We start from the raw sequence: 71,387 nt of genomic DNA on the forward strand, positions 1-71,387 counted from the left end.
CTCCCGGGACCGGAAGTACCTGTACGTAGCTGCTGACGTTGCCGCTGTCCGACGCGACGATGGCGTCCACGGAACAGTCGCTGCTCGACCTGACGGAGAAGGAAACCCGGGAGAAGCTGTCTCTGTGGGACCGCCGCTCGGACGCCACGGCCCCCCTCACGGAGAGACAGATGGACTCCATGCTGGAGATCCGATCCGCAGCCGAGACCCTCGCTGTCCCCTCCGAGGTGAGATGCGACTCAGCTAGCTAGCTAACCGTGTTGCTAATCCTACTTTCCAAGCCCAAGGGAGGTGAAGCTAACTAAGAAGCAGCCTCTGTACAAACTTTGTCCAAACCGGTGCCATGTTGAGGAGATATTAAATATATAACGGAATAATAAGCTGTTGGCAAACCAGTATGCTTGTATTCACACTCGCGCCCCGCCACGTCAAGCTAAACCAGTTAGCATCTCCTCCAGGCTGCTGGATGATCTCTTGTTTTGTTTTGTGCAGCTTCCCATCGAGGACCTGTGCAGCCTGTCCTCCCGGTCCCTGCAGTCCCCGTTCACAGCCACTGTCCCCGCCTCCACAGAGGACGTCCTGCTCAAGGGTTTCCAGATGCTGGACATGGAGAGCGACAGGATACAAACCGCCCAGCAGGTGACTTGTGTTTTGTCAGAAGTCAAACTGGGCTGAAGCTACTGGTGAGGCTCCCTGCACCATCACCAGATGTGTGGGTTTTCACATATTGTCTGTTTGTGTTTCAGTTTTTCGCCTGGTTCGCCAAGTTACAGACGAACATGGACCAGGAGGACAACACGAAATACAGGTGCTTCCATTTTTAAATGCTTCATCCAAGATGGTGTTGTCACGTTTCTAGATGAGTGATATGTCCTGAAACAAGCTACTTCAAAGCAGAGTTTTTTCCAGTGTATTTGAATGACACTTCTACTCACCCATGAAGAGTAAAATATCACATTCGCTCCACAAATCATTCATCTACTCGCCTGGTATCAGACCTCGTATCAACATCTGTCCTCCTGATTGATCTGATCACAAGTGGTCAGATACACATTCAGGTCTGAACGCACCTAAATGCCTGAATGCATCTCCAGATCTGATCCATCAGACCACATTGAGAGATGGTCTGGGACACACGTAGCCACAGTACTTTAGCTGAAGTGCATCCTGGCCCATATATGAAGGATGTCTTCTGACCTGCTACAGTTTCACAATGAACAAACATATTATTGTGCCTCTCAGTGCCCATGCAATGATTTGTTTGATACTTTTTTTAATAACAGCTCTGCGCATTGATTAATTCAATCCCTCCTGGTCATGCTCACTCTCTTTCTCTCCCACACACACACACACAGATTAACACATGCAAGATACATCAGATACATATTTTTTCTAAGACTGGGTTAAAACAACATAATTTGGTCTTTGCACAACACAAATGATGTATGGAATTGTTTGCATATCGAACCAGGAAGTGACATCCCACATTACTGGAGACACATTCCGGGATCATTTTTATGCCTGTTGTACAACAGACAAACTTGGAGCCGAGCGCTTGTGATCAGATCTATCTGGACGGATGTTAACTATCAGATAATTATCAGGCTAACTGAACCTGACCTAGAGACACAAACATGCACAGACAAACATATACAAGAACTGATTATATGACTAAGATAGAAATGTTTGACGTTGTGTTTTGATGTTGACACTGTTGTGACACATTGTAGCCCATCCTGCTGTTTTCCACAGAGTACGATCTAAATGACATAAAGTATGAGGTATAAATCCGTTACTGCCCTGCTGTGTAACCGTCCCTCCTGAACACCATGCCCAGTATTGACATCACAGCAGCTGGTAGAATACATCTGCGTTGATACCCTTGTTTTTATTGCACACTGAGAAGTGCTTTCAAACTTATCTTGAAAATATCAGTGTAGGGAACATGGCATACACTTTTCTGATCAGGTAAAAAAGTGATAACACTGCTGTGCAAAACATAACAGATGATGCTTTTCGCTTCAGGAGAACCAGAGATGATCTATACTGCTACCAGGAACAATGTGATGCTATTCTGACAGACGTCAGTGCAGCTCTGGAGCACTTGGACTCCCTTCAGAAACAATACCTCTTTGTGTCCAACAAGACGGGAACTCTGCACGAAGCCTGTGAACAGCTCCTAAAAGAACAGGTAGGAAGAACACTGTGCTTTCTGTGTTTATAATCCTGCTTTATTTATATGATAAGTCTCTGGGCGAGACACGATTGATGGGAAATGTTTACCAGTGTCAACAGCGTGACTGATTTTGTTTTCACCCAGTGATTTGTTCTTGTGCGTGTGTGTGTGTGTGTTATGGCAAATACCAACAGTAGCATGTATTGCCATAGAGATGGTTATGGCCTGTGTTTACAATTGGTACAACATAGGTATTTGGAGATTGACACAAATTGTAATGGTATAGTGCCTCTTCTCCCATGGCGCCTAGGTTTGGCTCCAGTCCCCCCCCCACCCCCCCTAAGACACTCAAAGAACAAGTGGTGTGTAGACACATAGGACAGTTGGATTGATGGGTATAGAATTACAGCCATTTTTATGCCGTGTGCCTCATTTTTCAGAAGCTCAAATGTCTTTTGGACAATTTACATCAATCAGTCAGTTTCATGACTAGGTTGAACTCATACAAGATCATTATATATGTGAGCATCAACCTGCAAAAGAATGACAAGTTGTCAAGCCATCAGTACGTGGGCGCATTCGCCTTAAACAGCAGATTCCACTCCTATCGAGATCATTTACGGCGTGTCATTCTCTTATTCTTTCACCCCGTTCCCTGGCACACTTTCACTGTTACTTTCTAATAAATATAAAAAGGCAACAAATAGATAGAAAAACAATGAAAACTGCAGAGTCAATTACATATTAAATACGCCCCAGAAAGCGCAGGCTGCAGAATGCTGGGTAGCAATTTTATTTTCAGAAGAGCTTTTATCCGTGTCATGATGTTCTGAACTCAATAGTTTGTTGTGTTTCCAGTCATTTTTAAGTAAGCATCGCTCCATGTAGTGATTTTTTCTTTTTCTTTCATCCCACTGCTCAGTTCAGCACTTCCATTATCATGGTTTTTGTTCTCCAATTTTCTCATACAGGCTGAATGAGAGGTGCAAGTTATTTATAAATGGTTGTTTCACGTTAATTCCTGAGTTGAAAAAGGCCACCTGCGAAAAAATAGTCCTTAATTTGAGATGATACTGGATAAAATCAATCTGCTTATGGAGTAATCTTTAGTAATTCCTGCAAAACATTAAAAGTACAGCAGCCTTTAGATTAGTTATGAGTGAGGACAGTCATCATCTAGTTTGTTAGTACCGAGTTGCAGTTGTTCCACCTTGACGATGCCTTTTGATTCCCGGGATTAGCAACTGTCAGGTTTAACTTTGTTTAACCAGGTGTATTTATCATGCAAATCCTGTTGTGATTTATTGAAAGACTATTTTATATTTATTGTTTTACCTTGAATATCAACCCACTGGGATTTAAGGTTATTGAATACTTTCAAAACATATGCCATTTATGGAACAGCCAATCTGCTAGGGCTGGGCGATATGGGAAAAAATGTTATCACGATATGTTTTTCCATATTGATCGATCTCGATTCTTAATACGATATGTAGTTTTTGATCAGTTTCCTGAAGCCGTCCCTCTCCACTGTGCTCAGGGGCATCATATCTGTAGCTAAGCAATAAGTAATAGCGCTCGTTATATTTTTTCCCCGCTTCGATTGTTTTCATATGGGGCAATGGCTGCAAAACACGACTGGATGGACTGTTGTTTTGCTAACATAGCGATGCTAACGTTAGCGATGCTAACGGGAGACGTAGTGGTCTTGCCTGTCTCTTTGTTTGGTGTCGTGCAAACTTGAGCCGGCAGAGTCCAACTCTCTGTGTAATCACTGGGATGGTGCCGTCTCAGGTGATTGAAAAGGTTTGTGGTGTTTCCCGTCCTGGCTGGTACCGAACGCCGGCATATTTTGCAGACCGGCTTCGTCTGCTCCTCGTCCTTTTAGCCGTATCCAAACCACGTCCACACAACTGACGTCGCGTTACGCTTTTTTTCGAAAATGTCTTCGGTTCCGGGTGATGTAGTGATGTCGCTCTCACATTCGGCATTATTTTCGCTGTCCCCGACTTCAGTTTCACTCATTTTTTCAACTTCGTTCTCTCTTGTTCTCTCTCTCGCAACTGCAGCAGCTCTCACGATGGGAAGGGGGCGTGTCGTGTCCTAACTGCAGACGGCAGCCGGCAGACTCCGACACTGTTGTTGCGCTTACTTTTGCCACGTGAGATCGAATACATGTCACGAGGAGATAATCGAAATCGATCAAAATTTTATCGCGATCCCGAATCGGGATCGAAAAATCGCCCAGCCCTACAATCTGCTTATTATTATTTTCTGTTCTGATCCAGCCAATTACATAGTGTTGTTGATCTGAACATTGTGCTTCACATAGCACCCTCTTACTCATCCACTATTTTTGCTAGTGGCTGTTTCTTGACTGATTATTGGCATAAAATAATGTGTGGCAGGACTCAAAACCCCACACAAATAATATATCTTCATGTTTGTTCACCCATTTCGAAAATTAATCATTTCTAATACTTGAAGTTTCCTCCCTTGAAACGCTTTGCTAAACGTTTCTTGCAGCTGCCTTTGTTTGCTGCCTGCTTGTGGGTCTTTCTGACGCACGTATTGTTTACAGCAAGTGACAAGCCTCCTCGGTTGGGTTGAGCTCGGGTGAATGACTTGGTCATTGAAGAAAACTCAATTTATTTTCTCTCTCCTTGAGAAGCTCTTGGGTTGTTTTGCTTTGGGTCATTATCCATCTGTTCTGTAAAGCACCATCCTATTAGTGTTGCTGCATTTGGCTGAATATGTCCAGGTAGTGTATCCCTTTACATCAGAATTCATCCCAGTGGTCACATCATCAATGAACCAGTGACATAACTCCATTAGAAGCCGTGCATGCTGGGGCCATAAAACTGCCTGCACCATGTTTGACAGATGGTGGGGTATGATTTAGATGTTGAGCCGTTCCTTTCCTTTTCCATATTCTCTTCCTATCATTCTGGTACAAGTTCATCTTGTTTCCATCTGTCTAAAGAATGGAGTTCCAGACCATGGCAGGCTCAGGGCTTTGTTTTCTCTGGACTTTTTGTTTTAGAGTGTTATGGTGGTGTTTTGCACCTTGTGGTAAATGCTCTTCATTTATTTTCATGAAGCCCTCTCCTGATTGTACAATGGCTACCTCCTCGAGAGCGGCTAGTTCATGTGAAAAAGTTTTGTTTACCAAGGGGAGAGTCCTGCCACCATCCACTTCAGTTGTATTCAGTGGTCTTCCAGGCGGTTTGGTTTTGCTGAGCCTGCCAGTGCCTTCCCTCTTTTTAGAACTGAACCAAATAGTTGATTTGGCCACTCTAAAAGTTTCTGCCATCTGTCTGAGAGGTTTGTTTTGGTTCCGCACTCTAATGATGGCCTCCTTCACCCGGCACCAGCAACTCTTTGGACTGAATATTGAGAGATCTCTTGGAACAGCTACCAAATGCAAATTCAACCCTTGGAATCAAGTCCAGGCATTTTTTTGTCCGATTAGTTTGTCATGAAATAATGAGGGAACACCATGCCTAGCCATGAAACTGATTGACTGATGTCATTTGTCTTATTACGTTCGAGCTTCCGAAGACTAATAGGAGAAATAACAAAACAGTTTTAAATGGCTGTAATTCCTACATCTTTGATGTGAGGTTTTATTAAACTCCTTGAAGTATTGTTGAAAGTACAGACTTCAATGATTTCTTGATGGCTTTGTTTCAAATCCATTGAGTCGCTGTCCAAATATTTGTTTAGACGGCTGCCAAGGTTCTCGAAAACACCTCTGTGCTAGTTCCTGCTACTGTCGGTTACTCCAGGAAAACATTTTATGATTACACGCACACACCCACACACCCTCACAAACCCACAAACCCAAGGCTTGTGTTACAAGCCATGTTGTCGCTGCCGGTAAACATTTTGACTGAATGATAGAAAAAGTGCATTTCTGTTTGATTTATAGCATAAGGCTACAGCATAATAAATGTGACACAAGTTCAAGTGGCCTGAGAACTTTCCGATCACATTGTTTGTAGAAACTATGTCAACTTTGGTTTGTGGTTCTTTCTTTGCAGTCGGAGCTTGTTGACCTGGCTGAGAGCATACAGCAGAAACTGTCATATTTTAATGAGCTGGAGAACATCAACACGGTAAGCTGTATTTATTTTCTCCTGTACAACTTTAAACATTTCTAAACAGATATATGCGTCAATGACATCTCAGTTCATTTTTTAATTGTGTATAAGCCCAATTTAAATTACGAACCAGCCAGCAGCTATGTTCCCGACTAAAAGCATTAGTCTTAAGAACTTTAATGTAAGCTATGTTTCTAATCTAAGAGTTTTATAAAAATGTATTTACCGAATAAGACATTTAAGGCATTTTTCCACCCCACCTGAAATCTTTGAAATATAGAAAAAAGATGTGTAATTCAGCTTGGTCTAAAATTACAAACACATCATTGCAGAGTTGACTATGCAAATGAAAAAGAAAAAATATGTTTTTGATCATAAAGACCGAGTGCTGGAAGATTATAATTGTTTTTGTTCAGACTTCAAACCTAACATTTTCTTTGTCGTTCCAGAAACTGAACTCGCCAACCTTGTCTGTAAATAGTGAAGGCTTTATACCAATGCTGTCGAAATTGGATGACTGCATTGAATATGTTTCTTCACATGTAAGCAGCCTTCACTCTTGGCAGAGAGTTTTCTGTTTGTGTTAGTGTTGATCCCATTTTACTGTCAGCGTTGGAAAGATTACATACTAGATCATGTTTTTTTGTTTTCAAGAACAAAATGTGTATGTATACCTCCCGTGGAAATAATTGCACATTTACACCCTGTCTCCACTAATGCAGACATTTTGCATAATCCTATCTATATTTGCTCGGTGTTTGAGCCGCGTGTCCAACACGTAGATCTTTTCAAATGCTTTCCAGAGTGCTGATTTTCAAAGTTTGTGTGTACCTGTAAAATGGAGCGGCTGGGAAACAATGAAATCACAGTCAATTTATTTTATTCCAATGTGAAATTTTGACCAAGACTAAACTTACTATATTGTTGAACTATGTTATTACTGCAGAAATGTGCCATATACAAAATAATCCATGCATTATGTGACCACACTTAAAACTGTCTAATGCTTATCTTTTTTGGATTGCAGCCAAACTTCAAGGACTACCCGGTTTATTTGGCCAAGTTTAAACACTGTCTTTCTAAAGCTATGCACTTCATGAAGATCCACATTGTCAACACTTTGCAGCATCTAACAAGCCAGTTAACGAAAAGGGTGAGAAAACCTCACATTTTCTCCTCCTACACAGTCCACAGCTCTATGGAAACACAGATACTGTATGTGCAGAGTTCACTGTCAATACTTGACTCTTTTTGATTTTTTTCTGCCCCTCAGGATCCAATGGGTTTGACCAACGCAGACAACGCCTTTACACTTTATTATGTTAAGTTTAGAGCAGCTGCACCAAAAGTCAGGGTGAGTATTTTTTTATGCAGCCCATCGTTTTGCATGAGCCATTTTCTGTATTAAAATGAGATTTTCTTTGACGTTTCTTTTTTCTCTCAGTCACTGATTGAACAAGTTGAACAGCGAGCAGAGAAGATTCCAGAGTGAGTATTGGCATTTCTCCGGCACTGATGCTCCTGTTATATATTTTCTTTCTACAGCTGTTGTGCGAGATTAACTCATGCCTCCTTGTATTGATGCGAGCAGATACCATCAGCTCCTCGATGAAATCCACCAGTGCTACCTTGACCAGCGAGAGCAGCTGCTCAGTCCCAGCATCATATCCACCATTACTGACCTGACAAACCAGAACAGCAAAGACCACTGTGCTCTGGTAAGGCATGAGTGGTTCAAAGCGTGAAGTGCCCTTTAGATATTGTAAAAATGACATTTTTAGCTTGCAAAGAATGCCCAGTATGGACCCTCTGGGAAATTTACTGGAGTGTTTTGTGCGGACACAAAGCTGTGCACTTGATAAATGAGCACCAGCTAAGATTTTGTACAGCAGGCATCTTGCACTTACTGCTGTGCAGGGAGTATGTGTTGTTGTTGCACACTCAGTTGTATCTCATCCATAAAGCTGTAATTTATTATCCTGGTGTTCCTCTCGTGGTGCAAAATTTAACAGACCTAGCTAATGGCGAACTATATTTATTCAAATGAATACTTCAGATGAAACGGATCATATTCTGGCACCTGCGCGGCCAGTGTCCGACACGGTTGTGGCATTTAAAACACTTGACTAATTGGCTTAATGGGATGCTATAATTAAAGGTCAGAATTTCCTGCAATGAAACATCATAACAGCCACACTACATGTCTACCTTTTTCTTTTTTTTAAATGAAACTAGAAAGGTTATGCGTCTTGTTAATGATTGCTGTAATACAGTCGACGCCCGCAGGATTTTATGTGGGAGGATGCATGTGCTTGTTTGAAGTGGAGCCGCAAACAAAGTATTTGATCATGATGTGTATTCTGTGTTTGAGCAGGTTCGCAGTGGCTGTGCCTTTATGGTTCACGTGTGCCAGGATGAGCACCAACTTTACAACGAGTTCTTCTCCAAGCCCACGCCTCAACTGGAGTGAGTAACACATGCCCCACTAGTAACATGATCACTGAGCACACAGAGCCATTGTCTCGTTTGTGTTTGAAATACTTAACTTTTTCCTATCTCTGTTGAGCGGCCTTGGGTAGCTTGATAGGCACTGTATAAATTCAAATTATTATTAATATTTAAACAGTATGGCTACAATTTATATTACTAGTAAAGAGCAAAAATGTTTTGCATATGTTTGTATATTTATTCCTAACATAAAGGAAATTAGAGTTTTAGTCTTCTCGCAGCCGCCCAAAGAAATCAATGTGTTTTTTTTCTTTCTCTAATGTCTTAACAGTGAACTGCTAGAGAAGTTATGTTTGTCCCTGTATGATGTCCTGCGGCCTCTAATCATCCACATTATCCACCTGGAAACCCTGTCCGAGCTCTGCAGCATTCTCAACAATGAGATGCTGGAAGACCATGTTCACAATAATGGTGGGTTACAGCTTTTCTTCTCCTGAAAGCTTCTTGTGTGACGCATGGCGTGATTACGATTGAGTCACACGGATGTAGCTGTGCCAGGATTTTTTTGGGGGGGAAACCTTTCAGTTTTTGCCCTTTGTGCCACAAAATTATCTTTACAGTGAACTCTTTAGTTTTGTTGTTTCTAATTAACATTCTTTTTTTTAAAACACTGAAAAATAATTTTTTTTACATAATCAATGAGATAAAAATAAATTAAAAACAGGATTTCTCATTTTGTCTATTTGCCAACACAAAACCAGAAAACTTGACCTCATTAAATACGAGACAGCGTGGATCAGCTCACTCATAAATTACTTTAATTGTAGCTTGTTTAATTTTACTAAAAAGAAGCAAATGAAAAGGATAGGTTTCTATGTTGCAGTACTACTCGTTTTGCTGTTCTGATTTCCCACCACATCCAGCATCACTCAAGGCTGCAGCACACGTACACACGTTTCTGCTTAGACCCTGCAGCACTTGTGTTTGTTGGATCTATTCACAACAAAGCATTGAACTATATAAGCTTGAACTGGAGGTTGAACTGTAAATTGACCCGTGTGTGTGCCTCCGTGCAGCGGTTCAGTTGGGGGCTTTTGATGGGCTGGTGAAGCAGATGCTGGAGGATGTCCAAGAGCGGCTGGTCTACAGGACCCACATTTACATCCAGACTGATATCACAGGCTACAACCCAGCTCCAGGGGATCTGGCCTACCCTGAGAAACTGGAGATGATGGAGGTTGGTCTTGTATCCTCAGTGGGATATTTCTCTTTCTTTATCTCCACAAAGGAAAAAACACTTCAACTGAAACTCAGCTCAAGCAGTCTAACATATTATATCTCAATCTTTTGTTCATGTATTGGGTTTTGCATCCATTCATTTATTTTGATAAACTGTTAAGTTTATAGTTCGTCAAGAAATAGTAGTTTTTTTAATGTGAAATTTGTTTGTGTAATAAATCTAACAGATAAAATTCAACCTGTCAAAACAAACCTGTTAAACCTTTCCTCTTGCTATTAACCCAAAGGAAAAACGTGACTTTCCAACAAACAATCCGATTAGTCTCAATATTTATCTAACCTGTCGGTGTCTTATTGAGGCAAAAATAGAAAAACATGCCTCTATAGCATCTGAACCTTTCTTCATACAACCTTTTTCCTTTTCTCTCTTGTGCTAAACAGAGAATTGCTCAGAGCTTGAAGGAAGAGCAGATTAAGCACGTGACGCAAGAGGCGATGTTTTCTGATGTACAACTTGAGAGTCCCGATGGTAGAAGAAACAGTAATACTGGTCAGTGTTTCCACATCCTCACCCTGATGTTTTTGCAGCTCTTGGGGTTATTGTTATTTTCCTGACGGCTTTTCCTCCTTTTTGAACACAGGGAATGTAGAGGCATCGCGCCTGCAGCCGTCCATCTCTCCTGCTGATCTGCACGGCATGTGGTACCCCACCGTCAGACGGACACTGGTTTGCCTGTCCAAGCTTTACAGATGCATAGACGTGAGTGTTCAATCTTTATTCACCAGCTCATTTACACCCTCCTCCCATGTGGTGTGCATATATAGATTTTCCACTTAAGCATTTCTTATTCATGCGTTGCTTTCTGTGACTTGGTCTTTTTCCAGAGAGCAGTCTTCCAGGGTTTATCTCAAGAAGCCTTATCTGCCTGCATCCAGTCTCTTCTTAAAGCCTCCGATATCATCATCAAAAACAAGGTTGGCACGAATGGTTACGAGTAGAGCTTTGTTTTTGTTTTATACAGAACTTTAGATTGTTATTATCAAACTAGCAGGATAAGTAGCTGTTTTTGACATCGTTTATAGGATCCGTTACCTAAACAATGCCGTTCTGTTAGTTTCTTTCAAATTTCTTCAGGCGACAGAATCATTAAGTAAAGTAGCTGGGATGTCATTACAGTTTCTTTTAACAGCTTTATTACACCCCATAGAGTGTTCAGCAGACCGACCTTTATTTAACGGCTGCTGTTATCTTCAAATTTGCTGTCAATATCTGAGCTAACTGGCACGTTTCTACCTCTCATTTCAAATCAAAGCATCGGTCAGAGGATATGTTCCCGTCCCATGTTGATGATGTCTATTTCTAGCAGAGCGATAAATGTTTTGTTTTTTTCACAGTGGCATGTCCCTTTCTAACTATGCTTAATCGACGGGTATTAATTAAACATATTCTCTTATCGTCTCCGAGCTCGTGCTTTTTTTTATGCTCTCTGAAGCTTGGAGACTCAGCAGATGCCCTTTTGTTTTGGCAGCCTGCGGTGTGGAGTTAACAGTCTGCTATCACTTTCTGCAGACGCAAATAGACGGGCAACTTTTCCTGATCAAGCACCTGCTGATAATGCGTGAACAGATTGCCCCATTTCACACCGATTTTGCCATCAAGGAAATCTCACTGGACCTGAAGAAAACGCGAGGTAAGATAATTAAAGGTGGTGGGAAAATTGGTGTTCAGCTCCATAAAGCCAGTCATTACATTCTCCTGCTCATTAAGCAACTTGTGCCTATCACATGCACCAGTGGCATCAATTAATGTGGAAATTACAGTGTAATCCAGCCCCGTAATGTACATTAACCAATGGCTCACAGGGCAGGCTCGCTCCTCCTCCTCTCACCCCCCCATCTCAGTCAAGGTCATATTGAAGTTGTACCACTAGGGGGCACTCTAATTCTACACCAGCCCAGATGTGTTCTCTCTGCTTTGTGTTAAGATGCTGCCTTCAAAATGATGAACCCTAAGGCTGTTCCCAAATTCTTCCGATTTAACAGTCACAATGCCATACTCGAATTCCTGCTGGAGGTACTGTTTTTTCATTTCTGTTCCCTCTCTGCTCTTTTTTGTATCAAACATACTGTGCACTTCATACTCGTTGGATTGCTGAAGCCCTTTTTTTTCTCTGTGGTCTCCAGGGAACACCAGAGATAAAGGAGCACTACATTGACTCTAAGAAGGATGTGGACCGACACCTGAAGTTCAGCTGTGAGCAGTTCATCCAGCAGCAGACTCAGATCTTCGTGGGGAACCTTGAGGAGTTCCTCACCAAGGTGAATGTTAGAGCGAAGACAGAGTTGCCCTCAGGCAGCAATGTCTCATTCTGACCTTCATTTTTTTTTCACTTTTCCCTTCAGAAACCTTAAACCTTAAAAAGTCCTTTGCTTACTTGCTGATCAATGAAGGGCAATGAATGATTTTTTTTGTTCATGTACGATATCAAATTCTGTTGCAAGGCATTTGTATCTGTCATGATTTTTACCCTCCACGCTGAAGCCGTTTTCAGATATGAACTGAAAATGTCAGCATAATTGGGTCTGGACCGTCTCAGGACTTTGCCTTTCACATGTGAAGAACGCAGCAGGAGATTGTCTGTGTCAGGTGCATCAAAAACAACAGGATAATCTCAGGAGGGTTCAGACGAGGGGAGGGGGGGGGGTGTCTGGTTAGAGCATTCAGGAGGCAGGACATGATGTATTAATATGTTGTTGTGCCTGTGACATGATAAAAACATCATAAATTGGCCCAGTCTCTGCGGACAATATCCTGCTGCATTTCAGTGTCACAAAACTCCGAAGCTGTTTCAGAGCAACTGACAGAGACAGTTTTTCGTTCTCTGGAAAATGTCTGAATATCTCAAGTTTGGTGCACGTCTCTAAGCGGCATGTGTTTTCTGCTCATGTTAGCACAGTCCTTTATAATTCAAGACTGAGCTGGATTGTCTCGAGCTGCAGCACAGCCTCTTGCACCTCTCAGTATTGATTACTAGCACAAATAAAGTCCTTTACATTGTTTGGGTTTTGATTGTCTGTTGCACTCAGGTTGCAGCTCTTAAAACCATGGCTATCCAAGGTGGTCCCACATACAGTCTGTCTCAGCAACCTTGGGCACAGCCAGGTAAGATTTGTCTCAGGACACACTTAGCATCACGATGCGATTCATCAAAACTTGTGAAGTGAATGCTACAGGGCCTTGTTTTTTTTTCTTCTTTACTCAATAGTGTTTGTTTTCTTCTTCCTCTTTTCAGCAAAGATCAACGATATAGTGATGGCTACCTACCGTGTGATGAAGAGCAAGCTGCCAAGCACTTTACAGAGCATGTCCTTGTACTTGGCCAATAGAGACACGGAGTTCATCCTTTTCAAGCCTGTCAGGGTGGGTGGCAGAAACACTAACCCATGTACTTCACGAGTCAATTTATTTTCACAGCATTGTTTAAACTCAAAGAATCCTTTCAGTTGGCATTAGCAAAGTAGATATACCATGTTCACTTAAAGTCAATGACATTTAAAATGTTTTACTCCTAAATACAATGTTTTATGGCTGAAGGGCTTAGCTACCACGTAAAAAAACATTTTTATTTTTCTTTCCTCGCTGATGTAGAATTTGCAGAGCCATTTTACTGAGGTGTTGATGTAAACAAACCTGTTGCTGCATCAGAAATCATCTCTGGCTTACATTTATTCATTAGTGAGCCTTGTTCTCTGTAGTAAAATCCCTGCCAATCAATTCCAGAGAAATATAGATAACAATTCCATGTTTGGCTTCCCCTCTTATTTGCAACAGGCTGAGATTGTGGCTTTAGTTCTAAATTTGATTGAACTGGAACAGTGAAATCCTGTTCCTGTCTGTGTGGTGTTCATCATGGAGCCAGGTGACGCTGGATGATAGAGAAACAAAATTATGCTGTTGACATGGAAACAAGATAGTGGGGGGACGTAGGCCAGAAGGAGATGTGGTAATAATTTCCCTGCAGCGCTCAGTAAATGGATGTTTTTTCTTTTCTCCCTTTTGCAGAATAACATACAGCAGGTATTCCAGAGGCTGCTCGCCTTGCTTCAGGAGGAATACAACGGAGAAGACCTGCAAATCATTGCATGTCCATCTATGGAGCAGGTACGGTTCACTGGGATTAGCAGGGCCCGAAGGCATCTGACATGGTTTTAGCAATGCTGTTTAGACCAACCACAGTGGGGAAAGTGATATTTTTCCTGGGAATCTCTTTCAGATCAACCTGCTGCTGTCTGTAAATAAGTAATGCCCGGGTTTTGGCGTGGCCATGCTGGCGAACACCCCCTGGATAGCAAAGCGTTGCTCCGACTCCAGCCGTGACCAGAGAACTGCAACTGAGCTGCGAGCTGAACCAGGAATGCCGAACTTGACGGCAAAGATTAAAAAAAACACTCCTGCACAAGGCCAAAGATTCTCAGATGCTCAAGCAGCTCCAGATACGAAGAGGTTCAGGTAGTCGCGTTGGAAGTCCATGACACACTGGGAAGCGGAGGGTGTTGTTTTGGGTTTCTGAGCTGGTTGTTTTGCACGACTAAATTTAAGGGTGTTGTTGTGTTAAAGGCTGTTTTCATGTAGGAGGAATCCACTTTGACGAAGGGCGGGAGCGTTGACAGCTCAAATCGTTTGGAATAAAAAGCATTTACACAAAATGTGAGGGTGGGGGGCAAATTATTTAAGTGTTCAGACAGGAGCATTGGGTGGGCAAGAAGAAGTAACAGCACTAAAAGGGTTCAACGTCAGGTAGCTATCGGCCAGTAGGCAGGCTCACATTCAGATGCCTTGATTCCCTCGTTGGGTATTGAAAGGATTACAAGAGAAATGCTGCAGAATATCTTATTCCTCCCTTTTTAAAATGTAGCCATCTTCATAACACATTCAATAAAACTTAATGATGGCCTGAAGTGCTACAGGATGCTCAGGTCCAACTTTGATCATAGCAAAATCCCCTCAGCTCTTCCCCCCCTGTCAGATGTTTTCTTAAATATTGTTCTACTTTTCTTCGTGTGAATGTTTTGTTTGGTTTTGTTATTCTGTTGCAAATATGTAAACAACGAAATCCTATGTTTTATACATTTCTTTCCATTTTATAACTGGGTTGGTCAAGAGTGCTCTGCTTTTACTTTCGGCAAACAGAACGGACTGTTGACCGTTTCTGTTTTGCACTGTATATGATTCATGGGCATCTTTCCTACAGGTCCTCACAGAACTGCATAGCTAACAGGACACGGTCAATCTAACATTTGCTTTGGCGTGTCCCATGTAAAATGACGTGTACAGTAAAATTATTTATGAACATTCTGATTAAAAAGACAAATAATGACCTTCTCTGTCATTGGATTCAAACTCGGGGAACAATTAGGCGTCACTTCTCATAAATGCAGCTTAAGGGGGTCTTCTTGGCAGAGCGTCACTGTTTCATTGGCAGCCGTCGTCTTTTCCATCTGCGAGATGAGGCTGTGCTGGGGCTCGACCTTCTGTGGGCTGACGGTGCTTTGATGGGTGGAGAGGGACTGGATGTTCTAGAGCAGGACGGCTGCAGACCCCTCTGAAGTCAGACCATTGCCCTGATGCAGCTGTGAAGGAAGCCACCATAAAATAAATTGGAATCCTAAAAATCTCACCTACTCTTCACCTCTTGTATTTCTGCTATTTCTCCAAAATAATTTTGATCTTTTAACATATTCTTACTTTATTCTGCCCTTGTATTTAGCTGTTCAATGCGTTGTATGGGAGCTAAAAGGGATCCAGATGTGCTCTCAGGACTCTGTGCAGATGTTGACATTGGGGGCTCGGTGTCGGGCAGAGCGTCTGGTAGGGCGGAGCCTGAACATGATTGTTATTGCCCAGCCTGCTCCTCTGTCTCCTCAAATCTCCTGTGTCACTGCAGTGGAGTTGCCTCCCCACAGAGTCGGGTTCGCCCTAATAAAGAGAAGCGGCTTGTGAACAATAAGCCTCTCGGGGGGGGGGGGGGGGGGGGGTGTTTATTGTCTCACCCAGACAGGTTTTCATATCTGTCTGCTGCCAATTCCTTAACTCGAAATGCTTCCACACAGAGCTGGGGACGATAAAATAGAATCTAATTACCAGGTAATAAGCGGATTTAATGTCTAGGTTTATTTACAGTGTGAAATAAAAATGACAATCGCACCAAACACAGACATTGCTGTGATAACAAGTAGCCTGTTTTCTTGTCGAGCAGAACCGTCTGGTTGTGAGACTGCTCGCCTGAGACCACCACACAAGACCAGTCAGCTGATCGAGCAGCCGATACAAGAATAACAAGCCTCCCTGATAGAAGGCTTTTAAATATTACTGAGGGGAACAATGAAACATTAAGTATTTATGATATCAGTTTATTGTCAGTTTGATTCTCCTCCAAGGATGCAACACCTGCCAAGCTGCGTCTGGATGTTTGACCCCTGTTGTAGTGATTGATGGCGGTCTTGTCCTTGAGCCAAACACACTTATTAATTGATGCTTGCTCTCAGTTTGCAGTCAACTTAGGGCACTTTGCAAGCTTGACTCATATTTGCACATATGTCCAGCATTTTCTCCATCGGAAGAAAACGCGTGTTTGGAATCCATGATTTCTATTCCAGTGAATAAAGCTTGTTCCTCAGATGTCCAGGCCTAGTCTGACAACCCAATCTGTAAAGTGGCGTGCAGTTGCGCTGTAATGCGGGTGTCATATCATGGATGAAATAAAGGGAAAGATAAGCGCTTATAGTGCAATCTGGTTGAGATATGGCTCAGCGGGAGATGGGGTGTGTAACCTGCATTAGAGATCTGATGATCGGATCATGATCTATCTGAATCCAAACCTTTTAACCTGCAGTGTGTCACCGAAAAGGTATCGTTAGAGGATCGATTGCTTGGGATTTAATTTGAAAACCATTTAGTGTTGGGAGCCAATAATGGACCAGAGCGATCCTGACCTTTAGTCTCTCCACACTGCTGCAACCCTATATCAGCTGTGATTTATAGCCACTGCAACATCGCTAGTAACGTCCATGTCGTCTCACAGCAGAGAAACTGACACAAAAAGCCTAATATTAATTTTTCCAATTTCTGCAGATTCTAACTTTAATTTCACATGTTAAGTCGTTAAATCATTCATCTACTTACACAATATGATTATGTTCTATTGATTTATAATTATTAAATATGTAATTACATGTTTTCATTTAAAACCCAACTGAATTGATATGGTTGAATTCCTCTGTGATTTCAGTAGGAGTTTCTTCAAAAAAAAATCTTGATTTTGGTAAGTTTAAGTGTCATTCAACAGTGTTTAAATTGTTCAAATCCAATGAGTCAAATTGTGGTGTTAAATAATGAGGTTGCTGGAACTGATTTGGTGAAATGCAGATGCTGAAAATTAAGAATTCACAATCAAATGGTATGTTAGTTACATTTCAGGCAGATCAGATGCTTGGATCAAGCAGGATGACTCAGACAAGAACGTACTGTTGACAGAACAGACGCTTGAACATGTGGTTTGAAACACTGGATGTTTAAAGTGATTTTTAAAACTAAAAGATTAGTGAGACTATACAGCAAAGCTCATGGCTCTGATAGGGTAAACGTGCCAAAATGGTCTCAGTGGCAATGCAAACATTTGTCATTGAACACAAAATCAATGCACAGCTGATGCTATTGGGTTTGCTGCAATTTGGTCATTAGACAAAAGATGGGATAAAGTCATTAGATGTTGTCTTCTGGGCACCAAGATAATGGGAAACCGTTCAATGGTCATTAAGCAATTACTCAACCTCAAATGTCAACGCCATGGTGTCACAGGAAGAAAAGTCAACTGGATTCACCCTGTGAGGACCATGAATGTTTTCTCAGGCTGTACCGGAACAGACTGCAATCTTAAGAGCCACGCTGACAAGTTGCTCTTCTTGAAATCCCAAGGGGAAATCAAAAACCAAATAATAAATAATACAACTATATTTATATAGCACCTTTCAGAACAGCCGTCACAAAGTGCTTCACAGAGAGAACAAATAAAAACACAAAACATAATAGGCAAGATGCAAATTAATATAAAGTCATTTAAATTTCAAATACAGTAAATTATATTATACGAAATCTAAAATCAATTCAAAGATGACAGACGATGTCATAAAAGATCTCAAACCAAAGACATCAAAAATATATAATATCAAAGATAAAATCCAACACAGCAGATGAATAATACAACATCATTGAAAAGTGATCACAAATGAAAAGGAAATAGTAAAAATAAATCATATGAAAGTCATTTGTTACAAGAACTTGAGATGGGCGTTGTCATAACATAACATAAATGCTATAAATTCAAGTTTCTTCATGTACCTTTTATATTTTAATGGCCATTATTTCCTTCCATAATCGTCTCCAACCCAAGGCTGCGTTCAATGACACTGAAGAACAAAACCCCTTTTTGTTTTCCCCCTTCAGTCACTTGTAATTTGAACAGTGACACCATATTCACTGTACTCTCAACTGGTAGCTGCTCACTCTCTCTCACCTCTTTTGGGTCAACAGATCTGTACGTGGCCACTGGGGATTTCTTCAGCTGCTGGCAGAGCTCACTGTTCAGCACTGATCCACTTGAGGTCGCGTCCTGAAAACATTAATGGATGGAATAGACACTTTTTCTTTCTACTTATATTCTTTTAAAAAGGGCTCTTTCACCATCCAAATGCTCCTCTTAATGGGAGATTCAGAACCCGTGTTGCTGTCTGGCATGTTTTAAAAGAAGTGGCAGCGGTGACAGGCACGTTATGATACGAGACGAACGCAGAGTAATTGCATGTTCCATTAATAAATTAGTATTTATACTGGGAGCGGGAAAAGAGCAGTTTAAAAGTGGCATTTTCCTCTGTACCTTGTCCTGATTAGTCAAAGACTCTTGAGTTTCTCCTTGGCAGACTGAGGGGGTTTCCTTGCTGAGCGAATCCAACTCTTCATTATCTGGGGATAGCTCCAAGTCAGACTTCATGTTTTAAGATGCACTCTGAAGACAAAAAAAAGATAATATATAAATATATATATATTGATAATTTAATAAATTCTTTGAGGTCTTCAGTTTTGCGCTTCATGAATAAATCAGAACCTTGGAAATCCGTGTCTCTGGGTACCATGTCATATCGGCTTTCAGAAGATGAAACGCACATTGTGACAAGGAGAGACAAGTCTATGGAAACTCACAGTCGGTGTCTGCAGCGAGAGTGAAATTAGCCCTAAAACACACAAAAGGAGGTTGTGCACTATCTGTTGATTGCATTTCACCGCTTGTCTCACCACAAAGGGAATTTCTAATGTCAGTGTAACATGAAAACAGTCAGTTCAGAGGAGCCTCTCCTGCAGCGCTGTCCATTTTTATTTTGTCAACGACATACCTTCGCTTTTGATTGATAAAGACCAATTCAACTGCTCTGATGTCACCCGCGAGTTCTTGGTACTTTCCTGGTTCGGGTATTTATAGTGTGCAAATGAAAGTAGGAATGATTAATAATACTAATGATGTGAGGCTTTCACAAGTCATTTACCAGTCAAGGTCAGAGATCCAGGATTATCATGGTGGGATGTGAGGAAGCTGTTCCTCGGCTGCACTCTTCCTCATGTCTCCAGTCTACCAGTGCAATCAAATGCACAGATCATCGCATATTCACGTGAGCTCACACCAGAGCCTCTTCTTCATTATCAGCTTAATAAGCCCAGCATGCACCGGGGGGGGGGGCAATAACTCAAGCACCTGTACAATATAATGCAGTGCACTACATCTGCCCTACATTACCCTGTTAGCTATACCAGCAGTATGAGAAGCATTCATATGCATAAAATTTGTATATTTTTATCTAAATAATGCTTTTACTGGATATTCTGTATTTTTAAGATTTTCAGTTTTGCTATTCAGTCGGTTATGTGTTCAAATAAAATGAAAACTTTTGTTCTCTTCTTTAAACTACTGACATAATTTCTTAAATTGACATTGGAATGATAGCTGCGTGTAGAGATGCAGATTTAAGACGGATCTGGACTGGTCTCATTTCTTTTTTCAGAGTTGTATACATTACTCTCTAATTTGTCATCTCTTGATTGTCTGCCTTGGCTTTTTATTTAAGGTACTGCTTTGAATCTGCTCATCTTCTTTCCCTGTTTGTGCTACATACCAATGTCTGGCCTTTAATTCCTCACCTCACCTACTAACCTATTTATCTTTTACAATTCCAGAATCTTTTGTTGAATCTGTTTCCTTTGATTCTTTTGCCTGTAGAGTCACGTTTCTGCATCTTTCTGTCTGTGCTATCCTTGACTCATTATCAAACGGAGGTGAGCAGAGAATCTGCAGAAAACGAATGAAACATTTGGAAGGAAATTGAAAAATATGCTTCTGTTGGTCAAATAAGAACAACACGTGTTTTGTCTTTGTGCTGGTGTATCATAGCAACCACAGAACAATGAGCAACACTCAACTACGGTTGACACATCGTCAGGGACGAGGGAAAGAGAGAGATTGTACGGAGGCTCAAGATCCACCTTCTCTTTCATTCAATCACTTTTTCTCTTATAGTTCTCACCATCGCCATGACATTTAATGGATGAGTTGATAATAGTACACTGAGATACTTCACGTCTAGTGTGTCTGTTTATATGTAAAAGTGTAAAATAATCTATATATAAAGCACAAATGTATTATTGTTTTCAATCATGTTCATATATACTTCACCTTTTGTCTTTAAAACAGCGCCACTTCTCTTCAGTATACAGGGTTTTCTTTTATGTTTTCAGTTTTATAAATATACTTGGCAGGCATAGGTTGTTCCGAGCGTGCTGCAGAAGCTACCTCAGCTCTTGTGTGTATTCAGTCTGTCTCTGAGTCTTCTGTCTCTTCATGTCGTCCCAGACTGACTCCACGATGTGTCGATCAGGGCTGGTGGGGGCCTCACCATCTGTTTAATGACTCCTTGTTTTTCTTGTGGCTGAAGATGGCGATGACTCTCGGGCTGCATGTTGGGGCTCGTTGTTAGGCTGCAGGGTGAGTAGAAGTCTGATCCGGCCGCTCCCTGATGCTACATGCTGTTAGATTTTGCCATTTGTAGCCGTGCGCACATAAATTGTTGAATTCTTCCTTTAAAAATATCAATGGTTATTGTTCTGACAAAGCTGGCAGGATTGCAAACCTTGTGCAATCCTCTTCGGAGGTACTGCGCGTAATTAGGCTCGCGAAATGAACCTCTCTATAGGAATTAAAAAAGGGAATATAAAATACTGATAAAAAATTTAAAAGATAGGAATGTCCTCTCTATAGAGATCTTGTTTTCACCATCTGTGGCTGCTGGAAACTGAAGTGTAACCCACTCATATACCAACACTCAGTGGTCGTATGAGCTCAATAATTCAGAGGCCTGGGAATAACACTAATTAGCAGTCTCCTTGAACGTCATATATAGTAACTAGATAACTATAATAATAAAGTACAGCAGTCGATTGACCGTTAAGTATTCCAGACATTGCATTAATGTTGCCATCAGCTCAATAGAAATCGAAGATGCATTGAAATGAAGCGGATCTTCCTTAATGTAAACATGGTTCTATACAATATTCACTGCAAGTTCCTTTTGACACTACTCAAGTGTGATGACTAAAGCTCCTGTGGGATCTTAAGAGAGGATCATTAATTTAGCACTAGAATCCTGGTTAGTCGATTGGATATGGTGCGAACCACAAATCAGTTTGTATAAGGTTTTCCGTCTCTGTTCACATCTACCCTGTCTGCTATATAACATCATGAAAGCCCAAAGCTTTAGGTACAGTACACTTCACTATTTCATTCTTACAATAATAAGAAATGAAAGTCTAAAGGAGAATAAAGATGATGGCACGTCATTTTTCTAAGGGGCAGATGCGATGTGATGGAGAGAGGGATGTTGATTATTATATAATAAGCTGAATATTTGTGGTTGTAGCTTTTGTTTGCAGCTGCAGTTGACCTTTTGGTTTTCTTCATATAGCAAAATATGATGCATGTGCAACTTGTGCTTTTCTGTTTGGAAAACCACGATCAATAACCAGCAGCAAAATCAAATCAGGTGTTGGAAATATGACTGTGGTATTAAGTTCATTTCACAAGTTTCTCAGTCATCGTTCAGTTCGGTGCTGAACTGCTTCAGTTTCATAAAATCAAACCACGCAAGCTTGTTTTTTTGTTTTTTTGCTGGATTTCTCTACAGATTTGCTCTTGGCAGGAGATTTCCGACAATGAACTGATTTGTACTGTTTTCTGAAATGTCTTCTTTGGCACAGCAATTAATCCAAACCCCAAACTCTCACTGTTAATGGCAATTAGCACCAGATTCTCAAAAGATTTAGAATATTATAAGGCTATAAAAGCTAGAAGTTGTTTCACTGCCATAAATGATATCAGCATTTGCCAATTCTTTCTTTTTTATTTTGATTTATACGAGGGGCCTTTTTTCTCTTTGAGGGATTTCTTTTTCCATTTGCTGTTATAAGCTGCTGTGTCTGGGAAATGAAACAGTAATTCAGTGGCTTTGTTTTGTGCAGTTTTGCAAACGGGTTTGTGGGACATGCATGTCTGCATCCGGCCAACTGGAGAGTGAAACTGTGAGCTCCTCATTTGGACGTATATCTCCGTCTGCAGAACATTTTCAAATTTCAAAATAGGTTTCCTCCTGTCATGTACGAGTTCAGCAAAACGAATGACTGCTGTGAGGTGCTGCGTGTAGTTTGACTTAGATGCTCTTATTTAATTCATGTAGAGGAGACAAACATTTAAAACATATCACTTCCTGTACAAATTCTACTATTAATCGATAGCTACTTTAAGCCTTAACCCCCTAATTCACTGTTTGCCTGATTTGCAAAGGTGTCATAAAATACACGTGTTCTTGTAAATGTACTGTATGTCCTCGCATGTCGGCACAGAGGCTCGAAGGGAAGAAAGAAAAACTAAAGAAAGAAAATAACATATTAGACTAACATGTCCCTCAGGATGGTCCCTTCTCCGTGTACGCCTGTCAGATCCCTGTCAAGGTGCAACCAAACGCGCCCGAGTAGTCGAGTCGTCGCTGACAAGCTTCATGACGACTGTCAAGAGGAGAAGAGAATGTTGCACTTTCTAAAAGAAATGGACAAATGATCAGTGTTGTTGTTTGTTGCTGAAGTAAAAACACAACCCAGTGTCCCTCTTTGGCGTCCTCAGGCTGCCAGTGATGAAAAAAACAAATGTGGAGCATGGTAACAGCTGGAAGGAAGAACAAGGGACAGTCTGTGTGTCCCACCAGCAGCTTTCACAAGTCCACGTTCAGACGGAGACAAAGTGGTGCAGGTTTCAGGACATGAAAAGTGGATAAAAGGAGTTGGGCATATTTGTCAAGCTGTTTAATGTGGCACCAGCTGATGTGTCTGACAAACAGAAATCACTCACCTGCCGAACAATGGCGCGCTCAAAGCTACAGTACAACAACCTCCATCTGCTCAAGTCCTTTCGTCCTCAGGATTATTTCCACCAAGAGGGAAACACAGCGCTGATATTTGCATTTGTGTTTGCTGTGGGTAGATTGTTGTATGAAGTGACTCTTCCAAAGACTTGTTTCTACTCAATACCGCCTGATTTAAACTTGGAAAACCAGCTGTGAGTAGTGTCATCATCGTTGCCATCTGACATCAGACGCCTCCCCAAAGAGCGCCATCATCGTTGAGATGAGGTAAGGGTTTAGCACGGTCTTTGTTTGTAGCATAAAAGCTAACAGTTATATCTATAACACATGTGTATGTTAATAGTTACTATGGAGTTATAATTATACCATTCTGTGGGATAGTGGCATGTGCAGCAGCCTTTAAAACAGTCTTTGATGATGGACGCTACGTCCTTGTCCTCCAAAGATTGCGTAACTGAAGTCGGCAGCTTCTTCGGAGGATATTATAAAAGCCGCTCTCCCGAAAGGATAACTTTGTCTATTAAGTATCATTAACACTGTGCAAACCTTTAATTACACGGAACAAGCGTGCATCCTCTCATTAGTGCTCTGACTCCATCCTTGATCCTCCACTTTGTGCTCTGCTCTAAAGGATAACAAAACATGAGCCCTTCCATCTGGACACAAGGTCAGAAAACATTCCAGACTTTTGCAGAACTTCTTCTTTGCCTCTGTTTTGTTGTTTTTTTTGTTTGTTTCTGCTGTGATAGTTGGATTATTTATGACTGCAAAATGCACTGATGATAAAACAGCCATTCTGCTTTAGGGGCCGACCAAAGCAACAGCGATGTCAGTACGACAGCAGAAAACATTCTTTTAGCTTGCCAGCTGTCTTCCCTTGTAGTGTTAACATGCCAGTAGCTTCTTCTTTTTTTTAAAATATCTAAGTGAGGGATATGAGGCTCATCACTGATGTGGGGAATCTCTTTTGACAGCCTGTAGGAGAGGGTTTTATGTTTGATCTCAATATGGCCTGAGCAGAATAAAGATCACTTCTTATTGATATGTACTAGTTTGTCTAGACGAGGGCCCCTGGGCTGCCTTCTTACGTACGTCTTCATTCAAGTTGCCTTAGGATTTCTCAATCCAAGCCTACATTGAAAAAAAACAAATTTGAAAAGTGCAATACAAGCAGAAGTTGAAAGGCATGATGAGAATCAAATTCAGGTGCCACTTCATGTTTTCCGCCGTGGCAAACACAAGGAGAAACAGAGTCTCGTAATGCCACGCAACAGTCAACATACAGTATGTGCAGTACAGTATATCTGCAGGGTGGAGCGTGCACGTGATGAAAAATGAAACGTGCAAAAGTTGGAGGACATGTTGAGAATCAAATTCAGGTGGCACTTAATTTTCTCCCCTTCGGACTCCTATAGGAATCCTATTTCTCCTGTTCACCCAAGGAGAAATGGAGTCTCTTGATGCCAAGCAGCCTTGTACAATCAATTCTATGCAACACAGTATATCTGCTACATATTGACAGGATGGAGCTCGCATGTCATCTCCCTTGTTTACTCTTTAGCAGCTTCCCTCTCTTCACTTATGTTGAGTGCACGAAAGTTCACGTACATTTAGATTTTAGATTTTTTGATCAGACTCCTGTTTTCCAGGATATGCTCTCTTTTGTTTTGCTCCCTCACAACAGAGCAACTCAATAAAAGAAACTTTAAACATCATTCTTGTTTTGTTTAGCTTTTTACCTACAGCACTCATCTCTCCAATGAACCCGCCGCAAATGAGGATGATTCCATTTCCGCGGAGAGGTTATCCGAACAGTCGCTCTCGGTAATGAATTCATTTTCAATTTCTTCTCGGAGGTAAACAAGCCGCACTTACTCCCTCAAAGTTGTGTTTTCATTTTCCTGCAGTTCGCCGCGTGTGAAGGTCTGACATCGCTGCTGGCAGTAGTCACACTGAGCGAGAAGCACATCCTGTTAAGATTCATCCCCGGGAACCTGCAGTGCAGCACAGAACAGATTCGCAATCACCTCTCCACCTCTGATATTATAGCCTCCACACACACCGCTATTACTGCGGGAGAATGAAAAAAGGCCGTCATTATTTTCCAGGCTCTGCGGGTAATACAGAGCTAATGCACTAAGTCAATGGTGCCTTGTGAACGCGAGGAGTTTGTTTTGGCTCTGGTCTGTGTGCTGAGACGAGTCAGACCTACGAGGGGCATCTTGCTCCCTCTCTGTTATCCTTTCATCTTCCGCCTCGTGATGGGAATGGCAGAAACACATTCTGTAGATTCTTAGGTGAAAAAACACTGAAAGGAAAAATGTGAAAAGGTTTTACGCCGCTAAAGGCTTTAAAACAATTTCGCCAATTATGGGCTTTAGAGATGTCAATAACCCGACCTGACTTGACTTTGCGTAACATACATATTTTTGCCGTGTGCAGATACCTCTGAGGAATTGGAGACATGTAGTGTCTATTCTCACCCACCTCCGCCTGCAACAGCTTGAGATCTTCAATCTCCTTTTCAACAACACACCATCAGTCCAGCACACGCTTCTCCGTGAACTCTGGTAACACCGGACAGCTCGAGACACAAAGACAGGAAGTCACAGCAATTAAGACTTTACCAGAGCAATTCGATTATTCTCAAAGCTGTATTGATTGTTTGTCCTCTTGGAGGCAGGGGAAGTTTTTATCACAAGAGAAAAACAGGCACCTCTGGCATATGATTTACTTCTGCCAAGGAGGTTATGTTTTCACCTGCGCTTGTAGTTCTGTTTGTTTGTTTGCAGGCAAGATTGCACAAAAATAGCTGAGCAAATTACCACGAAACTTGAGGTGGAAAGATGTGTTATGCATCAGAGGGGAACCCATGCAATTGTGGTGTAGATCTAGATCAGAGGACAGATCCGGGTTTTTGTTTTTAACATTCTGGTGTTTTTTGACAGTTTTGTGAATTTCTCGAACAATGCAGAAATCTTTATGACAAAAATCTGCAAATGTAGACTACTTATATCTATGAACAGGTCAAATTTTGTTTATATTTGGATAATGAATAATTTGGATTTTGTGAATTGTTTACCATACATCTGATCTCAATATGCAATATATTGATAAAACTGCCCATCAGCCTTGGCATAGGTATATGCACTCTTTGAGTCCTCTTCCAATTGTCTGGTAAAGTGTTTTTTTTTGTTATATTTATTAATTTTTGTATTTTCATATTCAGCAGACATGAGGCAACACTAAATTAATCTAATTGTACATTTTTCGTTTGCTCTGTTTTTCTCTCAATCAACTCTCAAGGCAAATATCTTGTTTAGATAGTATGTAAAGACCAGCTAGTTGCTAACTTTTTCAATCTATGGAATACTCACCCATAGGCGACGATATCTTTAGTGCTCAGATACCTGCTGAGATAAAAGTAGCAGTAATAACATACCGGCTAAAACCCTGAACAATAGTCCGTAATTGCAATATTAAAATATTAGTTATGGAGCTTTAAAGCTTCATTATAACCCTGATATAAACTCAGAATAGAAAGCTTTTAAATCACTCTGACCAGCTAGACTTGCAAGATGTCATTATATTGCAATCACCACCGAATGATTTCAGATAAATGTTAAAGCATTTTAAATTAAAATCTGAATAAAACCAAGTCACAACCACATAAATACTGCGGGGGATTAAATTGCAAAACTGTAGGTCAATGACATGGTCATTAAAGGGCCACTGATTTCTTAGGGGAACATTATTACCATGTTTAGGCTCCTGCAAATTACAGCTCTTTGCTGTTTCTGATTTATAGTTAATGAACTTCAGCATCTTGGTTCTGTCCAAAGACTTATGTGGGAATAAATCTAAGTTTATGTTAATGTGGATTTTATAGCCGAGATGTGAAAAGTTTCTCACCTCAAACTCCACCAACTTACATTTCTTAATCAGTTGTTCTCGTGGAAACCTGCCAGTGCTCAGTTCTGTCAAGGTCATTTGTTGCTGGCGGAGCACAGAATTGAGGCTTCATAAGAAAGAGAGCTGCAGCGGTGGTTGTCAGGTATGATATTAACAATGAGGAATTTCTGGTCGTCACACGTCTCGTGTTCCTCCAGGCGCCCGCGGTCGTCACATGTTTCGTGTTCCTCCGGGCTCCTCGGGTTGTCAAGTTGTCGAGCGGAGGAATCACCTTTTTCGGGACTCTTGGGAGACGCAGAGGCAGTATCTCTGTGCTCGGATGTAGACTGACTCATCTTTTAAAAAACGTGATATGACAACTGGAGCGAACTCTCCAGAGGACTCTCGCTGAATAATGCACGCTTCCATTTGTATCATTTTGGTTGTTGTTCCAGTGCAGTAGGAGTGCATCAGGCTCATGTACATCCAAAATGTCATCCAGTTTCAGTGCACGACTTTTCCACATCCTTCTACGACCGCTGATGACTTAGTGATAAAAGCTTTGTGACTGTAAGAAAAAAAGGCATTTTGGCTACATTTGGATTTCCTGTGGAATCTTTATTTCAAGACGTCAACTTGTAGGTGGAAAAAACAACGACATAATATCTCCACTGAAGAACAATGATCTCACTCTGTGATAACACACAATACCCTTCAACACCATCCTTTTATTTGGGGTGATGCATCAAGGGAAGTAATTACATTCCCTACTGACGAATGGGTGACTAACGCTGACAGCAGTATACCTCAGTCTATAAAACCCTGATTTCCAGCTGCAGGGTTCTAACATTTATAGCAGCCACAACAACAAAGATCAGTCCTTTCAACCTGCAGCCTGTTCTGTAGCTACTGCAGATTGATTTCATGCTGAGTTGAGTTTGCATCTCAAGGTAAGCTGGCATAATTCACTGTTTCAATGCTGTTAATGTATTTCATGTCGCCTTTTGATCAGTAAATTAACCAAATCCTTCCCGTCCTCTAAGTGCTTTGTTATGAATTCTCAGAGCCGCGGTGCCGAGTTAATTATTCTCACTCTCCTTTTCAATCCAGTGCCGGGAAAACAAACATTTCAGGGTCCTTTTCTGAGAAAGTCTTTAAACGATGTGGGCCGTGGTTCTTGCTCTTTGTTTGGGGAATGTCCTCATCGGGGGAGAGGCCAGCGATCAGCATTCAGAGCGGGTACCTGGAACTGAGCTCTTTGAAACGGCCTCCCCGGGTATTTTAATGCGAGAAAAGCAGAAATCAAACGGCTCGATGCATTCGGCGGACTCAGCGGGACCAAAACCACCGCACCCTCCCATGTGCCTGGAGTCAGCGGGGATCAGAGACACCTTCAAATATATCAATACTGTGGTTTCACTGCTGGTGTTTGTTGTTGGAATAGTCGGCAACGTTACCTTGCTGAGAATCATCTATGTGAACAAAAGCATGAGGAGTGGACCCAACATACTCATCGGGAGCCTGGCTCTGGGCGATCTGATCCACATTGTGATAGACATCCCAATAAACGCATACAGGGTGAGTTGTTAACACTGCCAAGCCGAGACTTTTTACGACTTATCTTGCATCTTGTGTCTGTGGTTTCCTACTCTTTCTTATTTCCTTTTATTTACTGAAAATGTGTCTGGCTTTGGTTTCAGCTCATGGCAGAGGATTGGCCTTTTGGTTTAGTGCTGTGCAAACTCGTCCCCTTCATACAGAAAACCTCTGTTGGAATCACAGTGTTGAGCCTGTGTGCTCTGAGTGTTGACAGGTAAGGAGATAAGCGGCTCTGTCCCGTGCCCCCAGAGAAAACAATGTTCATATCTGTATTTCATCAAGGGAGCAGATTTGTTTTACATAAGCACTCGTAATGTAACATTGTAGAGAAGTCATAACATCTTCCCGTTGATTTTTCCCGCAGATACCGAGCTGTGGTTTCCTGGAATAGAATCAAAGGCATCGGGGTGTCGGTGTGGACAGCGATTGAAATAACTCTGATATGGGTCGTCTCCATCCTGCTGGCTGCGCCTGAACTTGTCGGCTTTGACATGATAACGATGAACTATAGAGACAGGCCACTGAGAATATGTCTGCTTCATCCCATGCAAACCACGCGGTTCATGCAGGTGATGTAATTGTCTCCAGTGTGCAACAGGATGAAACCTGTGTTTGATTGGATTGTACTTTCATATATACCACGCAGTTGTATTTATAACATCTGGAAGTAAAGTTCACGCTGCAGTTACCAACACGTTGTTGTAGGTGTCTTTATAGAGCAGAACTGTGTTTTTTGTCTCCCGTGCTTTAACATGGCTGCCATTGATCATCTCTAGGTTCTGCAGCACTGACTCTCTGTGGGCTTCTGTCATGTTCCATCAACAGTTTTATAAATCAGGGAAAGACTGGTGGCTCTTTGGCTTTTACTTCTGCATGCCACTGGTCTGGACGGCCGTCTTCTACACGCTCATGACCAGGAAAATGCTGCGAAAGACTAAGAATGTGTTGAGTGACCACACCAAGCAGGTTATTAACTAATCTTCTACTTAAGTACATTTCACAACACATTTCTTTTTGCACATTTCAACTGTTCAAGTTAACGTAAATGTTTATAATGATGACATCTTTTATGTTTACAGAGACTAGAAGTCGCAAAAACGGTCTTCTGCTTGGTGATTGTGTTTGCTCTCTGCTGGCTGCCGCTGTACCTGAGCAGGATCTTGAAATTAACCATATACGACGAGAAAGATCCCAACAGGTGTCAACTGCTGAGGTGAGAAGTTTACAAATCAAATTGTATTTGGAGAGCCCATATATACAAATCACAATATGCCTCAGAGGGCTTTCCATGTGGACAAGGTGCAACCTCCTCTGTCTTTAACTCTTGACTAGTGTGAGAAAAAAAACCTTTAAAGGAAAAAGAAAACTTTCTAACGGGGAAAAAACGGTGGAAGCCTCAGGGAGATTCGGGAGTGAAGGATCGCTCTCTCAGGACAGACAGAAGTCAAGTTTATTTATACAGCACGTTAAGGAGCAGCCGCAGTTTACAGAGTGATGCATAATACAAGAAGACCCGATGCAAAATACAAGAAAATAATCAAATAGAAGACTAGCATCAAATGAAACAAAATAAAAGACAAAATGATTTTAAAAAAGTAAGCCCATATTCTACTCATATTCTTTTCTGTATACCATATCTGACTATATGTATAAACAGTCCTATCTGCACATACATGGACAATTCTATCCCAACACCTCAGTTTTAAATGCTTGTGCAATCACTTCACTCAAAAACATTTCTGTTCAAACCAATATATCTGTAGAAAAAATTAAATTTTATTGCCTATTTGTATTCTCTTGTCTTCCTCATTCACTTGTCCGCTGCCCTAGCAAGTGAATTTCCCCATGTGTCTGGATCAATGAAGTTTTATCTTATCTTAAAGAAGAAGTCTAATAGACGTTGCGTGTGACAGAGCACGTCAACAAAATAACTTTGTTTAAACATTCATGAGAAATAACAGTGTCTAACATAGACGGAGCAGTGTATCAATATTTAAAGCATCATCACCTGCTCTGTGCCCTTTTGGATGATTTACTAAATTTTTCCTTTTTTCAGTGCCTTTCTCGTCCTGGACTACTTTGGCATCAACATGGCGTCGCTCAACTCGTGCATCAACCCCATCGCGTTGTACATCGTCAGCAAAAGGTTCCAGACATGTTTCAAGGTGAGAGTTACCGTGATTCTCCAATGGCCCGATTCTATTCAACACAGAGCTGGTGGGGGGGGAGGGTGAAAACAATTTGAAATCCACGCTGGATGAGCCATTGTGGGTGTCATCAAGGACGTATGGAGTCATGTCTGTGAAATGGCCAGACTGGAGCAAGTGATGGCCTGAGGGGGTAATAAGTAGAAATGGTCTGGAAAAACATTGTCAGGAATGAGAGAAAAAAGAAACGCACCCACCCACCCATCCCCCCCCCCCATTTGGCATTGCACCAGACAGTCTGTCACTGAATCACAGTGATGTGTTTGGAAGAAAGAGAAAACCTAGATTGAAGGCAATTTTCAAGGTAAGGAATTTAAAAGGCTTTATTGTATTACTCCCTCAGAAGCCGAAATCTAAAAACATTCTCTGGTTCCATTGGGCTGTCGTCAGGTTTTTTTTGCACAGAACACTGCATGAAGAGATCTACTCTCTTCAATTATTATTATTATTATTATCTACCCTGCAATTACTTTGTACAATATGTATGTCAAAAGAAATCCTATACCTTTTCAATAAATACATCCTTTTGACTTTTACACACAAGATTGAAAACCTTTCAACGCGACCCGACGCAGAGAAATGAAACTCCACAGTTTCCAGTTCGCTGTCTCTAATTGCATTAAGGCTTCATACATTGGATTGTTATTATTACAACACGGGCAATGCTGCCTTCCACTTCCATTCCTCTAGGATTCCTCCACACATAAATGGATTTTCCGAGGAGCCGTTTTCTCCGTCTGAAGCTAACGGTAAATGTGTTTTTTTTGCCCACTGACCGACCATCTTTGTGTGTTTTTGTGTGCCTTTTTGTGTGTGTGTGGTCCTTCAGGAGTGTCTGTGCAGTTTGTGTCTACCTCTCCAAGCTGTTACCCATGACGAAGTGCAGTCTGTTTCCAAGTCCAGGATGCAGGATCAAGCCTGGGAGCAGAGCGGCAGCATCAAAGCTCCCAAGCAGACATGCACGCCTCAGCCTGATCAGGAGAACCCCTTACTGTGTTAACAAAACTCACGCGGAAACTGTGAGTTTCTCAGCGTTTCATTATTAAACAAGCAGTACAATGTGCTTTGAAAGCAGATACCAAAGCAGCGGCGGCTCCCGCAAAACTTGATGTGCCGCCCTTATCATATAAGATACCTTTTTACCGAATAACATGCAGCGCTGTCTTTCCTGTGCCGCTGTCGTCAGCTGAACATCTGCTTTGGCATGAGCAACCCGGAGTCAGACTGTTCACACTCTTTTTCCCTCAGGGCTTTTGACTCACTCCCGACCATTACATCAGATTTCTACCTAGTACCTTTCCCGTATCATGCATCACAGTTCTCCAACCATTGTTTCGGGGCACCATGTTAACCTGGCACCCATCACCAGGGATCTTGTCACGGCTCCGCTTCTGCATATTATTCTGATTCTGTTTCTGGATTCCGGAAAAGACAGCGTGCCACAGTAAATCAAACCAACGGAGGATTTAAAAAATAAAAAAATTGATGGTTGCGTTCGGGTTTTTTCGGGGGATATGGCGTATTATTAGCACCTAAACGTGTGTTTTCCTCTCTGTTAAGTTCACCCCCCCCCCCCCCGCCCGCCCCATAGGAAGCAGCCCAGGAGTTTATAGTATTTCCCGTTTCGTGCTTGAACCTGGAGAATCCTATCAAATTGGTGCCACAAGTAGATTCCCCGTCTCTCCGCTGCTGAATGACTGATTGATGGTGGCCTATTTTTAATGCATTGTTAAATGTGTAATGCATGGAGACACTTTATAAAAGACCTGAGAGTGGGGAAGAAGGAAAACGAAGATGACAGAATGAGGTCAGGAGGAGACAGCGATGGGAGGAGGCGGGTTGTAGAGGGGGGGGGGTAGCAGCAGAGATGAGCACCTGATAGGTCTCCCTGTCACAGGACAAGGCAAGCACAAATAGGGGGGCTGCTCCTCCAGCTTATGCTGCATCAGTTTCACAAACCTGCCTTGATGCCGTGTGCCGGAGTGATTGTAAAAAGTTCCTCTCGTCTGAGCGGAGAAAACAACTCTCGACGACGTGTAAAGATTCAACAGTTCATTGGAATAAAAGCGTCTTGACTCCTTGTGGTGTTTGTGGTGAGGTGCAATGATGACAGTGACATTTACTGAAGCTAATTAAAGTTTCAAGTTAACTCTTGTATTCCTTTCATAATCAACTTTTGTCGTGTTCCATTATTGTCAAGCACGTGCAGTACACACAGAGGAGAAGCCTTATTTAAACCCTAGTTAACAGAAACTGCTCTTGGTTTTTCAGTTAGAAATAAGACAGAAACACACGCTTGAAACCCATTCTTTATTTTTATATTTCAAATTCAACCATGCTTATAAAAATGTAAATTCTGTTTTGTACGATGACTTCTTCACGTCGTTGCATTGGGGGGGGAGGATGTGTTTGTTGCCCTAATCGCTCTTGGCACATCAAATAGAGAGCACAAGGAAATGCTGGTTCCACGTCACATCACATCAGACCAGCAGGCTGCGTCTTTTTCTACCTAATCGATTAGCTTTGCTTTCCTCGATGTATGAACATTAAACGGAGCGAACGCCGGCTCGCATCAGGGTTCGGTTTGTTATTGTGAGGTATTAGAGGGGCGAGGATCAACATGATCCCTTTCATTTTTTTCCGGTGCGTATACATGCAGTATCGTCTTCGTCGAAATACAAACATCGGATTGCATTTCAATTTCATCTTGTTTTCAAGTCGTGCTATAAAAGGCCCAATTTGAGCCACACAATCAAAATGTGTTTGTTTTAGATTAGAGATGCCAGAGATATGTTAAATGCATATTGCTATGCTACACATTTGAACAACTCTCTGCTCTGACTTAAGAGACACAGCATTGGTTACAACTAGGGTTGCAAAGGGGCGGACATTTTCCGGTAAATTTCCGGAAACTTTCCGGAAACTTTCCACTGGAATATTAAGCTCGGGAATTTTGGGAATTTTGAAAAAAAAACAACTATGCAAATTAAACGCTGAGCAATAAAAACATCATTCAAAACTCTATTTTAAAGATGTATGGAATACAGCACACGGTGCACGTTGAATTTCAACCCTCCACTGTGCATTCTTCCATCACATGTACAGATAACTCCCAGCATCCTTCACTCTACAGCAGGGCTATAGAGGCCTGCTGTAGTGTGCAGGACTAGTCAGGTAAGTTTCGATGATATTACTGGTGAAAATATATCAGCATGCTTATTGAGGATTGTTCATCTGTTCATCTAGCCTATTCCCATTCATTTATCCATCAATTGTAAAATAATTTTACAGACTATTCCAATTGTTTGGCTAACTATTTATATCTCTGGCATTGCATTAGTGTTTTTTTACAAACTTTTTTCTCATCTTTTTCTACAGAACAATGCCACGTGCACTATCTCATGTGTGGAGACATTTCACCCCATCCAATGTAGAAGGAAAGGCTGTGTACATTTGCAAATACTGTGCATAGACCTATGTAAAGAATGACACAACGATGCAGAAGCATATAGTCAAGTGCCCAAAGTTTCCTCAGGGCTCAAATCAGCCTATGACACAACAAAATGTTTATATTTATGTCTGTATGTGACAAGGTAAATACAGTTAGTATAAATTACCCACAACATTTCCAGTTTATTCCTGTTAATTCCCGTTAATTCCCGTATATTCCCGTTAATTCCCGTTAATTCCCATGGAAAGTTTCCAACTTTAAATATTCCGGTTACAACAATGTTAAACATGTACATTTACGCTGCAGCTAATTGCATTAATGGCAACTTAGATGCCCTTTATTTTGTATTTGTACAGCTAAATATCTCTAACGGCAAATCCAAGGTTTACAAATCGCAGCAACACATTCCACCAGACACTTCTGTCAAATATTAAATTGTGTCAAATGCAGTCAAGCGCTCCGGTGTCCTTTGTTACTGCAAATGCCAGCAGATAATCAACAAATGGTGCAAGGCTATCATGTCCCCAGCAGTAAAAAAGCTCACAACTGCTGGATGACATTGACACAATCCGGCTGCGGTAACCAGAGGAGGGTGACGTCAGTGTCAACATTAGTGGGCGAGCGGATGGTGAGACCTTCTTTAGTAATCTCTGTGCACACACGGCTCCGATAGGGCTCCCCACCGTGCCGCCCAGACTCCCCAGACTGTGGATTTAATTAAACAGTGTGAAATTAATTAATCAGTCGAGTGGCAGGTAAAAGAACTTCTCGCCCGAGCTGCTCACACGACCAAGACAAGGCATTTCATGTGCGCTGACAGTTATTTATTCGCTGTGTGTTTTATTATAGTGTATCTATATTGAGATGCTGAAATTTGGGGGAGATTAAAAAAAGGCCTGGCATGCGAAAAGAGTCATGCAAATTATCAAAATAACAGCTCTCGAAAATCAAAGTGTAAACCTGTGTTTGATCTGTTCTATCAATTAATTAAAAAATTCACTTCTGTATAATAATGTGGTGCAAATTAGATGGAAATGAGATAAAATATTCATTTAGTTATCTGGGGAATCTGCCTGCAGGGCTTTTTAGTCTTCAGTCTGGCTCAAAATGCTGTCCATATGGCAATTATGTACAGTAGTGTTGCAGAAGGATTGGTCTGATGCCTACTGGCAGAGAGGAGCCTGCCTGTGACAAACTGCTGCTAGGATCTGATGTGAGTTGAGGGAGATAATGAGGCTGTTGTAAGCCTTAAGTATAGAGCCTGCCCCCGGGGTGGCATATCTAAGCACTCGGGCTCCCTCATTGTTGCATGTGCTGCTGAGGATTAAAAACACACTACTTTTTTTTTTCCCTCATAAACTTTGTCAGTACTTCCTGTTACTCTTTGGACAACTTCTGCTTTCATGTGGCAAGCCTCTTGACATTGCTTTGTGGAGGAGATGATGTTTTTTTTTCCTTTTCTCTTCTCTCTCTCTCTCTCTCTCTCTCTCGCTGTGTGTCGATGTGAAGTCTTGATTCGATTCCGCTCTGAGCTATCTATAGCTCATTTTAAGCACTCCACCAGAGGATGTGTACGTTTCTGGGGTTCGTCCCAGGATGAGTGAACTTTCTTTTTTCTTCTCAAATGCCATATTTTGTCGGGAAATCTTTTAACATTGATCCCATTGGCGTTTCTTTTCAAATTAAACTTCACTAACAGGCAGAGGAGAATGATGTGGGTGAGGTGGGATGATTTATGTTGTTGATTATGCGGTGTCCTTGCAGAGAGCTCATGCCTGCTGTGTATTAAAAGATAACTGCCCACCTCCGGTGAGGAACTCTTGTCATCCGCTGCAGGTTGGATGCCTCCACCACTGTCACACACACAGCCCGTCTCCAGACAAAAAAGGACACCATGCAACCAAGTGCAATATAAAGAAATCCCTGCTGTGTGCACAGACTAATTGAGTCTCCCAGGAGGATGGCCATAGTGCCTCCGTTACATAGGAAGTGTGATTCACTGAATGCGAGTAGGTGTGTAGACTATTCACAGTTTCAGCTAAATGAAATAAACACAACAGAGATCTGTATACAATACCAGCAGGCATTTAATTAATAGCCATTCGGAGCTTGCATACTAAATAGGAGGGAGAGGGAGAGAGTGAAGCGGACACTCGAGCCGATGGCAAAGACATTTCCGAGGGACCTGCACATGGCAGGCAGAGTCAGACTGCTGGGCAGAGCTGCAAGTGGTCACTCAACCATGGGATTAAAAATCATTTAAGCCTTGTACCGAACCGTCTCCTCCCCCCCCGTTTTTTCCCGTCTCGCCATGTTATTTCTGACCAGTCGGGAGAAAAGACAAATACTCCGTGCCCGGCTTGTTACTGCCGGTGCAACACTGCGGGTAGCAGAGTTTTCCCAACGCCAACATCTATAAACGTACTGCAGTGCTTTCTTGCAGAAAAACATAATGAGCTTGTGCCTAAAAGGGTTTCTGTGTTCTGGTTAAGGTGCAAAATGGACTGTCACTACTGCTTATTTCAGTCATGTCGGCATGTAATGGAAAACACGCAATCAAATGTAGGACACGTTTACTAGAGTGGTTCACTTCACACTTCTATTCACACTTCTAATGCCTCTTGGGCAACTACAGGCAAATGTATGACAGGACGTTGACGTATTCATAGGGAGGCTCCAGCCAGTGCACGGGCTTGATTAGCCCAAACCCGTGCTGCACCAGATAAACCAGCAGCTACGGTATCCCAGAAGAGTTCTGCTCACAAAGCGTTTGTGCCATGGGGATGTTGGTGAAAAAGCTTTTGATTCAGTGGTCACCAGAGCACCAGAGCTCCCTGCCTGCCTGCCTGCCTTTGCTTGTTTTGATGGGCAACGATGAAAGCACAGGTGGATGCGAAAAAAGCATCCCCCCGCTGCGGACTCCTCATCTGTGGTTTTCCTATTAGCGCAGGAGTGGAGGTTTGCAGTCTGGCTGCTGGGCACAGTGGGTCAGTGCTCACAAAGCTCTGTTTGTTCCCTGGCCTGCAGGGCTCCCAGGGTAAGCTTGGCTCCAGAGGGGAGACAAACAAAAAGGCACCACTGTCTCACCCACTGAAGCTGCTCTCCGACACATTCGTCTTTTTCTGCTCGACGGGGGCACATTTCTCTTCTTAGGAGAGGAATTGTAAAAAGGAAGCAAGTTTTTTTTTAAGAGACAGGGCCTCGGGATAACAAAACTGCTGCTGTTCTGAGCTATGTGTTTTTTCTGGGTTTAAATGCCATTTTGAGTTGCCTGTGTTGTTGTTTTCTTTCTCTCCCCTTTTTGCTTTGTGCTTCTCATCTTCTTCTTCTTGTGTAGACTCGGAGCTCTTTGTCTTTCGCCGCTGCATCAACGCATTCTGAGTGAAACCCGAGGAAACCGCCGCCGGCAACAGTCGCACAACGCGTAAATATTTAGATTCCAGCTGCAAGTCGCTTACTTCCAAAGCCGACCTTTTGAGGTGAAACCGGTGCGACCGAGCTGCCGAGGCCTTTTCTCAATTAATAAATAACTTCTAGGTTTCTCCTAACCACATATCCACTGTGTTCCTGCGATTTCTGTAGACAAATTAATGCGTAGGAAACTCTTACGGCTGCTGTTAGGTCAGCCACTGTTGTGCTGCAATCTGCAGTCCAAGTATAACTCCATTATCGAGAGGACTTTAAAATGGGAGCCGTGTGACACACAGCGGGATGATTTAGTTTAATGACCATGGCAGTGACAGCGCTGTGATGGAAATTGGACTCCCCCTGCAAATTTACATCACTTGAGGGTACTTGGGGCTCTTTTAGCGGCTGCACTCCAGAGCATGAGCCATCAGGAGGTCCTGGATATGTCATGCTTGTCACCTTCCTTTAAGTGCATCTGCAGACGTGGGAGAGGGATTAATATTATATAGCCTACGGAAGCACAGAGGCCGTCTTATCAGCACTGCCGATGTGATAAGCACCTCTACCCCCATGAAAAACCAGGGAAGATCTCCAAGCAAAGAGACAAGCATCTCTTTGTGTGTTTCAATGTGGTTTTAGTGGCAGATATGGTGCAATTTCACATCTGTTGTAATTTGATGTGCCTGGATCTCCCCCTGTGAAATCGTCTTGATCGCAACATGGCTCCTTTCAATTATTTAGAAAGTTGGCATATGGCTTTTGGAGATAGTAATCTGATTTCTTTTGATTTTGAGGTTTTCAGAATGGCTATGCCACAAGTCCCAATAGCAGCTGTGTGAGGGAAATAAAAAAATAGAAAAGGAAAAAGCCCGTCTCTGTGATCGTGTTATTCGGAAGCATCGTCCCCCCACCTCCTCTTTTCATAGAGGAAAAAAAAACAACCATTGATTTATTTATTTAATAAAAATGTCACTTTTGTGGAAATATTTTCCATCATTGCCGTGACACTCATCTCACATTACATCAATGCAGATGACAGTGTGCACAAATTGCATTGCCCTCAAACTGATTCTGAGCTGTGAATGTAAGTTATGGCAACCATTGCTGTCACTTCAGTTTTATCAGAAAAGCACCCTGTGGAACCATGGAAACAACATGCGATGCACACGCACACACACTCTCACACACACACACTGGGTCTTCATGACTTCAGAGGACATTTCTCAGAGACCTAATCCAACCCTAACCTACATGCATTTCTAACCATTAACCTATTACTTTGACATTTAACGATTCATGTCCTGCAGGCAGGGGGCTTGCTTTTTCTCCCACGTGGCAAAGACAAGACCCCATAATGTGAGGGTGTAAACAGATTCAGGTCCACACAACCTGAGTAACACCTAAACAACAAACACACAGATGCACAAATACGCACACACACACCAAATAAGCTACATCAAAGCCGGCATATACTGTAATTAGAATTTATTGAAGCCTATTCAGTCAGAAGAGGTACATGATCTGCCGAGCGCTTGGACCCAGTCCCACACCCTCCATTAAACACACTACAGTGCATTAAGCCGTCGTATTACAAGATGCGGAAAAATGAATCATTTGTGAGCGTGTTGCTGCAAATAGGAATATGTCATTTATGTGTTCCGGTTTTACTGTAGCTATGCAAAGCAGCCGTGCGAGCCTACAAAGAGAAAGCACCTGTTTATGTGTAACAGCTATGTGTGAGATATGTTGCACAGCCTGGATTAGAGCACAGATAATCATACATTCACGTAACAGGTGCAGCGCTGACGGTGTTTCCAGTCAAAGCCGGAAAATAAATAACCGCATCAAAGCTGTGAATGCAGAGATATTTCCTTTTCATCTTCGGGAGGGAAAATAAAGAAGCAAGGCTGCCTCAGAGATGTGGCGTGTTTCTCCTCACACAACACCTAAGATGCGAGCCACCCACCAGCGACAAGGCATAATGACTCGGCAGGCTACCTGGCACCCTCTGTAGTGGTAAGGCCAAGGCCAGTGGCCACGCAGAGGCTCGCAGATCCTCTGACAGTGAGTGTAGCTGCGTTGGCAAGCCGAGCAGCAGATCCCCTGGTGGTCCAGCATGGAGTCAAAGGTCACGGCGCCCTCCTCTCCGGCCGCTCCGCTGCGCTGCAGTTTTTGAAAGCAAAGTTAATTTTTGAAGAGTAGTCTTTTTTCTTTTTTAAACTTGAACTCACATTAGCAATTCAAATGTCAAAAAAAACAACTTCTCATCCTCTAAAAAACACGTGACTCCGGCTCTCTCAGGCAACATGAATTTTAATAACCGCTGGGAATTTTCACTTTGGTTCACGAGTTTGTCAACTTGGAACGGCGGCTGTTACCCCCGGTGATCTGTGATTACAGTTACATACACGACACCTCCCCAAACAGCAGCACCGGTGAAAAACCCACCCCGCTGACCTGAGGAATGAATCCAGCTGAGCCCGTTTTCACCCGGTGAACTTCTATTTCTGTGAGAATGCATTTTTTAACAAGGCTGGCTCCTTGAGGATTTTATGTATTCATCTGTAAAAAGTGTTGACAAAACCGAGGGAAACTTAACTTCTTAAATTAATGTTTCTTCAGGGGTTGCTTCAGGCCATTTTTCCCCCTCTTGATAGTTAATCAGTTTACCAGCTCTGGAGTCTTGTTTATCACAAACAGCGTTGTTGACAAACTCGCTACTCACATGATAGGGGTTTTCAGGATTGTACGCCGACCCTGCCGTCGACTGAGCCCCCTCCTCCTCCTCTCCTTCCCCGACTCTGGGGGCGTCGACCTCAGCGTGACTCACCGGGTCCCTCGCCTCAGTAGGCGCCTCCAACTCCTCCACGCTAAACTGCCGCTTGGCTCGCTGCGTGTCTCTCTTTCTCCTTTCCCCATCTGTTACGGCGGCCACGAGAGGCGAAGAGTATTGGGTCAACATCCACAAGACGACATGCATGTCCTCAGAGCTCAATCCCACATAGCTGGGTCTGTCTCAGGCGTCCTGAATAATTCAATCAGCAGCAGTGATATCAGGCACTCTTGCATATTTCAAGATCATTCTTTTTTAATAGACGACTGCTGCCTTCTTTTGGGTGCACGACTCTAAATGTAGTTCATAATGTTTGAGATGTTCAGGTGTTTCACAAACTTCTCAGGCAAGACTGTGTCAGAGACTATGATTGCAGCAGGACTACTTGACATATAGTATTGAAGTTATCCTTCAAAAATGTTTACCCTCATCGATGCTGCTAAAAAACTTTAATCCCGATGATGTTTTCCTACACTTGACATCTATTGCACTTCTGTCCGTCCTGGCAGAGGGATCCCTCACATGTGGCTCTCTCTGAGGTTTCTACATATTTTTACCTGTTAAAAGGGTTTTTAGTAGTTTTTCCTTACTCTTGTTGAGGGTTAAGGACAGAGGATGTCACACCATGTTAAAGCCCTATGAGACGAATTGTTATTTGTGAATGTGGGCTATACAAATAAAACTTGATTGATTGATTGATTGATTGATTGATTGATTGATAGAAGCAGGGAAATCTAAAAAAAGACTAACATATGAAGATATGTATGATGCGTGGTAGCAGGATGTTTTTTCTATACAGCGTGTGTGATGGAATGAATGGAAAAAAGCGAAAGATGAAGAGAAGACGACCTTTGGGGAAAGCAGGTTGGAGCCAGTAAATTGGAAGTTCCCCACAAAGAGCCAGAATCTTGTTGCTCAGAAAACTGGTGTCGGTCAGCGGCTGGTCTCCTGCCACCCAAACCAGGAACCCCTCGTCAAACCTCACTGGCGTTAATTCATCCATCTGCAAAGAGGAAAAAAAAACAGATAATATCATAGAAATCAGTGTTGACAGCAGCCCGAGTGTCTCCAGTTTGCAGTGTTTAAGGAGCGCTGTGTACGTACCAGGTCGAGCATTAGCGTCTCTTTGTTGTTCGCTCCCACGTGTGGGAGGTTGGCTTTGATTTGAGATTTAATGTAGCACTTGTCACCTCGGAAGAAGCGAATTCCAGTAATCCCCTGCACCGAATCACAGAGATGTTTACACTGACAGCTTCTATTTATTTATTTTTCCCCGAGCACACAGGAGAAATCTCCGCTGAACTAAACCCCGGGAAGAGAGAACAAGGACAAAACTCACTCACTATTTGAAAGTCGTGAATCTCCACCGCTTCCCCGGCGCCGCTCCCAGTTTTGAATCTCTCCAGGTTGTTGTCGGAATCAATTTCCACCGAGCCCTCCCTCACCTCCCCATTGATGTTCATGCTGTAACGCACATTATAAACCTGGCAGCAATCACAGTGGAATGTTAAAATGACTGATTAGCGGAGTTATGTAAATCACACTGGAGAAAACACAAAAGACGTGAGATACAGAAGAAAAAAAACAAAGTGCTTTACACTGCTTATTCCCCTGCTCTGTGTTTTTGATGTTTTGTCTCCAACAGAAATCCTGCATTAGCCCACTGAGAATTTGAGTGAAGCACCACAGGAGATGCTATTGCAGACCTTGATGGGGGGGGGGGGGTTTGCCCTACAGGTGAGCTCATTAGGACACAGATAGACATAATTCTTACAGAATGGAGTGAGAGAAAATGTATGAATTGTATGTGTATATGTATTGTAGATTTAATTAAAGTGTAATCCGGCATTTTGTTAGTTATTTACAGGGAATCTCTGGCCTGAATATCTCTTATGACAATTTCTCACCAATAACATCCTGGCTTTTCCCTTTTCCAATATCTGTTATTGCACCATGAAACTGCAGCACAGTCCTTGGTCGCCACTCACATTTTTATCTCTGACTTTCCACAGGTAGAGAGCAGCCACGGACGCACACAGCAGCAACACGGCACCGACGATGAGAACCGCGGCTCCACATCTCAGGAGGCGACTGACCGGAGCAGAGGTGCTGGATGTGCTGTGTCCCTTAAAGTTTCACAGTGAGCAGAAGGAAGAAATCACACCCAGCGAAACAGCATCCAGGATAAAAGTAAAAAACTCCAGGAAGCCTCAACATTTGAGAGTGTGCTACATGTCATGGATGCCAATTACATTTGGATTTAAAATAAAAAAAGCTCAATAGGCCTGTCTTACCAGAGGAGTGCAGTGTTCAAAACAGCCGTATCCATGAGTGGTATTATGGACTTTCTCCACAGTCTCTCCCATGCTGGCCTCTATAATCTCCTCTCTGGTACTGTTACCTCTCTTTGGAGAATCGGGCTATTCGACGGGAGGACTATGTGACGCCTGAGTGTGAATGACGTGCAGTTGATATAAATTCTTTGAGCTAAATTCTTCGTCTGAATGTTACCTGTAGGTGCAGGTTGCCTGAGGCGAGGCGGCCATCCTGTGGTAGCAAACTAACACCAGAGCTTTGGATCAAATCAGGACTCAGCGCAGATTGGCTGGCGTCGTGTTTTAAAGGCAGTGACGCCACCGGTTGGGTTAAAGATTGTTGACTAACCTGAGAAGCATTTTAACACTTTTTACCTTTCTAACCTCAAATAGTTAAATGTCAATCATGATGACTTGCAGAAATGAATAAGGAGTATTAGGATTTCCTGTGCTGGTTACAGGTGTCAGTAGTAATGAGCATTGCACTACCAGTAGTCAAACTCATCTGCAGAACCGATGTGTCTTCATATTCTTACAGTGCTGTACTGACTTGCAAAATCACACATATTTACACACACACACACACACACACACACACACACACACACACACACACACACACACACACACACACACACACACACACACACACACACACACACACACACACACACACACACACACACACACACACACACACACACACACACACACACACACACACAAATAACTTTAATTGTGTAGTTCCTGATTTGAAAATGTGAGGAATCCTAGTTTTGTGGTCAAGGTTTCTTGGTCCTTATCATCACATAAAAGGAAGAAACACTGAGAGAAAACATATTCAAACGTGCCACGCTGCTGTTGCTTGGAAACAGATTGAACCGCATTTCTTTGGGATAATTGCAGAGCCGCGAGGCAATCAGAAAAGGTGAAGGGATTCTTTGACCTTTGAAATATGTAATTGTAACAGCATTTGATCAGAAATGTAGTATTTGCATGCAAATTGAGGCGACACAGTAACAGCATTGTGCCCCACGAGCGGAATATGACATTGACTTATGCTTGCTATCAATTTAGCTGTGAGGCACCATTTGATTTACTGTGGCTCGTAAGCCTTTAAGGCAAATTAAATGCATTCACTTGGCTAATTGAGGTTAGGCTGTGTCCTTTGTGAGCATTTCCTCAAGACAGTCCGATAACATTTGAATCCGTGTAAGCCCAGATAACTAAACTGTTGTTGGAAAGCAAAACAACCAGCTTTAATTTAAGCCGTTTATTTGTGTAACAATGTGACAAAATCTACCATAAACATGGTAATCCTTCATATTGATTGTTTTCCACTGCAGAGAGAAAGGCCCCATTCAGCCTCAGTGTCCATATAGGTCATGCCCCTTAAATAATAATAATGCATGCTCTTGAAAAGTCATAATAAAATTTGTCTTTACACTGAATCATTATGAAAAATATATTATTAATGTACAAAATCTTGCATATTACACATGAGAAAATGAACAGTCTTACATGAGCCAAAGGACACATGACAAACTACAAAACACTGCAACAATCCAACACAGAGTCAGTTAAGATAAAAGTACTGTACAGTATAAAGAGTTCCGTTTTTTTTTTCTTTCTTTTTAAGAGTTCGCATACTCCGGAATCGATATCTCATCCGCTTCCTGTATCCTGGCCGGGGTCTGCGGACCGACGAGGATGTAATCAAATTCCTGGTGTTGGACTTTTTCGTACACGCTCTGCAGCCCGGTGGGTTTGTTCAAGTGGGCCGGGTAGTAGTTCTCCCTCCTGCTGTCCCGGGGGAGCGAAGCCGTCTTGGAGAACGTGGACAGGTGCGGCGCGCAGGCCAGGCTGGTGTTGGGCCTCGTGGCCGAGGGGCTCCAGCAGCGGTCCGAGTGTCCCAGCACTTTGCACTCGCTCGTGCACGCCCAGAGACCTGGAGGGAAACCACCAAATCAGTCATAATTAGGGACGGGAATCGGCAGGGACCTCCCGATACGATACTATCACGATACTTAGGTGGCGATACGATATGTATTGCGATTTCTGTGGGTATTACGATTCTGTAAGTATTGCGATTCGATATTACGATTTCCTGGGATTTCTTTTGGTTATTTTTTTTTTTTAAATACTGGACCATGGGAAAATGTTGAATCATTCCTTCAAATACAACACAGTCAAATTCACTTAGAGCTTTACCAGTTTTATTTCAAATATTAACATTAACTTAATGACTGCCGGGCAGCCAATAGAGAAAATAAATAAAAATGTTCCCTATTATTGTATAGCCCCTGTCAACTGCACACAAACTGACAGATTAAGAAATGTATGCCCCTTTTAAACAATACATAAAAGGTAAATTAAATAGAATGAATAAAAGTTTACTTAAAATATAAACTTTGAAATAAACAAGAAGTAGGCCATTGTTGTTTGCATGTAGGCGATGCAAAGCTAGTGCTTGGGTATGTTTAGATTCTTGTGCAAAAACAAGAGCTGGTCAACATGCTCTGGGGTGATGTTGCTCCCCCAATATATCCCCCCCCGGTATAAACCAATAAATATGTTTTAAAAAATCGATTTGGGAGGCAGCATATCGATTTAAAATCGTCATTCTCAAGAATCGCAATTTGTAACTGAATTGATTTTTTCCCCCATCCCTAGTCATAATGCGACGGGATGTAATCTGTTGAGTGTGTGGCTTAGATTTAATCTTTCCCATACTTTCATTTGGCTCCGTCTGAATTCCTATTTCAAATGATTGTGCTTTTGTGATACTCACTGTTCATCGGCGGCGACTCTTTCTTGTGCACGTCTGCACTCAGGTCCGAGTCGCTGTCGTTGAAGTCGCTGTCTCCTTTCCCGCTGTCCTTGCCGCTGATGTGAGGATCTCTTGCTGAGATTGTCGTGAAGGAATTACCCTTCCATATCGTTATGGGCCTGACGGTTTCCTTCCCATATCCTGGCAGCGTCGAATAACCCTGCTAGCACGGACAGAAAGTTGCAGAGATTTGTGAGTCAAACTGCAAAAACTCGACTGCAGAATGTGACAAACTGTGAAATATCTCTGAAAAAAGAATAATAACAAACGTACCTTTAATTTCCCCTCCGCCACCCTGCTGTTGGACTCAAAGATGCCTGCTGTCTGCCTGCCATCTTCGCAGCCTGTGTCTGTTGTGTTGCTGTTGGCCAACTGCGGCGGCTCTGGAAATGGATGGGCATCAAACACTTTCCCTTTGTGGTTGGCAATCACTGAATCGATGTGCCCGCTCTCCACTTGCTCCACGTCGGGCATGTCTTCTTTATCCTCGCACCCCCTCTCCCTGGTCTCTTTCCTCCTGCGGCTGCAAATGGTTGTAATGAGAACGATAGCCAGCAGGAGGAGAGAGCAGCTCCCTGCCAGCACAATGATGATGGCTATGGACATGTCCCATTCAAAGGGCTCCTCGCCACCATTGGGGGCGAAGGAAGGCAAGCTGGGGAGGCTCCCTTCTATAAAGCTCAAGTGTATAATGGCTGAGGAGGTGAGTGCCGGGGAGCCACTGTCACTGACCGCCACTGTGACTTTGACATTGTCTGTGAGATCATATGTCAGCTGTCTGCTCACGTGCACCTTCCCTGTCTCCTTGTTGATGGAGAAGCCCAGGTGCCCCCCCTCTGAGATTCTAAAGGACAGCTGTGCGTTTATGCCCTCATCTGCATCTGTGGCCTTTATCTGGGTGACCACATAACCCGCAGGTGCGTCTTTGGGCAGGAAAACCTCGGCGGAGCCTTTGTAAAGCGCCGGCGCGATGATGGAGGGCTGGTTGTCATTTTGATCAACTATCTTTAGCCGGACCACAGCTGTGCTCTGCAGCTGTGGTGACCCCCCGTCGCTGGCCTGGATGTGCACGTCCAGCACTTTCATCACCTCGTAATTAAAGCTCCTCAGCGCGTATATGGAGCCAGACACCGAGTTCAGAGACACGAAGGTGTTCACCGGGGAGCCCATGATGACGCTGTCCACCAGCCTGTAGGTGATTTTGCCGTTGTTGCCCAGATCCGCGTCGCCGGCCTCCACCGTGGTGATGTACGCGCCCGGAGCGTTGTTCTCCACCACGGCCACTTCGTACACAGCCTTGGCAAAGTGAGGGGCGTTGTCGTTCACGTCGGTGAGCCGGATGGTGTACTGGGTGATCCTCCTCAGCGGCGGGGACCCGAAGTCCTCGGCCATGACGGTCAAGTTGTACTCGCTGATCCTCTCCCGGTCCAGCACGGCCGCGGTCACGATCATGTAGCTGTCCTCGTAGGCCTGGCGCAGCTTGAAGTGGTCGTGTCCGAACAGGGTGCAGTGGACCTGGCTGTTCACCCCCGAGTCCCTGTCCAAGGTGCTGATCAGCGCCACCAGGCTGTCCCGCTCCGCCGCCTCGCTGATGTGCGCGACCCCCGTGGTGACGGAGGTCATGGGGGTGATGCTGATCTCCGGGGCATTGTCGTTGACGTCGGTGACGTGGATGATGATTTTGCACACGGACGGGCTCGGGTTGGAGCCCAGGTCGGACGCCTGCACGTCCAGCTCGTAGGTGCGCTTGTCCTCGAAGTCCACGGGGCTCCGGAGCGTCAGGCGGCCCGACGCGCTGTCCACGTGGAAAAGTTCTCGGATCTCTCGGGATACCTGTTTCCCGAACCCGTAGACCACCTCCCCGTTCGAACCCTCGTCCGCGTCCACGGCGTTCAGGCTCAGGATGACCGTGCCCACCGGCGCGTCCTCGGGCAAACTCACCGAGAAGCTGTTCTGGTCGAACACGGGGCTGTTGTCGTTAAAGTCCGTCACTCTGATGTTGATCTTTGTTGACCCGGATCTGTGCGGGTTCCCGCCGTCCGTGGCCACCAGCTCCACGGTGTACGCCGCCTGCGTCTCCCTGTCTAGCTCCTTCATTAGCACCAATTCCGCATATTTAACCCCATCCGCTCTCAGGAGCACGTCAATGGTGAAGTGACTGTTGACGGAGATCTGGTAGCTTTGGATGTAGTTTGACCCCACGTCTGCGTCCGCGGCTGGGTCCAGAGGAACCCGGGACCCCACCGCGGCGTTCTCCGAGATCTCCACGATGGACTCCCGGCTCGGGAACTCCGGGGAGTTGTCGTTGATGTCCTTCACCTCCACCTCGACGTGGATCAATTTGTAGCGCTCTTTGGAGAAATTCACCACGTCAAAAGTGATGAGGCACTGTGGAGTGTGTCTGCACATCCGCTCCCGGTCGATGCGCTCCACCACGGTGAGCTGCCCGTCGCTCTCCCGCACCCGGATGAACGAGTCGTTGAATTGTTTCATCATCCTAAAATTGGTCTTGGAGGAGTGAGACGGAGTCAAGGACATGTCCTTGGCCAGGTTTCCAATGACCGTGCCCGGCGCGTCCTCCTCGTTGGTCTGGTAGCGGATAGTATTCCCGTCGCTCTGTGCCACCGAGGCGAATAAAAACTGATGGATGGAAAACATGATAATCCACCGGTACCAATAAGTTATAAATCTCCCCCGCATCATCATCTTCGCGCTGATCTCCCCCTCGGTGGGCAGCCTCATTGTGTGCGCAGCCGACGAGACCTCTGGCTCTCCATGCAGCCCCCGCCTGTACCGAGTGAGATGTGCTGGAAGTGAAAGTTACTCGCTCCTTTTTGCGCGCAGCCAGTCAGACACGCTTGTTGCCTCGCCTCCGACACAGCTCCCAATTCTGCCGCGGCGGGGGTTTATACGGCTCCTCATGCTAATGAGACCGAGTGTGGCCAATCCCTCACTTTAGAATTAAAAAAATACCCTCTTGCGAAAAAAAAAGAGCTATAAGCCTGTTTTTTAGAGGAAAGTTGCTACAATATTAAAAAAAAGGCGCAGAGAGATATGGCACCGCTTGGAGATAGTGCCTGCGCTCTTTATCGTCTCGCCACAGCCATTACCGAGTGATGGTTTTATTTAGCAAAGCTCCCCTTTTTCTTTCTTTTGATGTTTAGGTTATTGTCTGTGGAGCGTGCACGTGTACGAGTAGGTGTGCGTGTGTACGCGTGCGTGCGTGCACTCGCCAGAGCGTCTCAGTTGTTTTTTGGAGAGCTGCTCATTTGAGAACAGCTTAATTATCTTCCACTCGCTCTGAAGTGATGCTGGATCAATCTCTTGATATAACAATAGCAGACTGTGTTTCGTGGGTTTATCCCCTGGAACAGAAAGAACACGTCTGTATCCACCAATTAAATTGCTGAACCTGATAAGAGCAGATGAAAAATGTATTAGAAGAGATTTTGAAGAAACAAGTTCTCTCAATTTAGAGATCAAGAGATTGTTTTTTTCTTCCCAAATTCAAGTTTAGACCTCAAATCCACGTCCCCGTGATTAATGGGAAACATATTGAAAAGTAATAAATGTTTATCTGCGCGGTGTAAATAACAACCCCCCCCCCCCCCCCCCCACTGTGAAGGCACAGCCTGACTCCCAGCTGTTATGAATTTCAAATACCTTTAAATTCAACTTGGAATCTGTGCTGTGTGATATTACCATTTATTTCCTCCACCCTTTAATGCATGGATTAACACGAAGATGGAAATCTCCATATGGCCCCACCAATGTAGACGGTGGTGTTCACATATGCACTACTTTCTTGAAGTTTTAGTTTCAGGTCAAGCTTGAGTCCCAATTTACCACTATTATAAGTTTTAGAGGATAACTGTAGATAGCATTTGAGCAGTAATTCTGAAAATAGTTTGGGGAGGAGACTTCTCCCTTTTCAACATGACAATAGTCCGTGAAGAAAGATTTCTGAGTATGTTGTGGAAGAGCTCCACTAGTCTGCAATAAGTAATCATCTCCGCCCTGTAGCACTGGATGAATCTGGAAACCTGACAGTGAGGTGACCTCATCACCTGATATCAGCGCCCGACCTCACCAACCTCTGAAAGAGAAAACTTCTGCATGTAGGATCCCCAGTCCTGTAAACTCTCCTTTCCATGAGGCTGAGTGTGTTGGAGACAGATTGTTTACTCCAATAGTTTTGGAATGACATGTCCCAAAACCATTTAATGAGCTGTTCACACACTTTGTTCAGGTGTCCACTGACTTTTGGCTGTGTAGTGAACCAGGCATGTCAAAGGTTGGACATAAACACCACAGTGTGTGTAACGGGTGGAGTCAATGTCTCTGCTGTGATTTGTTAGATGGAAGCACTGGACCCCGTTTATTCTGACAAACCAAGTGTAAAAGAAATCGTCTGATCGATCAATCTTTGCATATGTGGAGCAACACAAATTAAACATCAGAGGTAGGTAAGCATATGATTCTATGACTTTCAACAGACAAAAAAGAGAAGCTAACCTGCAAAAGCTTGGAGACACACCCTTACAAGGAGGTGTTCCCAATGGTGGTGATATGGGGAACAGGACTTCAAACGTTCCACAATACACACTGCAGGCCTGTGCATGCCACAAAGTGCAAATATTTTGTCTAATTATAATACTAATATGAATTAAAATGCATATTGGATTCCTTGACACATAATACTGCTGTATATGTTTGCATTGTCACATCTGTACAGTCAACACTAGCACAGTCGCTTGCAACTAATGCTGGAGGAAAACTGACTTCAGCAACATATTCCCCCGATTTTCTTGTATTTTTTTAAGTGTGTTCACAGTTTAAACAGTTTCAAACCTGTTATAAGCTAATTTCCTGTTTTATTTTTATCTTATTTACTTTCCAAAAACTGCGTGTGCATGCCCTGCACTTACTTCTTTTCAGATGTTCTGTCAAACCTCTACTGAAGCTTAAAAGATTTGACTTAGTGAATATTCTTCTCCAAAATAATTATGCTTTTTTCTGCACCTCTTTGTTCTGCTGGAAATCTCAGTGTATGAATGTTCTTTCACCCAGTACCTTAAGAGGAATCTGCCAACAATTTATCTTTTAATATGAACTTCTCCATCAGAGTGGAGGAGGGCTGTTGGAATAGATGGGCGTGTTGTGCTCTCATGAATTGATTAGTCCACAGGGAGCTGTGTCTACAGCACTGAAACAATAATACAGAACTAACCATGTAAATACTCAACGGACTCACTATGAAAAGCTTCTAGAGTGCGACTGAAATCCTGGAGGCTGCAGTGAGGTTGTGTTACAGTGTGCAGGGGTTTCAGATTTGTCAATATTCCTGGAGTTCAGCCACTTCATAGTTCTGGCTCCCCATTCCTAATCCTATGTGTTATAAATATGGTGACTGTACAGTATATTCATGCAACTGAAATGTCCGAAAAATATTTATCTACTCTTCTATCTAATAATGCCAGAAATTCTTCTGTCTGTGTGGAACGTCAATCTCGAGAACTGTTCATCTTATCACATTAACGCTTGACATGTGTATAGTCAAGGGCTCTAAAGTGCAGTGTCAAGTTTCCTGCAAATGGGACATGTGATATGTTCCATAGTGATACAATTTGGAATAAACAGCGAGCAACATAAGTGACATCATCGATCATGACAACAGCACGTGCTCGACAACGATGACTGATTCTGTGAACTTTGAATAAACGGGTGAACGGTCATTTTCACAGTTTCACAAAGAAAAGCTGCAATCAGCTAGCCTGGGTGCCAGACGAATTTAGCCCCGCCCACAACATTTTCGGTCTTATTATTATTATTATTATCTTATTTTTATTTTTTCTTATGTGTGGTGTATTTATTGTGTTTTTATGTTTCTATGTTCATTGTATGCATCAATAACCAGAGCAAATTCCAGGTAGGTGTTAACCTACTTGGCAATAAATACCTTCTGATTCTGATTCTTATTCTGAAGTTCGGTCTGGAGTTGCTCCGTTGGGGAGAAATTATCTAATTGTCCAATCAAATTGTCAGGGCGGGCTTTATACGATGATGGACAGATGATCAACAGTTACGTCATCAGCTACGTCATCAAAGAGCGCTTGGGTTGACTTTGTTTTCCACAAACATGCCTGCCGCTGGAGAGCTGAGATGTGTAGATGCTGCCATTGAGTCTGTTTTAGGAGACATCGACAGCGCATTCATTTTGAAAGAGGAACGGAGAGAGAAACGCGATCAAGGCATTTGTAGATGGAAAAGATGTTTTTGCCGTCCTTCCTACGGGATTCGGAAAAAGTTTAATTTATCAGCTGGCCCCGATGGTCGCTTATTTAACATACGTCACATACTACGTTGCTCTGATTGGTTGTAGGTCTATCCAATTGAGCGAAGAGGCATTTTTTTTCCTGGTTCGGTTGAAACACGCCCCATAATCACAGCCCAAAGGAGCGGTCTCAGACTCATATTCTGACTAGAATTATGAGTATGACAACGTCAGGCTAGCAATCAGCATCACCACAGTCAAACTAATTGGCTCATAAGATAGATACAGATACATAAGATACATTTATTTGTCCCAAACACATGCACAGACATGTACAAGCACACCATCTGGTGCAGGACACACAGAGCAGTGGGCAGCCATGTACGGCGCCCGGGGAGCAGATGTTAGGGGAGTAAGGTGCCTTGCTCAGGGGCACTAGACAGTAGGGAGAATCCTCTTGGATTTTTGGACAGATCAATCCAGGTTTGTCTTTTTGTTGTTTCTCCGTGGAGTCGAACCAGAGACGAACCAGAGACCTTTTCTGCCCAAAGTCCAAGTTTCTGCCACTAGTCCACCGCCTCTCCCACACAGGCAGGTTTAGAACTCGTTTTATTAAGCAGTTGAAATGTTTTGGTGTTATAGTATGCAGTAATTTGGATTCGCTTTCACCGATCTCATTTCCACATGCAAAAGACACAAAGTTTTCACCCAAAAATCTCATCTGCCCCAACTGTGCAATGTCTCCACCTCATTAAATGACCAGTCGATAGTTGTGAAGACACAACTTCAAACTGCAGAATGTGACCTCGTGGCAGCACTGGAGGAAAAAGTCCGGGTAGAGTCGATAGTTAACCGCCTCCCGAGGCCATGAATGTCTGCACGAAAATTAAGATAACAATTTACGATGTCGCATCAAATTTATATACCAAGCGAGCGTTTCCCATCAGTTTGAATGCAGATGTGTCGGAGCGAGGTCGTAAAGCACCTTCACTGCAGCACAGGGAAGGCGTTGGAACCACCGTGGGATGGTTCATTAAACAGGTTTCCAAACAGATGTTTCCTCTTTCAGCTCAATTCCGAGCCACATTACGTGGGCAGATTTCTCCTCTAATGAGAACAAAGGTGATCATAGATTCAGTGTGGGCGATTCTCTTTGGATTACATTAAACCGGGTCAAATGGCTGCGCTGATGGATGGATTATCACACCACAATGCAGCATTAGTTTTGAACTGGGACGCGGAGGAGTTTATGTGAATTTATGATAAGTAAATGGTTGTTTATGGTTTGCGGGAGGTTTCTTCAGCAGATGGTTGTTTTCATTGCGTTGTGCAAATTTTACGGTTTTTGTTGTGGCTCGATTTGCATATTACATGTAATTGTGTTGTTTGATGGTCTGAAATGTGATAGTGGATGTTTTTTTTTTGGTTTCTTTTCACATCAGTGGATTTTCCGCTCGTTATGACCTGCCGGGGGTTCAAGCTTCTTTTTTTTTATATGAGTTTCACATCAACAGTTAGAGATGATAATAACACAGAGAGCAGAGGGTGATATCTCCCCCCCCTCAAAACTAAAATATATATATTCTAATAGATGAGCTCAAGGTCGCTTCTCCTGGAAGACTTAACTCTGCATCCCAGGCTTTCAATCCAAACTAGATTTTATATTCATATTGTATTTCATTTCATATCTTTTTGGGTATTTCGTCAAAATAGTTTCTCCTTACAGTGAAATCAAACCAACTATCACTATCATCAATCTTAAAGAAGACATCTTCATGACGTTTATGAAAAATCGGGATGGTGTTTTTTGTGATTAATGCAGTATAATTGTGCCGAGTGTTGCCATTTTCATGAAAGTTACGGGCGTATTATTCACAGCCTCAAACAGATTCTCCAAGAGAGTGAAGGAAGCGAGTGGCAAATGGAAAATGTATGAGAAGAGGAGAAAGAAAAAAGAAAAAAAACTGTTGCAGGGGAAGATATTTTGAATTTACTGTTGGCCCACAGACACAATTCCATATTTAATGGGATTGTAAATGCATTCAGTTTCAAGGGATGCCTTTGCATTTTAAGTTCTCTAATCACTCCGGTCCATAATATGCCTGAAGAAATGCCATGATAGTCTGCGTTTGTGGAAGGCACTTAGCTCCGCATTCTTTTACAAAGATTAGAAATCAGAGGCAAATTACAGTGTGGTGAGGGTCAGCTCGACGGAGTATTGCTCTGGTGGGAGATCGCTCGCCTTAAGAACTCAAAACTCCGTGTCTTTGAGAAGCCAGACTCTCTGCTCTCTCCCTCTGTCGCTCTCTCTCTCTCCTTCTCTTTGTGTTTCCCGACAGTTTTTCTGCCCGTGTTGTTAACTTGACAGTAAAATATGACACTCGAGTTACGTACCAGCAAGCTGGCCCTTCTGCAGGAGATTAACGCGTTTTCAATCAAGTTTCCTTTCTTGCTCGGGAGGAATTGTTAAATCAATCAACAATTTGGGGGAAATACGCTTTTTCACGTCCTTGCCCTGGAGATTGAGAATAAGATTTGCATGTCTGGGTGTAAATAAGCAGACAGTTGGCTTACCTTTAGACAAAAGGATTTAAAAAGGCCAGGCTCTGTCTACAGTGCTGCTGGCGTCTGTCTTTTCTGAACTGTGATTCACGCTGCGTTCAGACATGCACTGAACTCCGGACATCTTCTGGCAAATGTCCGAGTCAGTTGCTCCAGATGTTGTCCCTGAACTTTCCTGCCAGCCCTCATGGGGAAATGTCCGAGTGAGCCCAGGGAACGCAGAAGGGAAATGTCTTGAAAAATTCCCAGCCAGAAAGACTACACAATTGTAAAGAATACAAATGTCTCAAATGTGAAAAAGAGGTGCCGAACAGGAAAACAAGAATCGAGAGCTTTTAGAGATAAAAGGCAGGCGCTGGTGTCGATGTGCTGCAAACAAAACCACGTGATCTCCGCAGCGGAATGTATTTCATCTTCCGCCTCCCGCTCCTGATGCATTTCTGACAGGAGGCAAAACTGAAGAAAACAAAACAAAAGAAGAAAACAAATAACTTGCATGGGATGAAAAAGACGTGTCGAACACATGGAAGACGAAGACGATGTCAACTTGGAAAGACGACAAGATTCGAGAGCTTTTGGAGATAAGGGCCTATGTCAGTCAATGTGCTATAACCAAAAAACATGTGATACCCGCATTGAAATTGAATGTTCCGGACATTTTCCTGTTGTTTTGAACACGTCTGACCTGGACAATCTCCTCCTGCCTTCTTTATGCGTGAGAGGCAAACTCCAGAAAACGTCCAAACCCCATTTTCTGGACATTTCTGAAAATGGCGTAAGTTACCGTGCTCACGTCTATGTGTAAATAAGCAGACGGTTATCTTGGCTCAGAACAAAGGGCGGAACAGCGACCAGACTCGGTCCATGCGAACAAAGTCAGAATGCTGCTTTTCCTCTAAACCAGAGGTCTTCAACAGGGGGCCCGCAAAATTTTTTGTTGAGACAATTTTTTTTTTTTTACATAATTTTTTATTTATTGTCCAACCGTTTTTTTCCCACAAATTTAAATGTCTTAAAATGCACATTAACATGCATCCAACATATTGTGAGGCTGATGTGACCCTCTGCCTGACAACTGCCATCCGTCCAATGTTAGATAAGTTGTGTGCTACCCATCAGGGTCTGACATCTCACTAATGTGGGAGTATGTGTGCCATCCACAGATAGCTTGAGGATTCACTGTCTCTTCTACATGTATGTTTAAAATAAACACATGAATCTGTGACATGTTTAAATTAAAAACATAAATATATGAAACTGTGTAATATTTGAATAATTTAGTATTGAATGTACAATAACAGGGTAGCTATGTTTATACATGGCACTAGGCCCAATTCAATATAAAACACAATTTCATACACTATATACAGTATAGTATGGGGTCCCTAGTCCATCTCTCCACCAGTTTGGGGGTCCTTGGCCTGAAAAACGTTAAAGACCCCTGATCTAAACGGTTATTTAGATTTCGCAGCTGAAAGGATTTCTTTTTCCATCTGAGATAACATGATAATGGGGTCACCATCGCCTCCCATTATAGCCGTGTCCTTTGTCCCCCCTCTGGTATCTACATATGTTGACCTGGTCCGTGTAATTGCCCCATTGTATTGTCAGAAGTGACACACTTCACAGGGCTTTAACCTTCACTTGCAGGCTGCGTTTACACACGCTGTACTGTGCTGCTACTGTTCTCAACGCCGGGCTTTGAAGTCAATTCTACTCACCAAAGGGAGAGATCAGGACATAAAAAAGTCTGTGGTTTATAAGGGGTGGAAAAAAAGATTGGCTGAGTTTTATAGACCAGATATGAGAGGCACTTTGGATCGTCCTGGCTTATTATGGGCTGTTGAAATACGTTTCTTCAAAACACCCTTTTAAATGCAGGCTGTGAATTCTCCGATGGCCGCGGCTCCCAGAGGCAACATCAGATCTTTTTGTTCTGAAGATGCTCTCCACTGATTAATTCAAACAGCAAAATAAAAACTCTGGTGTTTTCGTATGCGCTGGTAAAGCCTCCGACGTCACAGGGGGGGTTTCAAACCTCGTCGGAAGCCTTAAACTCCGAGAGAAGCCAATGTTACGCTTTATTGATTCGGCTCCTGGAGTTTGGAGACAATAAGGCGAGTGAATATTTCATTCTCCCCTTTATGTTTGGACTGAGCACTGAATCCTAGTGTTGGAGGTGTCTCACCAGACGTGTCCCACGGTAGACATAAACAAAGTTATTAGACGAGCGGCACAGGATTCAGAGGGATATTCAGCTCTGGAGCTCGATCCCGCAAATCAGACTGTCACGCACCATTGTTCTGTGGGGAGGACGGGGAGGTGTTTGACTTTTAATGCTACAGTCGAGCTTCTGCACTCACCGGTGGCGAGCGGCAGTTTTTCTGAAATATTGTGTGAATTCAAATTAGAATTTATGGTTTGGAATGAAGTGGTGCACTATAGGTTTTGCATATTGAAGGCGGATCAACTTAAATATGTACAGTAAGTACTAAGCATTGTAGAAATTTAGGTCATCATTCTCAGGCAGCAAGATTTTTCCCTCTTTGTGTGTGTGTAATAAGAGCAGGCAGAGCTACGTGCATGCGTGTGTAAGTGTTTACATGAGGGGGTTGGGGGTATCTGTAATGCAGCAGGACCATCATGTCTCACATAATGCAGATGGAGGAAGCAGCTTCAACATGTAGTGTTTTCTTGCCGAGAGCATTAATATGGCTGCTTCTCCTCCGTGCTGTTTTGCTCCGAGCAACATGGTGTTTGAGGCGTGTGCTTCACGGGACTGGATGAGGTATAATTATGCAAATTGCATTCAAAGGAATCAGCAATAGCTCATGTGGAATGGATGTGTCAACAAGGTGTCCACGTTCACTGCGAGAATTTGCTAATTAAACATGACACCGTTTCTTCCTCAACACATGGGCCCGGTGAGACACTGTGGGATTTAGAAAGAAGGAAAAAAAAGAGAGAAAATACTCTGGTGTATGATGTATTTCAGGCTGAAAAATAATCTTCTAGGAGGGAGAAAAAAAAAATAGAAATCGGCTTTCATTTTTGCTGCTGGAAGTGTAAAAAATCAGCTCCAGAGTTCACTACAGGACCATTAAACTTTGTACAGGTTGTTGACATGTGTGTAATGGAAGTGCCTTAACTTCAAACAAGCCTATCCACGCAGCAGCTCCTCCTGATGCCCTCCTCCACACGGGGAGAGAGAGAGAGAGAGAGAGCCCTGATTTATTGCGCTGGTTATTTGTCTGGCTCGCTAAATGCTTGAATTCTGTTTGACAGCGAGCATAGATAAACTACTTTGCCTGAATGTCTGAAAAGCACTGTACCTGAAAAGCAAAGATTAATCCGGTCCACCAGGAAACAAGCGTGTGTGTGTGTGTGTGTGTGTGTGTGTGTGTGTGTGTGTGTGTGTGTGTGTGTGTGTGTGTGTGTGTGTGTGTGTGTGTGTGTGTGTGTGTGTGTGTGTGTGTGTGTGTGTGTGTGTGTGTGTGTGTGTGTGTGTGTGTGTGTGTGTGTGTGTGTGTGTGTGTGTGTGTGTGTGTGTGTGTGTGTGTGTGTGTGTGTGTGTGTGTGTGTGTGTGTCTATCTTTCCTCCCTGAAAAAGGAGGAAAGATATATATATATGTGCACACTGGTTCCTTATCCACTGAACTTATGGACAAGACAGTGTGAGGTGAGGTGAGGGGATGGGGGCGGCGGGGCCAAGTTACTATTCCCTTAGCTTCCGGTTGTGGTGGAGGCACGTGACGCGGCGCAGGTGAAACACCGGAAAAGACACTTAATGACGGAGAGACAAACAAATCTTGAGAGTGGAGGAGAGGAAATGGGAAAAAAAATGAGTTTTGAAGTTTTCCCTTTTTACTCCCTCCTCCTCCTCCTCCTCCTCGTGCGTTTTTTTTTTTTTTTGCCCAAGATGAATTGGCTTTTCGGATTTAAGAAAGAACACGGTTGAAATACAAAGAGAGGCTCATCTATCAGCACCCTGAATAGTGAGAAGAAAATCCTGTGGCTGTTCGGAGGCGGGGGGGGGGGGGGAGAGAGAGCTGTTGAGGGGTTGGCGGCGGAGGGGGGGGGGCGTTGTTGGTCTCTGATTAGACCCTGGGCCGGTTCTACTCGAGGGGCAACACCGCGCACACAACATCAATCCTCTCTTCTTCTTCCACTTCAAATCTTCAGAGACCGCTCAAGACAATTTTCTCCTGGCAAATCTTTCCCCTCTGAGAATATTTGCTCGTGTGGACAAACACTCAATGCGGGCCTGATGGTTTTTGTTATGTTAAATTCTGACTTGACAAAAGTCAACTAAAAAAACACACTAAAACAACAGGGTCAGCCCTATGTTCCCACAGCCCTATGTTCCCAGATTTATTTTGAAAAATTAGTGCCGATGTTCACACAGACCTATGTTCCCACAGACCTATGTTCCCACAGACCTATGTTCCCAGATTTATTTTGAAAAATTTGTCCCGATGTTCCCACAGCCCTATGTTCCCACATTTCTCGATTTTTCTGAAAATTAGGGTTAGGGTTAGCGGTGTTGAGCTCAGGAGAGTTTAGGGTTAGGGTTAGGGTTCACCAGCTACGGAATGGTGAACCCTTAACTACCAGGCAGGGGTTGAAATATGGGAACTGTAACATAGGGCCTAATTATGTAATGAATATTAGAAATGTGGGAACATAGGCCTGTGGGAACATAGGGCTGTGGGAACATAGGGCTGTGGGAACATAGGCACGCTCCCAAAACAACAACAAAAAACATCAAGAGCCGGGGCCACACTTCCATCATCCAGATGCAAACTGTCTGCGTTTTTTTCGGTGAGTGAGCGAGCGGAGCTGCAGATGAGGCAGCCGGAAGAAAAACGGGAGCATTAGAAATGTCTCTGTGCTGTGTGACGGTACGTCAATCCAAACACAGAATAGAGAAAATACTGATAAATTTTAAAGCCCCTGCCATCCTCTCTCACACACACACACACACACACACACACACACACACACACACACACACACACACACACACACACACACACACACACACACACACACACACACACACACACACACACACACACACACACACACACACACACACACACACAGAACATAACCAATTACACACAGAGCGGCGTTATAGAAAGCTTTTATAATGTTTCTAGGGCGTCAAGATCTTAATTTTTGATGCCGCGCTACGTGCACCCGGAGTATAAATTGGCCTCCTCAGTTTTCTGAAGTGATAAGAGGTAAACACCAAAAACCAATAACTGTCAGGCGAACATTAAATCAAACTGACATGTCTCTTAAAAGGTACAGCCATGAAAAATTAACTGGGGTATTTTTGAGGAGACAGAAAATGTGGAGTTTTTTTCCTCCCCCCCCTCTCCCATCTCTCAGATGATGTGATCTACATTTTTCAACACTCTTACCGACTTAACTCTGAGCTCGAAAATTTGAACACTGAAAAAGCGTCATTCAATACAACAGCGGTGAATCTTAAATGGATCTTAAACGCCCTTAATTTCAGAGAACACTGTAAAGGTTGTCTGCCTTTATTTGCCCAGCACCAGCGTTGGAATATTACGTCGTGTCTCGTTCTCAAAAGCAAGTCGATGGAGGTTAACTTGACACGGTTACACCGACTCCGGTCGAAATGGTCACCCTGACTTCTTGCTATATAGAGCCGCCGAACGTCCTGTCCCTGCACGGCGGATTCTGCGACCCGTGAGAGGAGACTTTAAAGATTTTATGGGCTCAGTCAGTCTCAGCTGTGTCCTGGGCTCGGGATAACCGAGAGGATCAAGTCAAACACCAACAGAGCGCGGGTGACATTAAATCCTTAATAGTTATTGGTAAGATATTAAGGGATTACAGCACCATTTGAGAGCAAATGGAAAAGTATCTGTCAAACAGCCTCCCTCAGATTACCACGTTACATGCTGATGTGTCTAGCAGACTTTCTGTGTTTGCTACAAATCTCGTCCAAATGTGTGTATGCGGCAGTTCTGGAGATTCCGACGAATATTAGAGAACGTTGGTGGGGAAAGTTATTGCCCTGACACATGTAGGTCTTGAGTCACTTGGCTTTACTTGGTTTCCTCGGAGCAATCACACGACGATTGAGCAAAGGTACGGCAAACTTAAACATGTCAGCCAATTTCAGATGTGTAAAGCAACAGAGTGCTTCAGCAGCGCTCGCGGCTCATGGCCTTGGGCCGTGGGCTGTCTGAATCTGAAATTCACAGTTCAGAGCACACCCGGAGATGGAGCGGGAGAATCTTTGATGCCCTGCACAATGAGGCCATTTCATAGTAGATCACGGTAGTCTCTTGCTGGTGTTGAGGGGAGAGGAAAGGCATTTTGACAGGCCTATGAAGAATTTATTTGAAATGTCTCGTGGTGTTGAGAAGATTTGCGTGCTCTTCAAAAAAGCTTTGAGGGGAAAACATTGGAGGGCAAACCGATATGAGTTTATACAGCTGTTCCTCCAGCAAGCAAGGTTTGAGTACTTTATCAACATTTTCGCACACCAACTGGTATTGAGGACTGGTATCAGCCCTTTATCCACAAAATCTTGGGGTATTTCTCATGTGTCTGAATCGTCAGTTCGATTCGGCACATCACTTCTGACAGCGTGTCCGAGTAGCCTGAGCAAACCGCACAGATTTCCGTGGTATCTCGCTGTGCACAGCGGTTTGTATGGAAACATGGAACCAAGACGGAGGCTCTGAACATGAGGGAGCATCGGAGGAAGTGATTTAGGCTGACAACAGAGTTCTCTGCTTGATTTTTGCGGTGACAGGCTGTGACAGCTCTCAGAGTGTACAGGTAGGAAACAACAGTGGAGAAATTTGCTTCAAGTATGTGGACAAAATGTAGATCACAAAGACGAACATAGACCGAAGTGACTGTTTGACACTTTCAAGGGTTAGTTCCCTAAAATTATCAAGCAAAAACACATATATTATTTCCTAATGAATAAGGCTGATGATATTTTTGTTGTGAATCAACAACTGTGTATGTAGCTCTCAGTCCAGAGCCCATTCATTCCCATTCAGGATAATAATCTTCAAAAACAGATCAACACATATCTTGATTCATGTCTAATAAAGAGTTAAATATCATAGTGGCCAATGACGGTTTTAAATTTGCAGATACAATGCGCTAGTCTGCATTTATGGGAGTGTTTGCAGGACTGACTCTTAATAAACCACGTTTACATGCACATCAATATGTCTGACAAAGACAATGGTTCAAACAGGATACTGCCAAGTAAACAGACTTTTCTCATTACCACACCTTGAATGAGGTCACGATCTGGAGTAGGCAATTATCAAATATAGAGATGTGGATTGTTTCCGATCTTAGCTGCATTATGTAGACATTTAAACGTCTTACAATTGTATTATAACATTCTCTCGTAGTTTTCACAGCATTTTGACGGATGTCATGACATTCCCACCAAAAAGAGAAGCCAAAGTGTTTTGATCACCACCTAGTGGCTGGCTGAAGTATAGGTTATGAATTGCGACATGGACCTAAAAAATCAAAGCAAAATATTGTTTTTCTCAAAGAAGTCATTTTAGATCACTCTTCAATTGCTGTATTTATTTTTCCTTTTTTTGGTGAGGTTGGTTTTAATGACAGCGTTTTAATCCAGGATATTTTGCCTTTATTTCTGGGTAGTGGGAGGAAGTGGAGACGTGTCGTCCATCTTTATATACCGTCTGTTGACATAATTCATATTCAGACAATGCAGTGTGAAATGTAAAAGGGAATGTGACAGAAATATATTAGCAACTCATATCAAGATCGTATCAAAAAAATATCTTAATAAGAATAAGGTCAATCATCAGATTACTGCTCTCCATGTAAACATTGTCATTATAGTGTCCATGTAAAGTTTGATGAAGGAACTTTTCAACATGTCAACGGTATTACTCACTTGTGTGTTTTTATTAGTTTTTGTACAAAAATCTAGGATTATTTGTTGGGAAAGGGGTGTTTAGCCATCAATTGTTATGTTTTGAGGATTAAAAATGTAAAATCATCCCCAGATTGTTTTTGAACTGACAATGGCATGTGTCCCGATTTAGTTTCCTTTGCCAATGGTTTTGAAGGAAAAACATTTACTTTGTAAAGATAAATGCTACAGAATGAATCTGAAAATCGAACGTTCGGTTCCTGAACTCAAACATTTGTGTTTTCCTGAAGTTGGTTTGAGTCAATACGCCAAGAACATAGTGAAAGTTAAAGTAACTCTTTAATTGGGCCTCAGGTGTGTTTTTTTGCCAGAGAAGATTGCCAGGGACATGGCAACAATAATTTAACATCAGCAAAATAAATAACTCAGAACCAGTCTAGACTTTAGTCGTGGGTTGTACATGTTGTGTTGTATTATGCTAATGTTTTGTAAATATGGAGCATTGGTTGTTGTTTTTTTGCTTTGGTTCCTGTGTAGTGATTCGTGAAGACCAGGGCTGTGCCCTGAGGATGGGCAGACCTGTGGGTACACTGGCTGGGTGAATATCTGTGAAACAGACAGTATGTACAAGCCGGAGGGCATGTGAAATAATTTACTTTCATGCTGTAGTCCTGTCTAACTGTCAGTGTCTCGTATTTCCAGTCAAGCACAGATTATTATCTGCAAGATTGTTTTTTTTCTGTCTTTCTCTCTTTTGGCACTCTGGTTTTTAATATTTGAGGACTATGGCTCTTCTGCTTGGTTTCCACTGTGGATACATTCAGGACGGATTCCATTTAGGTGTGGCACTTGACACTCCTCACACTTCTATATACCAGAAGTGTGAGGAGGTATATATGGGTCACACAGGAAGAGTGTTTTGACCTGAATTGAGACAAATAAACAGTCGGTGTCCATCTCCTCTTGTTTAGCCCCATTTTCTTGAAGAATCTGCAGATTTATCTGTTTCAACAATGAAAATTAAGTTTGATTGGTGTATTGATTGATACATTCATGTACTAGATTAGGAGATATTAAGGCCAGGCTGCACAATTGAATTCATTTCAATTCAATTTAAAATACATTATCATCCCTCCAGGGGCAATTCAAGGCAAGCGGAAGAGCAAGACTATATAACAAATTTAGGAAAATACAAAAATGTCACATTAGAGAATTTCAGTTAAAGTGCATGTTTATTCATCAAGGGAAACTAACAATCCCTACCACTGTCAAAGGAATAAACCCACTGGAACATACCACAACTTGTTCCATTTTGTTTTACATATAGGAAACCTGAAATACATTCCTGATGGCAGCAACTGAAAATCATCATAGGGAACGTGTGTGGGCTCATTAATAATCTGATAGGCTTGTTCGGAAGGCGCTGCACAAGAGATATGTGTTCGCCCAATCTCTGTTGAGCTGAGGTTAACAAAACCTTACAGTCGGTTCTTGATCCAGTTTACAGTAGGTTCTTTTTTTACACTCTGTTCTTGTCCTTTTTTAAAACGCGGTTATTGTTCTTTTTAACTGTCGGTTCTTGACCTGGTTTACAGTCGGTTCTTGTCCCCTAACTGTCGGTTCCGGAACTGGTTTTCTGTCGGTTCTTATCCTTTCTTACCATCATTTTTTCCCTTTCCTACAGTCGGTTCATATCCTTTATTACACCCACTTCTTATCCTCGTTTACCGTCGGTTCTTGTCCTTTTTTAATGACGCAAGTTCTTTTTTACAGTCACTTATTGTGCTTTATTACACTTGGATCTTGTCCTTTTTTACACTCGATTCTTATCCTGTTTTAGCGTTGGTTCTTGTCCTTTCTTAAAGTCGTAAGTTGTTCTGCTTTACAGTCACTTATTGTCCTTTAATACACTCAGTTCTTGTCCTTTTTTACAGCCGGCTCCTGTCCTGTTTTAGGGTCGGTTCTTGTCCTTTTTGTATTCATCCTTTGTCGGATGGCTCCTAGTTCCTGTGCACAAGTTTAAATCTTTACCTAAGAGTTCCTCTTATGGGGTTAAACCTAACATTTGGAAGTAGCAGCCTTGTGCCCCCGGTTCAGTCTGGCACACACATGCAGACACACACAGAGGTTAATTAGGCACAGGTGGACTTGGCTGACCCGCCGGATTCCTCGTGGCTCTTCCAGGGAAGCGCGGTGCATGCCCCACCGGCCACGCAGCTCCAACCAGAGACACCGGCTCCCAGCAAAGACAGAGGCATCCAATGAAATCACTCCCTGCAATCACTGGATTTTCTCCAGAGACACAAACCCATCCGCACACGGCAGAACCAGAGAGTGAATGGTGTTCTCAAACACTGTGTATAGTCTGCTTTGACTCATTCATGTGTGCCGCTGCGTGTGTGGACCATTTTCTCGAGCTGTAGCCGGGGTCACTGGAGTGAGATATACACAGTGAGGAAAATGATACAGTGAACTCTACGATGCGAGGGTTCAATTTCTGGTCTGAAACACTTGACAACATGAAATATGAAACAGATAATGTATAGGAGTTGATAGCTTTTCTTTCTCTTTGCACATAATATGTGTTCGCGAAATTGATTGGCATGTCAGGGCCGTTCCACCTACTAGGCAGCGTAGTTCTATGAACATGGGGACTACAAGACAAGTCGCACTGAGGAGTATACTGAAAGCTTCAGACTGGAAGAATGGTTTAAATATTAAAGCAGGAATCAGCCTGTACTCGAAACATAAAACAGATCTCCTTCTGTTCGCTGCCTTTGTGTGTCGTTGAATATATTCATATGGGCTGGCTGACAGTGTTGATAGCAGGTGCATGAAAAAAAATTAAGTTTATGAATGATAGAGTGAAGAGCAGGGGGAACTGTTCAGAATCTCCTTTTGTTAAGCGAACAGAATTGGCTCGTGCACAGATTACATGTTCTCTCCCTTGAATTAATATCTTCGGGCCTCATCTTGTGGTCAAGGACGAAACATCCTGCGATGGTCTATTCTTCGGCTGGAATTAAATATTTATTCTGTTGTTTCGGAGTACGGTCATTTCATTTCGCTCCTGAGGCTCTTTTACTCGTTCTACAGCGTAACTCACAATGGGAAGTAGAAACTAACAATATAGTTCATTTCCTGCTCCAGAAGCAGCAAGGATGTATTCAGCTGTTACCTGGGCTTCGACATAAGAGTTGATTGCAGACCGACTGACCCGCTGCTCATCGTCCGTATCCCCTCGTAATTCACTCCACACAATAGGAACTCATAACCCAAAGGTACACAGGATCCTTGCTTTGAACATTCAGCTTCACTATATGGCAAAGAACCAAATCATGCGGAAGGAGGGGAAAAAAGAGCGAATGCCACGTCGCAGAAATCCAGATCGCATTTCTCCTGCTCCTCGGATTCCTAATGTAAACATGTCCAACATTTAAAATGGGTTTGGGAAAACAACAACAACAGCAAAAGTGAACGACTGCACCTACATTCGCAGATTTGTTTAACAGAGTTTCCAGCTGAAAATTCAACATACTAATTAGCCCCTAGGAGAATCCATCTAACGGTTTGTGATTTTTTTTTTTTTTTTTTTTTTTTTCCTCCTCCTGATTTTTAATCAGTCTAATTTCTCTCTCCAGCACACAGACACATTCGGCGGCGCACACACAAAGCCCCTGTTTGCATAATGTGCTCACTGTCTGCTCCTCTGAGACTAAGCACTGTTTGTGCATCCCTGCATCTGTGTGTATATGCTGCTGTGCGCCTGCGTGTGTGTGTTTGTTCCTGCATGTGTGTGTGTGTGTGTAAGATTGTTGAAGTTCATTTCTACATATTTTGGGAAAGGGTGCTCACAACCCCTACCCACCCCCTCCCACAAACCCCCCATCCCTTCCACCCCCCCTCCCACTAGTCTGCTGCCCTGGCTGTGGCTCGACCGTGATTGCTCTGACAATTCAACGGAGAAGGGAAGCAAAAGAAGAAAAAAAAAAAAAAGCACCTTCTGACAGACTGTTTTCCCCCGGTTCTCTTATGGAAATTAGATTTTCCATCTCACTTCATCTTCAGTACTTAAATACCTCTTTTCTGAGAACAGGGCTGTCTGGGCCATTAACACATTTCCTCCAGATAAGTGCTCTGTTGTTCTACAAAGCTTAGTTGAATTTTAGCCTCATGCGCCTTCGCGGAAGAAATTAGATTTCCCTACAAACTGTGTGAAATGTGAACCGTCTTATTAGGCACCACTTTTATTCCCCTTTTAAATCACAGTTAGGGTACATGTGCTTGCGATGGCTAGACAGCTGAGTGATTCCCCAAATCCCGCGTCTTATTGTCCTCATTCACTTCTCTGCTCAGACATGTGGTATTATGAGTAGGATTGTGATTCACAGTAAATATTTTTCAATCCCTTTCCCCGGCAAAAAAAAAAACAGCATTATGGGATTGTGGCCGTTATAATGCTCTTTTATTTATAGTGCACTTTTTCAAATTGTATTTTTAAGAGCTTCCCCAGATAAATAGAGAAGACAGAGAAGACAAGAGATGAGGTAAAATGAACAAAAACATATTAATAAAAGTGGTAAAAGCAATTGAACGTTGTCGTCGTCCTTTACGATCATTTGATCCCCCGAGACGTTAAGCACACAGGATATCACAGTCGTAAATCTGCAGGACCGTCAGACAAACGGCGACGGGCACAAGCCTCCGAAGGTTTACAGCTGGATGTGTGAGTAGAGACACGTCGGGGGTGCCATCGAGAAGGTGCCTGTGATGTTTTGTTGAGTTTGGCTTGATGACCCTGCCAACATCTACCAACCATATGTGTGTCTGTGAATGTGAACGGTTAAAAGAAGGGAACGTGACTCCCCTGTTCCGGTCCGACAGCCAACCCAGTTTATCAACCACTACCAGACTTATAAAACTGCCAACTCACACCACAACTATGAGAAAATGACAGTCCAAGAGTGACTAAAAAAGGATGTTTAGAAACTTTAATGAGCAGGGACTGATAAAATACTAATCAGTTGGTGCAAGCACATGTCATTTACTCAAAATATGAAATTAATTTATTGCTTAAAAGAAATCAATTAAGCTAATCTGTCCTTTAAAGCAAACAAAGCAGACGCGAGAAACACAGCGGCAGAGCCGGAATGAGAATTTCTTAATCTCAGATAATTAATAACTCGGCTCCCATAAAGCACTAATTTGGTTTTTCTCTGGAGGATGTGCGGCGCTTCAAAATGTACACCAACACTATTCTTTATCAGGCCTTGTTCTGTAAAAGCACAGAGCCCAGATTCATTTTTACGAGAGCTTACAGTATTCTATTCATAGAGCCCTTTAGAAATAGCAGGCATTCATAATGGAGCTGGGATCTGATTAACCTCCTCGCTTGCCAGCACAATGGCGGGCTACCCTGAGACTCAGCCCCGTAATGGAGTCCGCTATCACCAAGCACACTCCAAACATTCTTCGCACCGCAGGACTCGACGACCAGATTGGAATCCCTTAACTCCCCTCTGCACTCGGCACACAGTGGGGAAACAAAACATCCTCTAAGCTGATGCCTCTGAATCTATCTCACTGCTCCACTCATGGGCTCGTGCGCGCTCACATGCACACGCACACACACAGGCATCCTCTTTATCGCCTTTGTTGCCATTTTTTGCATTGGTAATTGTAAACACTCTTAAGTGACGAGAGAAAAATAAGGTAGTTTTGTCTCTGTACAGAATATCTAACCACTTTTCCATGAATACTACTCATTATACACAATGTATGCATCCACCTATCGTCAATATACTGATCTGTCCCTTCTATAGCCTCTGTGCTAGATTTCTAAAGCTTATAAAGACTCATATTTACTCACTGCTGTGTCTTTTAGCTGTGTTTTCTAACGTTTATTATATCAGATATTGAATTATATTACACCTCCTTTCATTCTAAATTGTCATGATGGTTAAATAATTTCTTTCTCTCTTCAGCCTCTAATATATCATATGAACGATTACAGTGTCGGAGTGGTTCGAGTGTGGATCTCCCACCTCAATGTTGCCATCTCCTGGCCTAACAGGATTAAGCAAGACATTCACACAGGCCTTTTTCTCTTTTTTTCTTCTGCCGTGGAGCAAATGGATAGCTTGTGCCAAATATGTCAGGGGGAGTGATTACACCCCTCAGTGGCCAGTTGGCCCAACAGTCCGCCCCCAGTGGCCAGCCCTGTGGGGGCTGTCAGGACCAGGCAGAGCAGGGCTTGGTAAGGAGCCAGTCCCACGTTTAACAGCCAGCTCCTGCCCTGCCCAAGTGTCATCTGCACCTGCCAACGGGAAACAGTTCTTACCCATCAGATAATGGCTGAGAGGAAATTGCTTCAAGGAGGCGACATTCTAGGATGGCAATATGGAGATGTGAAATATATTCAAGGAGGAGGAGGAGGAGAGGGACCTGGTCCTTGAAAAAGCGCACATTAGCATTGACATACACACACACGCGCACACGCTCTCGCACTCTCACACAGACAGAGAGGCACATATAAATACATCCATGCACACACATTTTTATATTTGCAGACAGACACACACACACACACACAAGCAAGGAGGTTGTACTTAATCTTCCCTGCTTTGAATAACATAACCGTCCTAGAAAGAATCAAATTTATTCAGCTCCTGGACTACCAAGCAAATTTGTATTTACCTCACCTGATATAGTAACACCCAAAAAACCCGGGAATATGGATAGCAAGCGTGTGTGTGTGTATGTGTGTGTGTGTGTATGTGTGTGTGTACACCCTCACCACGGATGAACTGGAACAAGGGGATTTTCGGGTGGTGTAGTATCTGCTGTGACCAGTTCAGCGTTGATGTGGAGAATGAAAATCAAAGTGAAAGTTGGATAGGGATATGTCAAGTCAAATATGTGCCTGCAATCATCACAGACCGAATATCACTGGAGGTTAATGTGCAGGCCCGCTGATCTTTTGTGGCCCTCATCCATGTAGCTCAAGGCGGTGAAATTCAATATGAAGCATGAAATGTGGACTAGTCATCCTAATTGGATTGAAACCCATAGTGGAATCCTTTACCAGCAGAAAGTCTAAAACACACACAGAGTCCACACTCCATTGTGAGGGGAGGAGAGCGGATTTCAGGCAGAGAGTCCAGTTGTCTGCCAGGGGTTGAGGGTCCCTGCTCTAATTAGCCTGTTGGACCAGAACCTCATGTTTCTTCAGGGGTGCTTCAAATATCAGATTGTCTTATATATATTATTAATGAGACAATTAAAGAACCTTTCAGCCTTCAAAAAAACATTTTCTGGAAAATACAGCCTGCACATGCTTCCAGGGTTTGTTATTGCATGCAAGTCATCTGCCGTTACCATGGCAAACTCTCAACCTGTAGATGGCACTCTCGTCCCTGGTTTTAGTCCAAACCCTTCAGGGTCGCCTCCCTGTTTTGAAATGACAGGACTCGGTTGTGAAACCTGTTCTGCTTTGTTTGTCATAATGATTCCTTGCCGTGCATTTCTCTTTTGTCAACGGCGTCGAGTTAGGAATCGTGCAATTTGGACACAAGTCTTAAATTCTAATGACTAATATTTTATGCAACAGTAGCCTACCTGTTTGTGCATATGGTCAGAGCTTATTCAGGGACCTCTGCTGCATAATGGAGTGCAGCTAGCAACTGTTGTTCCAATCGTTCTCAGGCAGGCGAGCATTAGTTACACAGTGGGGAACGGTAGGAGTTGAGTGGGGGTAGAGGAATCTCAGCCAAACATGATTTGTCTCTGAATACTAATGCCTCTTTTGATCTGCCTCGGCTTTTAGGAGATTTAAACAACAAAATCTGTCTTTCCAAATTTCTTAATAGTCTCAGCCTTTTGTGGCCAACATGAAGAAATCCTGGAAACGTGTTTACATGGCATCCATATTAATGTTCTGGATTTGTTTAAAACATGAAGTCCACCGAGATCTAATTACAGGGAAACTCTGTATTATTCATGCTCAGCCCTAATAGACTAATTAATTTATCATAAAATAGTAAGGCATTATATGATTTTCTTATGTTATGCATTTATTTCCATAATGGATCTTTGTTTTAACAAATACATCTTTTTAAGTTGCCACACACGTGTCCTACATTCGGCGGCTGCGGAGAAGAGAATTCATCCCTCCTGAAACGATCTGACAGCATTAGTCACAGAGCTGTGGAAGAAACAGGAAGAAAAGACAATTAGACCTAATAACATCAAGGCTATAAGCACCTTTGTGATTTATGTGGCTCTAAAAGCTATTCAGGAACATATTGTGACAGAATGTTAAGTGTGATTAGGGACAGTATGTTAAACATTTGGCCAGTTGCAATCATTTGGAAAGCAGCGAGGAGGATGAGCTGTGGTCGGGCTGTGGGTGTGTGTGTGTGTGTGTGTGGGGGGGTTATCTGTGTGATGCCGCAGGAGGTGCCAAAAGCAACAGAGACCACCAGCCAGTCTGACTGTTTGGCACCTCCACAGCTGCTGCTCACAGGCGTCCACCCTCTCGTCTCAACCGAGGGCAGGCGCCGAGCTCGGGATAATCTTGTTTTATCTGCCTTTCAGACAGCCTTAAATGGCCGAGA

General features: G+C 43.0%; 4 protein-coding genes across 4 annotated transcripts; 2 read left to right on the plus strand and 2 right to left on the minus strand.

Moving 5' to 3' along the window:
• Nucleotides 1-56: 56 nt before the first annotated feature.
• Nucleotides 57-15,344, plus strand: cog3 (component of oligomeric golgi complex 3). The gene is made up of 23 exons (XM_061088189.1): nt 57-227; nt 493-639; nt 747-808; nt 2,026-2,191; nt 6,220-6,294; nt 6,729-6,821; nt 7,307-7,432; nt 7,553-7,633; nt 7,724-7,767; nt 7,871-7,997; nt 8,654-8,745; nt 9,059-9,198; nt 9,804-9,964; nt 10,408-10,516; nt 10,608-10,726; nt 10,852-10,941; nt 11,537-11,657; nt 11,952-12,040; nt 12,151-12,285; nt 13,054-13,129; nt 13,260-13,387; nt 14,030-14,128; nt 14,241-15,344. The coding sequence occupies exons 1-23, from the start codon at nt 60-62 to the stop codon at nt 14,268-14,270; spliced, it is 2,478 nt and encodes an 825-aa protein (XP_060944172.1). The 5' UTR covers nt 57-59; the 3' UTR covers nt 14,271-15,344.
• A 13,186-nt stretch (nt 15,345-28,530) lies between these two features.
• On the plus strand, nt 28,531-32,175 carry ednrbb (endothelin receptor type Bb). Its single transcript, XM_061088864.1, has 7 exons — nt 28,531-28,947; nt 29,070-29,182; nt 29,333-29,537; nt 29,794-29,934; nt 30,048-30,181; nt 31,025-31,133; nt 32,005-32,175. Exons 1-7 carry the CDS (start codon nt 28,531-28,533, stop codon nt 32,173-32,175), a joined length of 1,290 nt encoding a protein of 429 aa, XP_060944847.1.
• A 7,794-nt stretch (nt 32,176-39,969) lies between these two features.
• On the minus strand, nt 39,970-43,233 carry cnmd (chondromodulin). The gene is made up of 7 exons (XM_061088024.1): nt 43,162-43,233; nt 42,856-42,993; nt 42,211-42,351; nt 41,972-42,085; nt 41,717-41,870; nt 40,760-40,953; nt 39,970-40,197 (listed from the first exon to the last, which is right to left on the minus strand). The coding sequence occupies exons 1-7, from the start codon at nt 43,231-43,233 to the stop codon at nt 39,970-39,972; spliced, it is 1,041 nt and encodes a 346-aa protein (XP_060944007.1).
• A 1,583-nt stretch (nt 43,234-44,816) lies between these two features.
• On the minus strand, nt 44,817-48,754 carry si:ch211-199f5.1 (protocadherin-8). Its single transcript, XM_061089230.1, has 3 exons — nt 46,286-48,754; nt 45,974-46,172; nt 44,817-45,130 (listed from the first exon to the last, which is right to left on the minus strand). Exons 1-3 carry the CDS (start codon nt 48,752-48,754, stop codon nt 44,817-44,819), a joined length of 2,982 nt encoding a protein of 993 aa, XP_060945213.1.
• Nucleotides 48,755-71,387: the final 22,633 nt, after the last annotated feature.

Source organism: Limanda limanda, chromosome 16, assembly GCF_963576545.1.
Source record: "Limanda limanda chromosome 16, fLimLim1.1, whole genome shotgun sequence".
In the NCBI taxonomy this organism is placed as follows: domain Eukaryota; kingdom Metazoa; phylum Chordata; class Actinopteri; order Pleuronectiformes; family Pleuronectidae; genus Limanda; species Limanda limanda.

Coding starts and splice junctions, on each gene's coding strand:
- si:ch211-199f5.1 (XM_061089230.1), bottom strand. CDS start 48,754: ATGAGGCTGCCCACCGAGGGGGAGATCAGCGCGAAGATGATGATGCGG. Junction 46,173..46,285: donor TGGCGGAGGGGAAATTAAAG/GTACGTTTGTTA, acceptor CCGTGCTAGCAG/GGTTATTCGACGCTGCCAGG. Junction 45,131..45,973: donor AGAGTCGCCGCCGATGAACA/GTGAGTATCACA, acceptor GTTTCCCTCCAG/GTCTCTGGGCGTGCACGAGC.
- ednrbb (XM_061088864.1), top strand. CDS start 28,531: ATGTGGGCCGTGGTTCTTGCTCTTTGTTTGGGGAATGTCCTCATCGGG. Junction 29,183..29,332: donor TGTGCTCTGAGTGTTGACAG/GTAAGGAGATAA, acceptor TTTTTCCCGCAG/ATACCGAGCTGTGGTTTCCT. Junction 29,538..29,793: donor AAACCACGCGGTTCATGCAG/GTGATGTAATTG, acceptor TTCCATCAACAG/TTTTATAAATCAGGGAAAGA.
- cog3 (XM_061088189.1), top strand. CDS start 60: ATGGCGTCCACGGAACAGTCGCTGCTCGACCTGACGGAGAAGGAAACC. Junction 6,822..7,306: donor TTGAATATGTTTCTTCACAT/GTAAGCAGCCTT, acceptor TTTGGATTGCAG/CCAAACTTCAAGGACTACCC. Junction 13,130..13,259: donor GCAACCTTGGGCACAGCCAG/GTAAGATTTGTC, acceptor TCCTCTTTTCAG/CAAAGATCAACGATATAGTG.
- cnmd (XM_061088024.1), bottom strand. CDS start 43,233: ATGGGAGAGACTGTGGAGAAAGTCCATAATACCACTCATGGATACGGC. Junction 41,871..41,971: donor AGACGCTAATGCTCGACCTG/GTACGTACACAG, acceptor TCCTCTTTGCAG/ATGGATGAATTAACGCCAGT. Junction 40,954..41,716: donor CCAACCTGCTTTCCCCAAAG/GTCGTCTTCTCT, acceptor CCGCCGTAACAG/ATGGGGAAAGGAGAAAGAGA.